The 72,089-nt window shown below is 34.0% G+C and overlaps 1 pseudogene; it reads right to left on the reverse strand.

Annotated features, from left to right (window-relative positions):
* Positions 1–19,170: 19,170 nt before the first annotated feature.
* Positions 19,171–54,455, reverse strand: LOC113629497 (dysbindin pseudogene; annotated as a pseudogene).
* Positions 54,456–72,089: the final 17,634 nt, after the last annotated feature.

Below are 72,089 nucleotides of genomic sequence, written 5' to 3' on the forward strand. Positions count from 1 at the left end.
TAGAAAAGCTACTTTTCAAAGTCCAAAGATATAAATAGATCTGAAACATTTGAAAATAACAATTTTACCTCTTATGATTTACTAAGGTCTTCTGGATTTATATAATTGACTTACCACATTCTGATTGTGGCACATATCTTTATACTTTGTATATACTTTATACTTTAGTCGGTAGCTCTTTTAAAATGCATACAATGCTACTTGTCCTTATGTCTTATTTTTTTCACATTTTAAACCCTGAAGTCAGGGACTGTGTCATATTTAGCTTTATATTCTCATTGTCACCCAATACAATGCTTTGAACACTGCAAGACATCAACTAAAATGTTTAATTAAAATATGGTACAAAAGACTTAGCACAGCATATGTCAATACACAAAGCAAAAACAATGTTTCCCAGCCGTGAAGTGTTTTTAAGGTTTGACCTTGATTTTCAGCAAAAGTTTTGAGGTAGGGAGGAGTAGGGGGAGGATTTGGTTGCTGCAATTCTCTCTCTTGATGAAAAATAAAATATAAATTTAATATTCCTTATCTTTTCCTTATTTTCCTTTACACATTTTCAGATCTGTTTGTTGTTTACCAGTGAGCTAATAATGCCACAGGTCTGATTTTCTTCTTCACCTTCAACACTATAGTGAAATTCTGTCCAATTTTTTGACCACCTGAGTACGAACTCACTCAATTCAAAGAAATTCATCAGTGCAAACCACACAAACATATAAATTGACATTAGGACAATTAGCTATAGGTATTCACAATATTTCTATGACAAAGTGTATCAGTTAACAATTCTCTAAATGGTCAAAACAGCTAAATAGCATTTTAATATAATCTTCAGTTATTTCGACGATCAATTTCTTCTGATTATAGGCATTTTCAGTTTAAATATGATTATCTTTGTAACTGTGGCAATTTGATCCGCCATTGGTTGAATCCATGGATGCCAAACCCTCAGATGCAGAGAGACAATCATATCTTATTTTTATTTGCACATTTTTTTCATTGCACTGATTATAAATCTGTGCCTATAAAATGCACTCGAAAATGTTCAATTAGTTTTATGAAGTAAGGTGATTTTTAAAAAAATAATTTCAAAATAGCTGTTTTACTACATCTTGATTAATGGGTTGTTATAGTCCAAGATAGACAAAGCTTTGTCTATAAAATTCACAAAAAAAATTGATTAATGACTAATATAATAATATAGTAATTGTTAATAAAATAACACCTTTTTAATCAACTTAAAAATGGTTCCTTGGAGTCCACTATAGACACAGAGAAAAATTTTCTACAACAATTCTCTGTGGACTAAAACATATACACAAGTGCCTGTCTACTCTGAATAAAGGCACATTGAATATTATCTTTTTTTAATTGTTTAAATGTCTCAATTTTTTAATCATATTTTTTTGCCTAAATGATTTTATTGTACTTTATTGTCCTATATTTTATAGAAGAAGGTTAATAGGTGGGCATAAATATTTGATTTTATAAATACATTAGAAATCTCATTAAATTTTCTTTAGGATTAACCCTTCCGAGCTACATAATTGCAACACTTTTGATTTTTCTCAAAGGCCTTATATTTTTCAAAACTTTTACTCATTTGGTATTTTTTTATATGGACAGTGATTTAGCTTAAACATATGTAAGTGGCCCTAAGAAATTCAGTCCCGTGTGTGTGTGTGTGTGTGTGTGTGTGTGTGTGTGTGTATGTGTTTGTGTGTGTGTGGAGTAATGGGACTGCATATGTCAGCAGGTGAGTGTCAGTTGCAGATGGGAATCAGGGAAGAATTATCAGGAGTACGATATAATGAAACTACCTTTCAGTTTATTTCCACAAAACAATAAACAAAAACAAGCACACAACAAAGGCAATCAGACACACTGGGACAGCATTATCATAAAGGAGAAGCAACAGAAACATCAGAAAATAGAATAACAATGGAGTCCTTATATTGCTATTATTAGATACAGGTTTTTAAAAGACTGTCATTATGTTCAAGGTAATAAAAGGAAAGATTAAAAACATTAGCAAAGCAGGAGGAACGATAGCAGACTAAGGAGAAAACTAATCAAATATAATTGTAAAACTAAAAAAATAGAAAAATTGAAGTTAGTAAATTATTGGACATTAACTGCAGAAAAAACAACTAAAGATTACTGAATTGATAATCAGGTTAAAAAAAATCCCAGAAATAATTTGGAGAGGCAAAATGAGGGAAAATATATGTGCAAGACTAGCACATCTAGGAAGCAGTCAGAATCTGAAACATGTCTAATTGGATTTCCAATTAATATCTATTTGTTTTCTAAAATTGATGCAATACTTCATTCTACACATTCAAGAAAAACAATAAAGTTTAATCATGATGACTATTAAGAAATTAACATCAAAATGTAGAAAAAACAAAGATAAATAGAATATTATAAAGTTATCTAGAAAACCAGAGTATTTTCAAAAAGGCAATGTAGACATAGTTTCTTAACCTATGTATCTACTAGGAAAATGCAGGTAATATGTAAACTTAAAATTAGATGCCTGTTATAATCAATTAGTTTATTTTTGTGAAATAAGTTGAATATTTTGGATTAAAATAGCTTCTTCCACTAATATTTTCAAAAATTATTTTGAAATAAAGTATATTATTTTGAAAATGCCCCAAATCTTAATTACAATAGAACATACAATTTCTCTAGAGTATTGTGTTAGTTGTGCTGCTGTAAAAATATACATACTACATATTTATTGGCTTAAAACAATACAAATTTAGTACCTTACAGGTCTGTAGGTCAAAAGTCCAACATGAGTCTCACAGGACTAAAACCAAGATGGTTGAAGAACTATATTCCTTACTGGATGCTCTATGTGAGAATTTGTTTCCATCCTTTTTTTTTTTTTTTCAATTTTTAAAGGATATACACATTTCTTGGCTCATGAACCTATTCCTCTGTCTTCAAAATCATCATCAATAAAGGGTTGAATCCTCACATCTCATCACTAACTTCCCTTTCTACCTCGCTCTTCCAATTCTAAGCATGCTTACAATTTCAGTGTGTCCATCTGGCTAATTCAGTGTTATTTATCTTTTTAGAGTAAGCTGATTTGTAACTTTAATTCCATCTGTGACTGTAATTCCCCTTTTCAATGAAACTTAACATATCTACAGGTTCTGATGATTAGGTTGTGGATATCTTTGAGGGGGTCATGATTCTGCCTACCACATGTATTTTTTGACCTTTTTTTTGACTCTTTAAAAATAGACAAGACACTACAGTGTCACTTACCTATTTCGCTATTACTTTCGATCTCAAAATTGTCATAAATGTCTAACTCAGTGTCTTCTCCTTTCATTGAATAGTAATTCATTTTATTTGACTCCCCTTGAATATGTAGATGTGAATATCAGCAATTCTCATGGAAATTCCAGTCTCATAAGCTTAATATTGGCAACTGAATCAGCCATCAGAGGAACAATGCTAGTAGATAATAAATAAATATGCTAAAATGCTGTGATATAGAATATTATTTCCATTTTTATATCCTTCATTGATTTTGTAAGACTGAATAAAAGAAAAAGTCATGCATTTATGATTTCAGATTGTTATTATAGATAGAAAACGTGTATTATTTCTCAGATTTTCCAACTAATATTTTCTTTATTTTTTTCTGATAGTAACTATGTAAAAATATGTTTTTAAAAGATAGAATGCAATGTATTAACAGATGTTGAGTTTTTAATCACTCAATATATTCACTGGGATGAACACTTGGCAAAAACAATGTATAGGAGATATTAACATTGTGTCACATCTAGACTGAATGGCTTTAAATATGGTTCACAACATAGATAGATCATAAATATAACTTTAAAATTTAATTAAGATATGTTTTATGTTTCAGAAATCTAAAATTCTGCCAAACTGTTTTCTATTTTCCTATTGTATTATTTTTCTTCTGTGGAAATAGAAATTGCTATGTTTGATGTTTCAAAGGATTATGCTCTTATACAATATCTTGCATCATATTTTTATGAAGCAACTAATGTCTACATTTAATTTTCATCAATATAATTCTCAGCGATAGTTTATTTTCATCTCTGAAGATGAGTTTCTCCATGAAATATCATGAAAAGAGAAATGCTGACAGTGGTGGGAAGTTTTTATATGTCCCTTGTTGAAATGAAAAAGTATGACTTGTAGTTGTTTCTTCCAATTCTGTCTCTAAATAGTTTCACAATTTTATTATAAGTCATAAAATAAACCTGCAGGGAAATCTATGTGTTGTACTGAATTGTAAAATACATGATAACTTAACTTCAGTAGAATTACTTTAAGAAATCATTTCTTTTATACATCAAGATTTAAATATTATATATTTAAATAGGTAAGAATACTTTTTAAAATGTTCTAAAAACTCTAAAATATAATTTCTTTCAAAATAGCATCTAAAAGAAACCCAAACGTTGAAATATTGATTAAATAAATTCAGCTTTTTTATTGGTGTAGTACAATAAGCTAAAAAGAATTTCATTGATTATGTTGATGGACAATCACAAATTTCCATAAAATGTATTTGGTTCTTGAAAAACTGTAATTTTGAAAACAAAAACAGTGTACTTGAAAAAATTTTAATCACATGCATTTTTTATTACTTTTTTCATACAATTTTTGAATTATTACCCATTAAAACATTTGTAGTATGATACATATTGGTTTGACTAAAAGTATAAACTGTTGGTAATGGGTCCTAAAGCTGCACATTTTCTGTGCTTCCCTTTCTTGATGGATTTTCTTTCAATAAAACTCAAGGCTAAATGATCAGTTCATGAAATATTTAGCCACATTACTTCCTGCATTTTCTCATCACCCCTACTTTAAGTGTGCTTGTGATAAATATTGTAGCTTATTGTAGCTTTTCAATTGTGGAGGTTGAAAAGTGGGGTTAGACTCAAAAAATAAACTGTTGAATAAAAACACTTCACCTAATGTGGATAAAAAAATAAAAAAGAAATAAGACTAAAAAACAAGTGAGTTTTTAAAGCATAGAAATAAAAGGGAATGGGATAAAAAGAAAAAAGTAGAAGACTGTTTAAACATTCATTTAACCAGGTGTATTCATTGGGATGATCACCTGGCAGAGACAATGCATAGATATACATTTGGGATCTGACTAGAAATATATCTTTTTATTAATTCAGATTCTAATTCTAATCAAATTTATTGCATATTACCTGCCTTAATTTATACTTATGATACATTTGGAGCCAGAGCATCTATTTAACTTGTAGTAATTTAATTATATTAGATAATGTGTTCACTTTTCATTACTCTGCTAGTGGTTCTAACAACGCAGACTCAATGGTGCTTGCAAAGCAGACAGGAGGAAAATCGCTTGATTAAAAACACAGTGTTCTGCTCTGCTTCTGTGCCTGCTTCCTCCCTTCTTCCTCCCCTCCCTTCTTTATCTCTCCCTCCCTTTCTTCCTTCCTTACAAATCTCAGTGATACAGTAATAATTTAATAACATTTCAAATGTCACATGTATCACCTGTGTGAAAAGATATTTTTAAAGATGAAAAAAAAGAAATCTCATTACAGACTAGCACTAACAGATGAACGTTTGCAGTCGATATTGATGTAGATAACACTAAACTTAAACACTAATTAAGCAAAAGTATTCCCATTCTTCTCATTAATAGACCTGTATTACAGAAGTTTTACTCAATTATTATGGTTGCTGTTATGTACTGAATTGTGTCCCCCCCCAAATTCGTATGTTGAAGCACTAACTCCCAATGTGTTTGGAAATAGGGCGTTAAAGATGTTATATTCCCTTTAAACTGACATTTACTACAATTAACATTTTATTCTTTATTATTTTGATATTCATTTTATCCCCCCAATAAACAGAAAACAGCGTCTTCTCTCACTGTAGGCCTAAAGCTGTTTGCAGCAGGTGCTTAATAACTGTTGGTGAATTGGGGTCTTTTGGAGCTAAGGGCAGTCTTTGCTGACAGCCAGTAAGGGAAAGGGACCTCAATACTACAGCTACAAGGAACTTCTTTCTGTCAAAACCTGAGTGAGTATGGGAGCAAATTCTTCCCAGAGCCTACCAGTTAAGAGCTCAGGTTGGCTGAAACCTTCATTTTGACCTGAAATCTGGAGCAGAGCAACCTGTCAAGTTAACCCAGCCTTTTCACCTATTGAATTGTGAGATGTTAAATTTGTGTTGTTTTAAGTTGCTAAACTTATGGTATTTGTTATGGCATAGATACAAAACTAGTACAAGTGGATAAAGGTATTGTCAGCCAGATCCATCTACAACAAAGTTCCCTATAAGTCTCTCACCTACAGGTAGGGACCATTGATGGTTGTTGCTTACATCTATTGTCATTAGGGTTTACAAAACGGTGATTTTCCCAATTCAATCATTTCTTCTGCATTTATTAGCTGGAATTCTTCTCTAAAGAAGAACTTTATCAATAATTTAGCTATCCTAAAATAAATTTTGTACATGAAACACAGACTAAATGCCTAATTTTTTTCTTCTTTATTAGTTTTCAGAATACTAAGATTGATTTTGCCTATCTAAGGCAACCAAGTAGGTTTTTTTGTATCATCATAAAGTCAAGGATTGTTATATATTTATGTGTTTCAACCACATTACTGTCAATTTCTTCATTGCACTTAAATAGTCTCATGTGTGGACAATGCAAACCCCTTCAAGATGGACCCTGTATTTTTTTGTCAAAACTCCATTATTCTATGATAGCATTATTACTTTCTGACACTGCAGATTATACAAAGTTTATCTTGTGCATTTTATGCCCTGTACATTGCACTCTACATGCCCCCCAAGACTCTCTTGTTTCTTTGGGGCTTTTAGAGACCACAGATTGGGCATTTAGGAGTGGTTTTGTTATTGCTTCAAGGTTTTTCAGTAAACAGAGATTTTTCGTGTTATTTGTTTTTTAGAAATAAAAGATAAATTATGAGTTCATATTACATTTACAGTCCAGAGGTTATAATACATGGTATGCTTAACTACTTTGATTTTTATACTTGAATTTTTTTAAATTTTGGTTTCTAAAAACATTGCTATAACTTATTATTAGTTTTATTTATTTGACAATTCACATTATAATAATAACGTTGTTAATTTTGGTTTAAGATTTCTTTGCAGGTTTTTGTTTGTTTTGTTTTTTTGGTTCTCAGAATTTATCCCTCCTGGGAAATATAGTCAAAATACTGTATCTTAAAGAATTAAAGTATTCTTCACTAAGTGGTTATGTCACCAACTTTATATAAAGTTTATTCATTTATTTCTGTTGTTGTTTTTTAATTTAGGGGTCATGTTTTCTATATATTTTAATTTCATTTTTAAATTTTTAAACATATACATAATTCAAATGTTAGAAAAAGGTCATTCTGAGAAAAAATAATTGATTGTGAATTAATTATAATAGGAGAGGGAAATCAATGCAAATATTCCAAAAATGGATTCATCCCCCAAATTATTTATTTTAGAAACAGTATCTAGATGCTAGATGTTACTCAGTATCCCAAGCCAGAAATCTAGGAACCGGTTTGCTCATTCCTGAATGAAAAATTCAGCAGTTGTATCAATGTTACAGTTTTAATATTAGATACTTCTCTCCATTCCCAGCATCATCACCCCACTGCAGATCATCCTGACTTTTCCTGGATAACTGTAATTGCCAGCTATCTGTGCTACCTGGCTTCATCTGACTCCATAACCATCAGTGCTCAAATGAGTGGTAGAAGGACTTTTAAAAATACAAATGGACATGCCGTTCACCTGCTCCAAAGAATTAACAGACTTCTATATGCTCCTAGGCTAAAAGTCATCACTTCTTCTTTTGGTAGGTTGTAATCTTATAAATATCTATCTTGTTTGTAATCTTGGAAAATAGACCATAAGCCTCATGAAAACTGTGTGTGGTAGGGTAGAGATGTGTGGAGAATCAAATGGGATTAAGAGATGAAAATATTCTCTATGACTAAAGTCCATAATTTCATCAAACTGCCTTTGGCTCCTCATAGCTGATTTTGTTTACTAATATTTTTTACTTCTGTATAAGAGCAAATTTATAAGATATACAAGTAACATAGAAAATTACTAATATGGATTTGTGGAGAAGGCAAAACAATTAATTAAGTACTTTTGCCTTTTAGTGTACATTAAATGAATATGTTAACATTCCCACTCTTGTATATTTATTCAGGACTTATCCTTTGGGTAAACTTAAGACCTTAGTGATACAATATGCAAGTCTAAACTATTGTTTAATTTTCAAGATACAAATATTATATATTAATATAAAAATATGTAAAATGAATAGGCTATTTGTAGCATTGCTTGTATTTCTAAAGAATGTGAAATACTCAATATGCTAAACTTTTACAAAAACTCGTATTGTTAACTGTTGAATGAGATTAAATAGGAAAAATATCACAAGAAAAATTGGACACTCTCCATATTTCAGGAACAGATTTTTACTTTAGGATTTTTTTTTTTAAAGAAGGAAATGAAAAAGAAAAAGGGGGAGGGAAGGAGGAAGGAAGGGAGGGAGGGAGGGAGGAAAGGGAATGGAAGGGAAGGAAAATTAATAAAAATATATGTTTTAATTAGAATGATTAAATCTAAGAAAGGAAAGGAGATTGAAGATATATATATACACACACACATATATATGTGTGTATATTATATATAGTCACATATACGTGGTCTATATTAGGTAGGGTTAAAAATTAGGTGGGTTAAAAGTAACAAAATCATAACTGTTAGTTTTCCTGGGAAAATCTGGGCTCATAATCATTGTCCTAACATCCTGTCTAGTTAACATTACTTTTGTTCCCAAAAAGTATGTGGCACAAACAACAAATCACATGGTCACATGTCACACAAATACCTAAAAGGCAGTAAAATACACTGTAAACTTACTGTCTTTTAGAACAATCACAAAATGTATTGCTTGATCCCCACTAATCCTTTGTAAAATTTCTATTACATAGTTCTCAGACGATGATTTTGAGGTGAGAAAATAATTTTTTTCTCACTGAAATTGGTGTTTATAATTTTTCTTTAATTATGTTTAATTGAAACTCAAGTATCCTAAATATATCTTCAAATTTAAATGATTGATCACAGTTACTTTTAAAACATTACAAGTGTTAAAATCATTAATATTTTTATATAATTATTCTATTTTTTGTACCTCAAAATACAAGTTAAGCAAAATGAGATTAAACACAAGTACTGAGAATGGAAACAATTTCCTACCTTAGCTATTCCAACCACTCTGTCTATTTTGGATCACGGATGTTTTTGAAAAGGATGGTAGAATCAATTTGTTAATGTGGAAATAAAACCCATTAAAACACATTAATAGGCATAAAGTTTATTACAGAACATGATGACTCACAATTGAAGTAAAAGAATAGAGAGGGCTTTGGACACTCTACTCCATCTGAATGGAGTCCAAAGGTGTATTAAGCATCTGAGTTTGTCTCTCTTAGAAGCTAAGATGATGTCTGGACTCTGTATCCCTATAATTCTTTGGAACCACAGAATAATGTAACATGGAAAACGGAATTTAACTTTTGTCTTTGCCTTCCCTCATTTTTTTCCGCTTGAAGTACTATCTAAAATTTATTGTTTTTCAATTGATTTAAGATACAAGCAATAGAAATATAGAAATGAAATATCAAAATAAATGTGAAAGTTATTTCAAAGGTAGTCTTACCAATCATGTTTCAGATAACTTTTTATGTATTTTTTATCAGTTCAGAATCTATTTCTGGTTATACAGTTCTCAGCAATATGTCCTAGCTGGGAATGGAAAGGTATGGAGAAAAAGACAATCACATTCATAGGTTGGTAGTAAACCAAAGAAAGACACTAAATTAATAAATGTCCTGAGTGGTGTATTTTAGAAATATTGGTTCGTAATAGATAATGATATAATTTAAGCTAGTGCCACTATTAATCATTACTTTTGGTAACAGAATAATATAGACAGCTTGATAAAGTTGTACTGTCTTCTGTTTTTTCACATAAAACAGAATTAAGAGGCCAGGTATGTTTTTAGCTAATGTGCATTATTTTCTCTTCCTTCAAATTTAAAATGCTTAAAATTTTTTTTATCATTATTCTTATAGCCCAAACATTTCACCACTATATGTCTATTTGTGGATATCTTTTCAATTATGTTGCCTGGAATTTTGTGAGCTCTTATAATATGCACAGAAGTTATATTAATCCAAACTGGAAATTTTTCTTCTGCCTTGTGGAAGGTAGAAAAATTACTTCCCAAAGATGTCCATATCCTAATCCCCCAAATTTGTAAATATGTTACCTTACATGGCAAAGTGGACTTAAAGATGTGATTAAGTCAAGGGTCTTAAAATGGGAAGATTATCATGAATTATCCAGGCTGACACAATATAATCTCAATAATCTTTATAAGAGGAAGAAAGAAGGGTTAGAATTAGAGAAGATGTGATGACAAAAGCAGAGCTCAGAGAGGAGAGAGATTTGAAGAAGTTACACTATTGTCATTGAAGATGTAAGAAGGGCCCATGAGCCAAGGGATGTAGATGGCCTCTAGAAGCTGGTATAGGCAAGAGATGACTTCTACCCTACAGCCTTCAGAAGGAATGCAGCCCTACCAATACCTTCATTTTAGCCACATAAAACCCCATTTTGGATTTCTTACATCCAGACTGCAAGATAATAAATTTGTGTTGTTTTAAGCCACTAAGTTTCTGGTAATTGGTAGCAATAAGAAACTAGTACAAAGCCTTTGATTACTACTGTTTTAGCTTTGTTCCCTTCATAGTTGATAATTAAATTTATTTTATATTTGCTCTAAGAATTTTGCATTTTTATACTTTTGCTTTTGTTTTGGAAAAGCTTTAGATGTGTGACTTCCACAATGGTTATTCCATTTACTGTGGTATGGATTCTGATTTTTAAAATTATGTGTCTTTCTCATTCCTGGTGTTAAATATTTAGTTGCCTGTCAGTACTACCTTACTACACCATATCCTATTTCATCCCACCCCACTCTTTAGTTGTGTTGGCTTCTGCTTCATAAAGATTGAAATCATGAACCCTACCGAGAATGTCAGCTTTCTGAACTTTTCTTCTGGGTCTTGCAAGATCTTTTTTTCAGAGGTTCTTTCTGTTCCTCTCTGAGTTTCCTCAGTGAATCAGTGTTTTCTGTTCTCAGTATATTTTCTCCATTGGCCCCTAATTGGTTACTTTTCATTATTCATTGTCACACAGTACATTGGTCCAACCTTAGTGATTTTTAAACAACAGGTGTTACGGAATCTTTTAGCCCCCTAAAAGATCGGGTAGTTAAAGTTTGTCATTTTCTCCACAACTGAAGGGCAGTGTGACATATTTTCAGTCTGGTGTACTCCTATTTTGTTTTTATTTCTGCTATAAACCAGAGTAGTACATGAAAATATTAACTTCAAATATATATTATCTGCCTTCATAAATAATGCCTCATTTATAAGACTATGACTTGACTGACCATTACCTAGTCTGAATATTCAGATTGGTATATTTACTTAGACCATAATTTGATTTCAGAAATGTAGAGTGAGAATGTAGGAAGCAACTTGCCATTCAATTCTGTCTAATAGTTATTAAATACCATGCCCAGAATCTGGCAGTAGAGGGAAGGGAAGAAATGCACTTTGCAGAATTCCTAAGCTGAGCTACACTAGTTCATGCTACAGTTAAAAATTATTTCAACAACCTCGAACCCCAAAAGAGTTTAATAGCCCCAAGTGAAAACATTAATCACACAAAGATGAAACTACAGTTTGATACACATCCAGTTACATTATTTCCAAGAATACAATCTTTAGTTTTGAACTCATTTCATATTATAAAACACCAAAATAAATACAGTTGTTGGAAAACCTGGGAGAAGCATTAATGAAAGTCAGTGACTCAAAAGTAAGAAACAGCACATTGGCAAAATGACTACTTATGACTTTTGTGCTATTTGAGGGAAGAAAACAATACCTAAAGGGTTGCAGGCTTTTAGCATCATATATATTTTTTAATATATAAATATATAGATGTAAATGTGTGTGCTAGTTTGCCATAACACTGAAAATTAATTATATCTACTGATGTATTAATTGAAAATACTCTTACATTGAAAAGTAACAGATACTTATGATTTGTTACAGAAAAATAAGACTAGAATATATGCCCAAAATAGCACTGTTTAATCTATTTAATCCTTCAGGTTTCTCAGGGTCTTTAATGCTGTGCATTTGCTCATTTATAAGTTCAGATGAAGATCTGAAGGGTAAGTAACATGTTGTAGCATTAGATAAGCTTTTAAACTCTTTCCCACGAGCCATGAGAACAATAATGAGTTACTCACTGGAAGGAGCGTGGTCTCCCTGGAGGCTCGGTAAATTATGTTTCTCAAGACCATGAGTTTATTTGTTGCTCTAAACCACTAACAGATTTCACTGGACTGTATGTTTTACCCAGACTAACTTTCTAAAGGCTTTAAAATTCAGAACTAAACAAGTTACAGACTTCACAGGCTTTCGTGGAAATGATCTGTGAACCTGTAAATGTTTTGCTGTAATGCTCTTTTGGGAAGATTCATATTTAGATAAATTTAATTGATTCATAAATTTTTTCAATGCATAGACTTTCAAGATGAATTTCAAGTGTGATTCCTTGATCATGACTGATTTATGTAGGTTATATTGTAGTTCTTATTTAATTAAGATATTTTCATTTTAACAAGAACATACACCCAGCCACAAAAAAAAAAGAAATAAAATGGAGGTATTTTACCAGTACCAAGCATGTGAACTAAATTCAAATATATGCATATCATTAACTGCCAATTTAATCATCGATAAGTTGCTTATCCTATATAATCTTTCATTTCCCTTTGTGAAAAATTAAAATATTGAATTAAATACATTCCAAAAAACCTATCAATTTCAAAACATTGTGAATATGTGTAAAGAAAAATAAATCACAATAAAACAACTTGGTAAGTGTGGCACCAACAAAAGAAATAGACTCTTTGTGATGGTTTAACTTATAGGAACTCATGGGTATTCAACAGGTGATAAAGATTTTACTAGTGAATTTCTTTATTGATCATATTTTAGGATTGTCCATTAGGGACAAGGTAAACTAGGTTATTATATCAGTATATCTCTGTTTATAATTTCCTATTTAATTATATAATCAGAAGAAAAATACCTTTTATGCCTGAATGTGAAGTGGGCTTTTTTGCTGAAAAGGACTATAAAATTTTCGCTTGAGTGATTTCTATCCATAGAGAATATTGCTGAATTGGATACACTAAAAAAAAAAAATCTACTTGCATATGCTACAAATTCATGTCATCCAACCATTAGTAGATGGAACACCATGAAAGCCAGAGGAGGAATCAAGAAAAACTAAAATATTCTGTATAAAGAACAAAAATTTGGCAGAAGAAGAAAAGGAGAGTAGTGAGACTTTATTGGCTGCTAGAGAAATGTATTATAATGCAGGTAATTGAGGATAAATTTGGCCAGTAAAAATACCCAGTTGTTAAAAGATCAGAATGCTTTCAAAACTCTTATGAAAATCTCCTCCTTTTATTGAAGATTTTACCAAAGCTGCTATACTGAAATATGTCTTAAAATAATTTTAATTTCACAATGATTTCTCATAAACATTAAAAAATATATCTTTTGATCTACTTCCTCCCCCAAATTCTACCCTCATCCCCAAGTGGAAACACAATTAACTGTTTTTATCATTTTTCTGTTTTCTATAAACATGTACATATATATAGTTTTGTTTTGACTGTTTGTGTTTTAAATAAACAGGATAATAGTAAAATGAAATTTTAAAGCAATTTAGATTATGTTGCATTTAAACATTTTTAAATTTTCACTTTGTTTGCTTAAATTAACAATATGTACAGGAAATTTTTCCATGCAAGTACACAGTGACCAATTTTATAGTTTTAAAACATACACATTAAAGTAGATACTGCTCTCATTGTATTTAAATTTTTTTATTACTAGTGTATCAAAAACATTGATTTTGTGTGTGTTTCGCATTTGTCATACTCATTAAACTCTTTTATTACAGAAAAACGTATTAGATTCTTATCATTAAACGTGTCTATTTAAATAATAATTTTTTTCTTTCAAATGTGTATAATTTTTGTTTTTTTGTCTGATAATTCATAGAGCTTCCAACTGTTAACATTAATTGGAAATAGGACCATCTTTTCTTATTTTTTACTTTAGTGTGAATGCTTTAAATTAATTCTTTATTAAATATGATATTGTTGTGGTTCTTTAAAAGATATTAAGTCATTTATATTCCCATTTTGCAATTACAAAGAAAGCATCAGAAATGTTTTTAATGTTATCATATGCCTTTTCTTTATTTACTGAGATTTTATTATGCTAATCATCCTTTAATTTGGGGGAATTTCCCAATGTACCATTCTTGAATTCATGAAATAAAGTCTACTTGCTCATGATGTTTAATGTACAATTTTGGTATGTTTTTTTGTATAATTGTATTCATGTTTAAAATTTAGTGTAAATGCATTTATTTTCCATGCCCAGTTTTGGCTTCAGGATCATGATACCAAATATAAATTTTTTTAAAATTTTATTATTTTTGGCTGCATTGGGTCTTAGTTGCAGCATGTAGGATCTTTCATTGTGGCATGGGCTCTTCGTTGTGGCATGGGGTTTCTCTCTAGTTTTCTGCCTACTGGATTTCTCTTCTCTAGTTGTGGCGCACAGTCTCCAGAGCATGTGGGCTCTGTAGTTTGCAGCACGTGTGCTCTCTCATTGAGGCGCATGAGCTCAGTAGTTGTGGCACCCTGGCTTAGTTACCCCGTGGCATGTGGGATCTTAGGTCCCTGATCAGGGATCGAACCCACGTCCCCTGAATTGCAAGGCAGATTCTTTACCACTGGACCACCAGGGAAGTCCCCCAAATATAAATTGAATACAAAAGTACTCAATTATATCAGCTCTCATACTAAAAATAACTGAACTCAACACTCCAAGTAAAAGATAAATATCACCACACTGCATTAAAAATAAATGTGGTGCATTTGCAGTGGACATACATTATATGTAAAAATACAGAAATTTTGAAAGTAATAAGATGGATAAGAAAAAAAAATTGAAAACACTAGCCAAAAATGGTAAAAAATATATTAATAGCAAAATATACTTCAATGAGAGAATGTTATCAGTGATAAAAGAGGAAAACTTCATAGTGAAAAGGGGATTATTCAAAAGAACATAAGAATCCTAAATTTGTATGAGCCGAATGAGACATCTTTGAAATACATAAAGCAAGAGTTTAAATATATAAAAGGAGAAATAAACAGATTCAAAATTATAGTTGGATATTTTTAACACACTATTTTCTCAATAAATAATAGAGCAAGTGGACAAAATAGTCAATAAATATATATAAATTAGCAAAAAACATTAATCAACTTGACATAATTTATACTTTTAAACACAACTACCAAACCACTTTTTTTTGAGTAAATATGGTCCACATTCCAAAAATATAACATATTCTAGGTCATAAAGTAAGTCTCAAACATTTAAAAGCTTTGAAATAAAGATTTTTTTTTCTGAGTAGAATTAAATTGCACTAAAAATCAACAGGGTTTTCTAGAATTTTTTAAACGTTTGAAAACTAATCAACATAAGGATTTGTGCACTGGTTACTACAGACTGCCGTTCATAAAGCATTACAAAATATATATAAATTCAGGAAAAATTGGTCACTTAAAAGAAAGGGAATAGAAGAAGACCTACAGTTTGGGGCATAAAAGTTTGGAAATTTTGACATTTCTAGAACTAAAAGAGATAAGCTTGAAGAAGTTTTTGAGTGGTAGAGGCACACTAAAACTTATTAATACCCTGAAGCAAAAATCAGATTAGTTTTTTTGTTGTTTTTTTTTGCTGTTTTTGTTTTTGTTTTTAAGACTTCAATTTGGAGAGAATCATATTGTCAAGGAGAGTATAAGACTGGTCTAAAACATTCTGTGACTCTTCGGTTCATCTTAAGCAATTGTGGAGAAGCATGTGGAGGCTGCCCAATAAGTAATGAGAGGCTACTGGCCTATGTTCATTTCAGATATAGCCAGAGAAGCCAGTACATGAATAGTAACCTCCAAATGAGCAGAATCAAGAGCAACAGAGAAAAACAGACACAGCAGTTCCTTCCAGAGAGTAGAATCAGAGCCTAAAATGAAACTCATACATGACAGCAACATTTAAGAATTGCTAGTGACCTTTACTGCTCTAATCTAGTTTTTACTCTTCCATTACATTAATTTCTCTATAGTTATCTCTCCCTGCCTCATTACTGTTATTTGATTGTTGAGGAGTGGTGGTGTGAAGAAAAGTTTCTAGTTCTTATGTTGGCCAACCACAAGGATCCATGTTGCCATCTGACAGAGAAGACTGTATATCCTCTAGAAATCCTTGAATGTAAATTATATGTAGGAATTGGATGAAACTGTGGTTTTTCTTCATTGGCAAGTGGTTAAATATATTCTAAATAAGAGAGTGGGAGTAAAATACATATTTGGTAAGCAAAATGTTAGATTTTGCTAGAGATTAATCGATGTGCATAAAACCCAATGTACTCTTTTTCCTGGGAATACAGTCAGGATATATTTTCTGTGCCTTTTGGAGTGAAGTTGAACCATACATAGAACTAGGTTATGGCCAATGGAATGTAGAAGAAAGTGATATATACTACTTCTATGACTGAGCTGTAAGTACTTCTCACAGAGCATTCTCTATTTCCTTTTTTCCCAATCTGCATATATGATAAAGAGGATAAACAGCAAATTCCAGCAGACTAAATGATAGTATTTAGTCACTGAATGGTGGTGGAGATACATGTCCTGCAGACATACACATATAATCTCAGACAATTAAATCTTTAATAATAGTTTAAGCACCTTGCAGGAACAACATCCATGAAAGCAAGGTTTCCATTTGCAAGACCAATAATTGATGGAGAAAGAGATAAATTTTAGATTCCAAGGAGCTAGAGATTTAAGCACCTGGACCACCATAGTTTATTCCTGGGTCTATAGAATAGGGACAACTATGTGATGACAGAAGAAGCATTTTTCCACACAAATATAAGTGTGCTTTTGAAAACCAGATGGCAGAAGATAATCTAAGTCATTATGACTTGGGTTTTAAAACTGATAGGTCCTTTAAAGGGGCCCAGAAACATTACCTCCCTGAATTTATACCCAATGATGGAAATTATTAGGATAATTTAATAGAAGTCCAGAGAAGTTGTAGGAAAACCTGAAAGCAGAAGAGAATTTTGTTTTACTTTTATGATGTGGAGAAAGGATTTTGAATCACTTAGGAGATATCCATGTTGGAAATGTTTCCTGAAACACAGAATAGTGATTGCTGAGGGCTTTCTCTACATGTGAATCTTAGAACAAAATTTCAATGACCAAAATACTATAATGATAGTAGAAATTCTAGGAGGTTTGACTAACTGGAAAAGACTAAAGACAGTTTGCAGACAGCGTGAACTTCATGCATGGAGCTCGTATTGATGCATGTGGACATTATTCCAGGTCATAAAACTCTGAGATCAGGCAGGAACCGTGACACAGAGGTAGAGGCCAGAGGAAAGAGTAAAGCACGTGGATGAGTGACTCTCCAGTACTCCCTTGGGACAATACATAAACTACTGCAAATAATTGGACTGGTAAAAGGTTAGAGAACTGAACCCTAAACTTGGAAGAATATTTATCCAAAATTAGACTGTTTAAAAAATAGAATGAATTTGGCAAGATTAATTTTTCTACCACAGGTAGAAATGGAAGTTGTTAACTAAGTTAAGTTTATTATATGTCTGGGAAGAAAGTTAAATTTTCTGCATATGAGCTACACTATAAATTTTAAACTTACATTATTTTTTATTACACTTCCTTGCTTTTGAATAATATTTACCTGGTGACTTCTATGAATTTCATTATTTTTGTTCTTTTTGGGATGGCTTTAGGTATGTATAATTTAAGTATACATACATGGATATTTTGATTATTCATCATTTATATGCTTTATATAAAACTGTAGGTATGTCTATTTTGAATCTTGTTATTTAACACTTGCACGTTTATTGTGGTTTCTTTTGTCCTTATATTTATTCCAAGTGTTTATTGTATGTTTGGAACTCACCCATGTAGTCTAATTTTTCTTTTTAAAATTTTGTTGGATTATTTAAATTTGTTTTTTACTATTTAAAGTTAGAAAGCATATGTCCTATTTATTGATTTAAATACTGAAAGAAAATAATAAAGCAAGTTTTAGATATATGTTTCTCAGAATACCAAAACAATAATAGTGCTATCCTGCATGTTATTTGGAATTCATAAAATAAATAAAATAATAATAAACAATTAAATTAATTAAAATGAAGATAAATATTTTAATATTTCAAAAATTAGAAACATGATAAAGAAAAATGCTGAACATATGTGATTAAAAATTAAAGAATAATTTAAAGAAAAATGCTGAATATGGATGATTATTTTAATATATTTATTAATAAATAAAATTAATCCAAAATTATACAAAAATTATTACAAAATGAAAAATAAAAATTTTTACACAGAGATGGAAATGATATAATTTTTTTTTAGCATTTCAACAATGTTAATAATATAGGAGGAAAGATTCCCATATAATGTTAAGAAAACTTAGATACAAAGCCAGATGTATATATACATTTTTATACCAATTACATAAATAGAAAATCTCAAATAGACTGACTCTTTCACATGCACAAACTGGTAAGAGCTACACTAAAAATAGTATTAAGGATTATTCTGTGCTGTAGGATTATGTGTATATTTCCTTTGCCTTTTTAACTTTTTTTTAACATATTCTGCATTTTCTAAATATCTTCAACTAAAGCCTAGAACTATAGAATGAGGCAAAACAATGTCAAGACAAATATGGCATGATGCATCCTCTTTGATTTTGGGGGTCTAACAATAGAACAGGACTTATGAGGACTTTATTCCATGTCCCTTCCATTCTAGGGAGCATGGCATTACACTATCTCTGCACACCCAGGGAGAGTCCCTGCTGCCAGGGGGCCTTCTCCCCAACTGCCGCACCTCTCAGCTATCTGCAGGTAACCTGTGGAAAGGTACTATTCCACGTCCTGCGAGACGGCCTCCTCAAAAACCTTCTGCTGCTCCTTCAGCCTCATTTGCTGGGTACGCTCCATTTCCAAGACCTTCTGGGTGTGCTCTACATCTAGTTCAACTTTGAAGATTTCAAGTTCATTCCTCTTATTTTTCCTGTAATTTTCCAGTTATTGGGACTGCTTATATTTTATCTTTCTATTGCCCATATAAAACCTCCAGATTCAGCAGGTGGGGTTTTTTTTTGTGTGTTTTTTTTTTAAACTGGAGAGGAATTCAGATGAAAGTCCTGAAATCTGGAGAGCCTGAGGAGGGGGTATCCTTGAGAGAATACAAGTGTTTCCTACCCAGTTAACTCATCTGTTTTTCCTTTTTTTTTAAATTTAATTTATTTATTTTTGGTTGCACTGGGTTTTCATTGCGGTGCACGGGCTTCTCACCACGGTGCCTTCTCTTGTTGCAGAGCCCGGGCTCTAAGCCCACGGGCTTCAGTAGTTGTGGTACTAGAGCACAGGCTCAGTAGTTGTGGTGCACGGGCTTAGTTGCCCCGCGGCATGTGGGATCTTCCCGGTCCAGGGGTCGAATCCGTGTCCCCTGCATTGGCAGGTGGATTCTTAACCACTGCACCACCAGGGAAGCCCCAGCAGCTGGTTTTTATCTCCTAAAAACTAGCCATTAAATATGTCAGGTTTGCTGTCATAAATTCTAAATCTGGTATTAAACCTGAAGTTGCTGAGGATGCACCTGTAACTCTTAGCTCTGTCTTCTTTTTCTCCCAGTGTGCTGAAAGCATATCCACCTTGCTATCCACCAGCTCTCTAGCACCGGCACATTCTTTGGTTCTTCTGTGAAGTGCAGCCCACGTATCTTCATACCTGCTAAGTAATTCTAGTCCAGCAGAGCACTTTGGCAAATATGGGATATTTTGGGGCCAATTTTTCCAGTTGTTGAAAAGCTTTCTGAAGTATATTAGTTAAGAAGAATTATAGAAAGATTGTTATAAACTAACTCAATATTTTATCTTATTTCTTTAATTCTAATATAATACCTATTCTCAACAACATATTAAAAAATGTTTTAAAGCTATTTAAACTTAAGCTATCTATGTTTTAAAGGCATTTTAACTCATGCAAGTTCTGCTTTTTGATGAAATAAAGTATTCCCAGTTCTCCTTTATCTTCTCTAGTTTCAACATGCTTAGATTCCAGTGCACTATTCACTTAGAATACTCTTTTTCATATTCTGCCTATTCAAAGGTCTCTGAAGGAGAGAAAGAATTATTCTAAGAATAAACTCTTTGCTTTTATAAATTACAATCATCTTCCTTCTTGGGAGGACTTTGTGATTTAGAATTCTTTCTAAACTCTGGCACCTTTGTTCCATTCAAAATATTATTGTAGAATTTCCAAGTACCTCAAGGATAATGGGAGCTTTTTAAATTTGAATCTCTACACATCCTCCAAGGGAAAAACTTCTGATCAACAAAGTTAGATAAGAAAATCTTGCATAGTTAATATTAACAGCATAACTAGGACACAGAGAATACACCTTCAGTTTACTTTAATGGTGCATAGCCACCCAAGACCACAGAGTGTGTTTAATGCCTGTACTTAAGTGGAGCCCACGCCTGAATGGAGGTTAACAGGCAATTGTGATGAACACAGGAGAGTGCTGTACGGTTCTAGTAGGGATGACCACAGATAACATCTAATAATATTTATATTTAGAAGCAGAGGATCCTAACCATGGTAAGAAAACACAGAGAACATTTAATAGGGAATTAAACAGAATGACTTTAAATTATGTGATACCAAAGACGGCAGTGTCATACAAGCAACAACTCTGAAGGCAATGGAGGATCCTCAGGGACTCTTTGGAGGCTTGGTGGTGAACAGAAATAAAAAGATGGCTGAAAATCAAAACCTTACTAGAATTAGAAAACAGCAAAGAATCAAAATGTGTTAGAACAGAAGAGATTCTATTACTTTCCATTTGTTGAAGAAAGAAAACTGTAGCAGCAGGAAAGGTTTCTCTTGAACTAAGAATTGAAGTATGCCACCAAACCTCACCTTTATATAATTTTTCTGCTGTTAGTCCCAGAAAAATCAAACAATAATTAAAAACATCAACAAAATATGAACACTGATCCCATCAGAGCTACCATAATAAAAGAAAGCATAAACATAATATTTTTAGGCAAAAATTTCTCTGAACTAAGCTAAGAACAAAAAAGAAAAGTGTAAGACAACATTCTGACCTGAATTAAATGTAATTAAACAAGCATTTGCAGAATTGAAATAATACCACAAATCAGAAATACAAAGAATCTGACTACAAATGGACAAATAAAAGAATATAAAATCAGAATTGAATGAATTAAAGAAATGAGAATAAAAGACTAGAATCTCTGGAATGAAGGTTAAATGACAAAGGTTTCCAATGGAGAATATATACAATCAAAAACATAACATAGGGCTTCTCTGGTGGCACAGTAGTTGAGAGTCCGCCTGCCGGTGCAGGGGGCACGGGTTCGTGCCCCGGTCCGGGAAGATCCCACATGCCGCGGAGCGGCTGGGCCCGTGAGCCATGGCCGCTGAGCCTGTGCGTCCGGGGCCTGTGCTCCGCAACGGGAGAGGCCACAACAATGAGAGGCCCGCGAACCACAAAACAACAACAACAACAACAACAAATGGGATTTAGAAAATAAAAGTGAAAAAAAGCCCCAAAATGTCTAAAAAGGTAAAAGTCATGAGAAAGAAGTTGTGTGTGTGTGTATTCAAGACATACAGCAAATTAGACAAATTTTTACAGAAATATTCTACTTAATAAATGAAAAAGAATTATAGAATTAAAATATTATTTTTCTATACCTAATATTAATCAGCAATGACTATTATTATGATAAAATAAGAGACAGTAGTGCTTCATGACTTTCTTTGTGGAAGAACACAGCTGCCCTTATGGCATAATAGTCCAAAAGGGAAAAGCCTTCTAGATCTAACTAAGAATTTACAGGATGTAAAGAAGGCAGAGGGGTATGTTAAATCATACCATGGGGATGCAATCAGCATTATCTAGACAGTAGAAAACTCTAAGGACAGGTAAATCTGTGTCCTCAACAAATGAATTATAAGAGGAGGCAGGGAGAGAGAGAGAAGTGGAGGCTACAGCTAAAAACAGACTTTAAGAGACATAGCAACTAATGTGAGGATCTTATTTGGATTATGATTCAGAAACATTATCAGCCAATTGAAAATTTGAATACTGAGTGAATATGTGATGGTAGTAAGTAACTACTGTTAATTTTTTTTTTTTTGCAGTACGCAGGCCTCTCCCGTTGCGGAGCACAGGCTCCGGACACTCAGGCTCAGCGGCCATGGCTCACAGGCCCAGCCGCTCCAAGGCACGTGGGATTTTCCCAGACCGGGGCACGAACCCGTGTCCCCTGAATGGGCAGGCGGACTCTCAACCACTGCACCACCAGGGAAGCCCTACTGTTAATTTTAAGTATGATTATGTTGCTACCTTGATGTTACTTTTTTAAATATTTTTCTTACAGAGATGTGATTGGATACCTATGCTATTCTTTTTTAGTTCATGAAGTTAAAACAGAATCATAAGGTCTGCCCAAAGTGAAAAGAAAGGCTTCTCGCTAGAATCTGCAGGTCAAGGTCCCTCAAGTTCTCCTGTTTCTTGGAGTTGGCAAGCAGTCCTCTGAGGCTTTGGAGTACTTAGGTCTCATCCCTGTGGTCCTCCTCCCTCATTTCATACTCCATTCCACAGTTTGTCCTCTTATGGGCTATCACCAAAGGAAACTTCACAGCCTCAAAATTAACTCCATATAGAGCTCCAGCACAGCTTAATTATCAAACAAAATCAAATGATAAGTTTGTTAGGGATTTTATGGTTTCCTTTGTGGATTTTAATACTAAATATTTAATATATCTCTCTACTTATATCCCTACCTCTATCTCTCTCTCTGTCTGTCTCTGTCTCTCTCTGTCTCTCTGTCTCTCTCTAACATGAGCTTCAAGAACTTATGGAATAGAGTGGTGAAAAAAAAAACATCTCTACTCTCACTCTGGTGGAACATGGCAAATAAAATGTTGGGTTGAAACTTATAGAATCCAGACAAAGTTCTAGCACATATTAGTGTTGAACCTTAGACAAGACTTTTTTTTTTTCGATCTTCAACATACCACATACCAAAGAGAAATTCCCATTACAGTAGATCTAACAGAATTGTCTTCATCAGATGATGACATATGATAAAGGGCCATTTCCACCACAAAAAGCAAGATTTCTGCTTGATCAACAAATTATTTGTTTTTTCAATAGTTTATAAAAGTCGAATCCCAATAAAAAAGGAATACACATAAAAATCTATACATAAGTTTTTGTAAAATTAAGGGAGAGTTCATATCTAATGCAACTAGGAATAAACATAGCCTCTATATTCATCCTATACATATGTGCAAATACATATATACACATATGCATACACTTAAATGTTTTGTTTATAATATCCTTGGTATTAAAATTATAGTTACAATATTTATAATAATTCTTAATGCAAGGTGTATATACCAAATTAATACTTTGTAGATATTCATTTAAAGAATTTCTAATACCTGAAATATAATTACCTTTATTTTGTAACTTTTGCTTTACATTATGATTCAAAAATAACTATGAAGAAGTGGGGCAAATTCATTATTTTTTTCTTCTACACTAAGATATTTAGATTGATGATGAAGCACATCGTTAACCAAGGTAAAGAGAGGGACTCCTTACAGCTGCAGCTGGGAGTGAAAATCAGAAGATCTAAAGGGCAACTGTAGCTTGACACTTAAATTTTGGAAATAACAAGCTCTATCAATTTTATTTTTAGGAATATTTACTGATACGGAAAAATTTACAGGATTAATTAAGTAAAAATGCAAGTTGCATAAAAATTCATAAACTCATAACTTAAACATATATTTCTATAAATATAAATTTAAAATTCGGTATTCAAAATATTAAATGAACATCTTGGAAAATATTAGAATAAACAATTAGAAACAAGAAAAAAATCAGTAAAGTTCATTATTTTATCTTGTGTGTTACATGATAGCCACCTTGGTTAGAACATATTTTAAAATTCTTCTGCTTCTTTATGTTTTTGTTTTTCTCAGAGAAGCTTGTACTTTTTATAATAAAAATATGGAAACTTGCCAAGAGCTTAAATAAAAAAAATCCAACATCAATAATGCCATATTTGTTAATGTTAATGCTATATCTGTTATAATATAAAATACAAAGTGCAAACCAAAATAACACCTTATGTTCCCTCACAATTATTCTTGTAATAAGACATTTCTTGAAGTTTTCATCAAGGTTAAGAGTGAACTAATGGTTCAGTAATTCAAAAGATATTATTACCTTCTGTGGAAAGCTAGAACAATCAGCGTAAGAATGACTAAGGGGAGAAAATCCTTAAGGTCACTTGAATTTTTCTTTGCAGTTGTCTAATCTGTATCTTCAAGAAAAATTGATTCTCCTTATCTTGAAAGACACTGGAAATAGTTACATAATAGAATATGAAAAATTTGGAAAATATTATGCCTCACACAATTTTGAATTATTGTGTTGATCATTTTATTTGTAATGTCCTCTCCAGAAATGCAAAGCTCCTCACAATTATTACATTATTTATATCTACTGGCTTTTTCAAGTGGTAAAATAAAGTAGAATATGCACAAACAGCAAATGTTCATTACATAATTAAGGCACTCAAAAGGCACACTATTATCTATTCCAAATTATTTGTCAATTTTAACATTTCTGTTCTTCAAAAAATAAGATCCTACTTCTACTACATGGAAATAGGAAACAACAACAAAAAATAAGCTCATATGAATGTTATTTAATGTATTTGTTTATTTCACATTGCGTCTGCCTGAAAAATGCTTAAACTGGCAAGCAATTCCATATGTTTAGCCAAGCAGTCAATTTTTCTAAAAATATAATCATAACTCTATTATAGAGTTTCTATAAATTACAAATAACCTATAGAACAATTATAAAGAGCATGAGCCCTGAAGGTGAAAATTTCATAGGTTCAAATCTCAGCTTCACTAGTAACCAGAACTTTGCTCTTAGGCAAGTCAAGTCCCTTAGTTTCTTCGTATTTAAAATAGGATAATAATATAGGGTTATCGTGAAGATAGAAATGACTAATATCAGACACAAAAAAGCACCATATAAAATCTAGTCATTATTATAATTATTAGTATTATTTCTGCTGATAATATTATATTTACTATTAGTAGTGTTAGTAACACTGAAGGTAGTATTATTTGAATTTTACTTGCAATAAAAACTCAATAACATATTCTGATAGTCTGTGGTAGAATATTAATTCCAATTTCCTGATCATGAAGCCATTTCTAGTGTACAAATGAAATCTCTTAGTATTTTTTCAGAAGAGAAGAAAAGCACTAAGATGTAGAGGCATTTATTGTCTGCAGATTATTATGTGAAAATTTCTAAGCATGTTATTGAATTTTTGCAACAATTGAGGTAATTATTTTTTGTTCATATTTTATAGATGCTGAAGCTTTATACTCTAAATGTTTGGCAGAGTGAACACTGCTTTTCTGTAGAAAAAGGAAAACTCAGTCTTTGACCCACGATATTATAATTAAGCCATTCTTTAGATGTAACACAAAGTAGCTGTATGTGTTTACTTTTCTGATATGGAAGTGACACTAATTGTCACATAATCTATTTGGAGAAAATGTAGGAGTATGGAAAGATATTGAGAGACATATTTTGCCTAAATCACAGGGTTTTTTTGTGAGGGTCCCAGGAAATGTTTGTAGAAATGCTTTGTGAACTGTGAGAATATATGCCACTGGAGCACTGCACAGCTTTGGGAGTGCTGTCGTAGTTTTGTGTGTGCGTTTCTTGTTGTTGTTTTGTTTTTGACAAAATTGGAGTATTCAGTAGAATTTTTAAAAATTCAAGCTGGGAGTCACACATACCCCAGAAGAGATGTAGTTAACTTTTTTCTTTTTCTTCTTTATAATATCATAATCTACAAATGGTTTTTTAGAATACTGTGTTAAATATTGTTTTGACTTATATTCCTTTTTATTTTTTAATATTCTATAAGCATTCAATAATGGTCCTTGAGAACTTGTTTGCCTCTTGGAATATGTATGTAGAGATAATTCCAAAATTTTCGTTTTGGAACTTTTTTTATAAAACATGTTACTATTTCAAGAATAATTATTTTAAAAGAATTATATGCTCATTTTGATTTTACATAATATTTTAGAAAGTACTTCTTTTGGCTATCCTGTATTTATTATAAGTAATGACATTTGCAATGAAACTAGTAGCTTGCAAAGCAATAATTATCATTATTGCATTCTCAATTGTAGAATTATACATAAAGCAATCACTAGAGCATTAAATTTCAGCCTGTAATAAACCTAAGAAAACATGTTATTCAGCAAGTTCATTTTATAAATGAGGAGATCTCAACACAAGGTTGGATGAGACAGATCCTGGACCTTTGCATCACATCCCATAGTCTCCTAGGGATTCTGTCAAAAGAAAACACCTAAAAGTGGCTCAACATGATTTAGCATGCAAATCACTGGAGGAAGTTTAAATTTATTAGTAGGCTTTATGAGTTAAATTTCAGAAATATCGTAGGTTTTATTAATAGAGTTTCAGCACTATAATTTTAAGATTCTGTGTCTCTTCAACTCTCCTACTGAAAGAAATGATTGTGATTTCTTAACCACTGTATCCTGGTGCCTGGCACATTGTCATCATCATCATCATCATCACCATCACCATCATCATTATTAAATATGTGAATAATTCTTACTATACTCTAGACACAGTTCTAAGAGCATTGGATAGATTATTTCCTTTTATTCTCACAGTCACATGAGGTCAGAACTATTATTATCATACTGATTTTACAGATAAGGAAACTGAGGCAGAGAGAGGCTAAGTTACTTGATAAGCATACACAGCTGAAAAGTGGCAAAATCAGTATTTAAACACAGAATTTGGTTCTTCAGCATGCATTCTTTACCATTGTACCATGTTGCTTCAGCTATATGTTCCATTAATTATGCATTCATTAGCTGATTTTTAGTATAGCCCAGTGAAGTATTTAGAACTCTGCTCAATATTCTGTAGTAATCTAATTGGGAAAATAATTTGAAAAAGAATAGATACATGTTGATGTCACAGAACCAATGAGAAGATGCTATGGTCTGAATGTTTGTGTCCCCCCAGAATTTATATGTTGAAATTCTAATCCCCAAAGGTGATGGTATTAGGAGGTATAGCCTGTGTGAAGTGTCTAAGTCATGAGGGTGGAGCCCTCCTGAATGGGATTAGTGCCTTGTAGAAGAGGCTCCAGCCCTCCAGAGCCCCTTCTACCAGGTGAGAACACGGCAAGAAATAGGCAGTCTGCAACCCAGAAAAGAGCCTTCACTAAAATCCAACCATGCTGGCACCCTGACCTTGGACTTCTAGCCTTCAGAACTGTGAAAAATAAATTTCTGTTGTTTATAAGCTAAAAAAAAAAGAATAGATACCTGTATAAGTGAATCACTTTGTTGTACACCTGAAACTAACACAACATTGTTAATCAACTATATTATATATATTCCAATATAAAAGAAAAAGTTAAAAAAATCTACTGTATTCTCAAAATTACAGAAAAAAATAATCAAAGCACTCAAGTGCCTTATCCAAGCTTATGTAATAAGAGGTACAAGTGACATTCAGAAAGGGAAAAACCTAAATATAATTCCAGTCCTCTTTCAACATCATCTTAAATTAACAGGTTGGAATATATCAGAAGAAAAACAGGCTATACTGAGGACTGATTCTAAACTTAAATTCATATTTTTCTAAGACAAAATATATATCAAAATATCTTTAATAGCAAATCATAACTTGGAGGGCACAAGCACAAATGTAGACACAAGAGCAAGGCAAATAATAATTTTGCAAATGCCTCTTATAAACAAATTGCACAGAGTATTTCAAAGGCTCAGCAAGCACTTTTCTACATGGTGAGCATGATTCATGCCCACCCCCATATATAACTCCTCCATAGTCTTCTTACAGTGTATCTTTTCTGTTTCCTGCTTTAAATGTCCATTTTCAAAGAATCATTAAATCAATAAGAGAGTGTACTGGGAAATTCATGATAAGATGAATACCAATATAGTTTTTGCTTACATTCTTTTTTCCCTCAAACTTGAATAAATTAGGAGTCTATATGAGTAATGTCTGTAGCCTTATTGTTCTTATATAATCTTCAAGCATCAAGCTCCAGAATAAAAGATCTTAATCACCTCCCTAGGGCCCCTGAAACTTCAATTACTTCACCTAAAACAAAATCCCCCCCAAAATGGTATTCTAATTACCTACTTTTCTTTAGGATCAAAGAGATAGTACAAGAAAGACCCTTATAAAAGGAAAAAATTTTTGAAATAGCAATATATTGATGCAAATCATATTAATAAATTCTTATCAAATGTTAGAGGTTCTGTATATAGTTTTCTTCCTATTTTCATGATGTGTTTTTGGTTCTAGAATTGTAATATAAAGTTGATAAATAAGGAAAGGCTAGGATAGTATAATGAGTTAGAGTATTTTTTATTTTATTTTCAACAGAAATAATAAAACCTGTTTTCTGAGACTTGTTTTTAACTCACCTACTCATTTCCAATTCAGTTCTTGTTTTTTTGTCATTCTATAGCACCTCCCTGAACAGAGAACTTTTGATCCTGAAACTGGATAAACTAATTCAGATTCTATTCAAGCAGTTCCTACTGAATAGGATGAAAAATGTGGTCAGTTGATTTGTGTCTTCAGTGAAGATAAATGCCTAGTAGTGAGTAAATATTGGATGCTTATGAACTTAAAATTAAACTACTAGATAAGTAAAATTTCTGGTCTCTACTCTGTGCCAGTTTCTGATTATGTTTTATTTTCCCTCCCCTCTTTTCATCTTCATATCTCAACATCAAACAGGACTAGGCCAAACTGAAAATCATGGCCTCATACTTTCTAGTTAGTATCCGGCCTACTTTAATCTGGCATCTTTCACCATTGAAATTTGCCCATTTTAGTGAATTATTTCAATCTTTATGTTTTACTTGCTCTTTGTACATTGTAAACAATTATTCATACCTTCATGGAAATTTTCTCCTACTTTGCTTATGAAAAACCAGTTTTGTACAGTTTTTATTGTTTAATTATGAACATTCCATTTCAATTCACACATCTGTTTCCTCTTCTCCTCTTTCCCTCTCCTGTTGTTTTCCCTCTTTGTGTATCTCTGTCTCTTTCTCTGTCTTTGTCTCTCTGTCTCTCTCTCAGTCTCCTCAATTTAAAATGCCTGTCTCAAAGATTTCATCCATTCCTTGGTTTACTAGTCATACTCTGAAGCCTCCTAAATCTGTATCTCTAGTCCAGGTAACTATCCTGGGTTCCAGACAAATATATACCTAAGTACTGTACATCTTATCTGAGCCCTCCCATAGACATGTGAAACTAAACATGCCGAATGTGAAAAATGCTTGTCCACACTATTTCCAATATCAACATACAACACCATAAACTAAAAAGTTGCTCAAACCAGAAATTATTGAAGCAATTTACACTACTCTTATACCTTTTATCCCCTCTTTCAAATGTATCTGTCATCAGGTTCTGTATATTCAACTTAATATAAAGACTATCCCCACCTCTGCAGTTTCTGGTCTCACAGTGTCTTGGATATTAGTATCTAGTATCATAGTGTATAATATAATGTAAAGTCACATGGTCAGGAATGCCCCATCAAATGTCTCTTCCCAACTGAAAACTAGGTGCTCTAAAATGCAAACTGAGTTATTTTATTTCCCTGCTTAAAATCAATCAACGGTTTCTGTTAACCACAAAATAGATCTTAAGTTAGAAATGGAATAAAAGATTCCTTATGATTTACTCCTTCTTTTGCGATCTTTACCCCATTGTTTTCTTTCTCACTTCTCAAAATATAGTACTATCTGGCTACATCAACTTCCAAAATATACTACACTGTATTATGCCTTCAGGTCGATAGCCATGTTTTCATCTGCCTGGAAGATGCCTTTCCTCTGTATATCCTACACTTCTATCAGGATTCAGTTAAATTATTCTAGAGTAAAATGTTCACTGTATAACTAACCCAGGATAACCTCGTACACCGTTTGGGGGCGGGTCACTTAAATTTTATATCTTTGTTGTTTTTGCCAGATCCATATGAAGTCAATGACTTAGATGCTCTTACTCATAGTGTGATTATTCTTCGCTACTAATTCCACTGAAGTACCACCTTATTTCTTACCAGTTAGAACTAACTCCGATTTCTTATCCCAGGCATTCTATTTACACCCATTTGATTACAGACATTTCTTTCACTCTCCTTTCCCTTAAATAAGCTGGCATTTTTTCAGGGTCTATACTCATCTATTGTCACTGTATGTGATACCTTGCATAACCAGCCTAGGCTCTGAGCTACATTGTAGCAGAGCATTAGAGATCCTCACTGTGAGTCCTGTTTTCATATCATCCATGTTTCTGTGGCAGGACAAATTATTGGTGGATTTGTGTAACCCCTCTGTTGGGGAAACATGGCACTTGGAATTAAACACTTAATCAAGTCTTTGTGATTCAAAGGCCTAGTTATTTTACTATAATAGCCATGAATTGCACAGTGTCTCCATTACCTCTTGTTCCCAATAAATGAAAAGTTTCAAGAAAATAAAGAGAAAATTTGAAACTTTTAATGTGTCACAGATGTCAGATGGCATATAATCTTAAACCCTTTAATCCTTTTACAGATTTAATAAGGTTTAATTTATGTACAATAAACTGCCTATATTTAAATTATACATCTTGGTGTTTTTTAAATATATTCATAAAATATTAAATCACCATCACATTCAAAGTACGAAACATTTCTATCAAACTCTGCAGGTTCCTGTGGCCCTATTAAAGCATCCTTCTCTTTATTCCAACCCCAGGCAAAATCTGATCAGATTTGTGCCACCATTGAATTGATTTCATATTCTAGAATTTTATGAAATGTAATAATATGATGAACAATCTTTTCTCTGTCTTCTTTTATTCAGTAAAATGATATTGAATGTAGCAGTAGTTTGTTCCTACTATTGCTGAGTAGTATTTAACTGTGTAGATATACCATATTTGTTTTTCCATTCTTCTGTTGAGGACATGTATTTTTTCCAATATTTGGTTACTATAAATAAAGTTTCTATGTATATGTGCATATAACTCTGTTGAACATGTGTTTTCAATTTTCATGGTATTGAATTGCCAACCTTGTTTCCAAATTGGTTTCCAGTGTGTATTGGCCTATATTACAGCACAAGATAGTATTTTTATATGGCCAGGATTCAAACATTGGCTATTCGTATGGACCTTCTATAATGATGAGCAAGGCAAGGGCTGTATCCCATTTCTCCCATCTGTAACATGGGGATAAAAACATAACCTTATTTAAGGGTTGCTATGAGCAAAAATTATTATGTGTAATAATAAACATGAAGTATAAAATATAGTCTTTGGAAACAAACTAAATGCTCAAAATCGCATTATCATTATAATGATCAATTTCATGATCTAATTGGTAGATTATGGAAATGTTTAATTGATTTACCTTCCAATGACAACTTGTATAAAGCCTCTGTTAATTGATATATACAAATAAGACAAAACCATCCATAAATGAAAATATTGGTTTGATTTGTTTCTCCTGGTTTCTATAAACTAATGTGCAATTAGTAAAGTCTATTACTTGGGGTCATATGGATAAGATTGGCTGATACAATAAACTGAACTAATTTCCACTCAGTCTCCTGTAGGTTTATGTGTATGTGTGTGATAAGTTCCTGTTATATAATAAAAATTATTTCCTTGAATTTAGTAAGAAAATTAATTTTTAAATTTTATGATATTGATTTTTCACCTTCTGGAGATATTCAGAATTATAATCATCATTCCTATGTTATTTTTAAAAGCTAATTTGATTAGTTACTTTTAGAAAGTTCTGACACATAATTTACTCCCCTAAGCTATTTTAAAATTACATTATATTGCATTAGGTGTTAGATGATTTGTATAGTTTATTTTTTTTAAAGGGACAAAAAATGACCTTTATATTAACTAGATGTTTGCAAAATCTTTTTTCTCTATTTCTCTTTGGAAATACTTGTGTTGTTACCTTACATGTAGGGCAACTTCTATTTAATTCATACATTTATATGCAGAGAGTTTACCAATCTAATTCCAGTTCACAATTGATTTATTGTGAAATATCTATTTACTTAAGTAACAGTGAATGTGATATACTGGGAAGGTTCTGTAAACAAATTGTGTTCATTTCTTGCACCTCAGCAAAAGTTCTCTTTGCTAGGGTTCCAAAAGTGGCTATTATATAACTGGATCTCTTTTTTGTTGTTTGTTTTTTGTGGGTTTGTTTTAGTAACTTCAATAAAGGCATTGAATAACGCCTTCTAAATTGTAATAGATTTGTATCCCCTTAAGAAGTGATACTTTCAAAGAATACAATGATCAAGAAGTGCAGGAGAGATGAAAGTGAGGAGATGAAGCAAGAAAAGTATGGGAAAGGAAGAAAGGAAAGAAATTTAAGTTCTTTGTGGCTAACAGTTGAGAAAATAAAAGATAAAATATTTACATATTCAATACCACAAATAATATGTAATAGTATAATAAACAAATATGTATAAAAAGAGAGTAAAGCAGTGATCTATTTAATCTTTTTATAGAAGTATAGTTGATTTATATTATATAAAATATTATTGTAATGTATTTCTCTGATCTCTGCCTCAACTCACATATGTTAGTATAGGTGAACATGGTTTTGAATACAAGAGCATATATAAAGTTAAATACAAATAAGGTTTTGAAGGAAAATGAAAAATTACTAGAGTAGGTTACCAAAGGTGTCCACAGGCTACAGATTATTTGTTTTACAGTGTTTTAAAAAATAGAAGAAAAGTAAATAAAAAGAAAATGAAAAATATATTGAGCTTTCAAGATAGATGTTTAATGTTTCTAAATCGCCTCAGAATCCTCATAACCACAACAGTGCTAAGATGAATAGCCTCACACATGCTCTCCTATGAACATACATATGCTTTTTTTCTGTTATAGGAATTCTGGATCATAGATTACAATTTATTATATTTGGTTAAGTACTCACAGATTTGTCTTCAGATTGGGTGCACCAAACTAACTCTTACGAATAGTACATGTGCATTTCCGTTGGCTTCTTGTCTGAATTTTATTTTTGTATACAGAAGGTTCTTATTAGTTATATATTTTATACATATTGGTGTATATATGTCAATCCCAATCTCCAAATTCATCCCCACCCCCACCCCTGCTTTCCACCTTGGCATCCAAACATTTGTTCTCTACATCTGTGTCTCTATTTCTGCCTTGCAAAGCAGCTCATCTGTACCATTTTTCTACATTCCACATATATGCATTAATATATGACATTTGTTTTTCTCTTTCTGACTTACTTCATTCTGAAAGACATCCTCTAGGTCCATTCACATCTCTACAAATGACCCAATTTCATTCCTTTTTATGGCTGAGTAATATTCCATTGTATATATGTACCACATCTTCTTTGTCCATTCGTCTGTCAATGGGCATTTAAGTTGCTTCCATGACCTGGCTATTGTAAATTGTGCTGCAATGAACATTGGGGTACATGTGTCTTTTTGAATTATGGTTTCCTCTGGGTATATGCCCAGTAGTGGGATTGCTGGGTCATATGATATCTCTATTTTTAGTTTTTTAAGGAACCTCCATACTGTTCTCCATAGTGGCTCTATCAATTTACATTCCTAACAACAGTGTAAGAGGGTTCCCTTTTCTCCACATCCTCTCCAGCATTTGTTGTTTGTAAATTTTATGATTATGCCCATTCTAACTGGTGTAAGGTAGTTTTGATTGTAGTTCTCAGCACCTCATTGTAGTTTTGATTTGCATTTCTCTAATGATTAGTGATATTGAGCACCTTTTCATCTGTCTCTTGGCCATCTGTATGTCTTCATTGGAGAAATGTCTATTTAGGTCTTCTGCCCATGTTTAGATTGGGCAGTTTATTGTTTTTAATATTGAGCTGCATGTGCTATTTATATATTTTGGACATTAATCCTTTGTCCATTTATTCATTTGCAAATATTTTCCCCCATTCTGAGGGTTGTCTTTCCATCTTATTTGTAGTTTCCTTCACTGTGCAAAAGCTTTTAAGTTTCATTAGATCCCATTTGTTTATTTTTGTTTTTATTTCCATTACTCTAGGAGGTGGCTCAAAAAAGATCTTGCTGTGATTTATGTCAGAGTGTCCTTCCTATATTTTCCTCTAAGAGTTTTATAGTGTCTGGCCTTACATTTACGTCTTTAATCCATTTGGAATTTATTTTTGTGTATGGTGTTAGGGAGTGTTTTACTTTCATACTTTTACATGTAGCTGTCCAGTTTACCCAGCACCACTTACTGAAAAGGCTGTATTTTCTCCATAGTATATCCTTGCCTCCTTTGTCATATATTAGTTGATCATAGGTGCATTGGTTTATCTCTGGGCTTTCTATCCTGTTCCATTGATCTATATTTCTGGTTTTGTGCCAGTACCATATTGTCTTGATTACTGTAGCTTTATCCTGATTACTGTAGTCTGGGGTCAGGGAGTCTGATTCTTCAGCTCTGCTTTTTTCCCCCACAAGATTGCTTTGCCTATTCGGGGTCTTTTGTGTTTCCATACAAATTGTGAAATTTTTTGTTCTAGTTCTGTGAAAAATGCCATTGGTAGTTTGATACGGATTGCACTGAATCTGTAGATTGCTTTGGGTAGTAGAGTCATTTTCACAATGTTAATTCTTCCAATCCAAGAACATGGTATATATCTCGATCTCTTTGTATCATCTTTAACATCTTTCATCAGTGTCTTATAGTTTTCTGCATACAGGTCTTTTGTCTCCTTAGGTAGGTTTATTCCTGGGTATTTTATTCTTTTGGTTGCAGTGGTAAATGGGAGTGTTTTCTTGATTTCACTTGCAGATTTTTTATCATTAGTGTATAGGAATGCAAGAGATTTCTGTGCATTAATTTTGTATCCTGCTACTTTACTAAATTCATTGATTAGCTCTAGTAGTGTTCTGGTAGCATCTTTAGGATTCTCTATATATAGCATCATGTCATCTGCCAACAGTAACATTTTTACTTCTTTTCCGATTTGGAGTCCTTTTATTTCGTTTTCTTCTCTTATTGCTGTGGCTAAAACTACCAAAACTATGTTGAATAATAACGGTGAGAGTGGGTAACCTTGTCTTGTTCCCAATCTTAGTGGAAATGGCTTCAGTTTTTCACCATTGACAATGATATTGGCTGTGGGTTTGTCATGTATGGCCTTTATTATGTTGAGGTAAGTTCCCTCTATGCCAACATTCTGGAAGGTTTTTATCATAAATGGGTGTTGAATTTTGTTGAAAGCTTTTTCTGCGTCTATTGAGATGATCATATGGTTTTTCTCCTTCAATTTGTTAATATGGTGTATCACGTTGATTGATTTGCATATATTGAAGAATCCTTGCATTCCTGGGATAAACCCCACTTTATCATGGTGTATGACCCTTTTAATGTGCTGTTGGATTGTGTTTGCTAGTATTTTGTTGAGGATTTTTGCATCTATTTTTATCAGTGATATTGGCCTGGAGTTTTCTTTTTTTGTGGCATCTTTGTCTGCTTTTGTATCAGGGTGGTGGTGGCCTCATAGAATGAGCTTGGGAGTGTTCCTCCCTCTGCTATATTTTGGAAGAGTTTGAAAAGAATAGGTGTTGGCTCTTCTCTTAATGTTTGATAGAATTAGCCTGTCAGGCCATCTGGCCCTGAGATTTTGTTTGCTGGAAGATTTTTATTCACAGTTTCAATTTCAGTGCTTGTGATTGGTCTGTTTATATTTTCTATTTCTTCCTGGTTCAGTCTCAGAAGGTGGTGGTTTTCTAAGAATTTGTCCATTTCTTCCAGGTTGTCCATTATATTGGCATAGAATAACTTATAGTAATCTCTTATGATCCTTTGTATTTCTGCAGGGTCAGTTGTTACTTCTTTTGTTTTTTTCATTTCTGACTCTATTAATTTGAGTCTTCTCCCTTTTTTTCTTGATGAGTCTGGCTAGTGGTTTATCAATTTTGTTTTTTTTCTCAAAGAACCAGCTTTTAGTTTTATTGATCTTTGCTACTGTTTCCTTCATTTCTTTCTCATTTCTTTCTGATATGATCTTTATGATTTCTCTCCTGCTAACTTTGGGGGTTTTTTTGTTCTTCTTTCTCTAATTGCTTTATGTGTAAGGTTAGGTTGTTTATTTCAGATGTTTCTTGTTTCTTGAGGTAGGATGTATTGCTATAAACTTCCCTCTTAGAACTGCTTTTGCTGCATCCTATAGATTTTGGTCATCGTGTTTTCATTGTCATTTGTTTCTAGGTATTTTTTGATTTCCTCGTATTTTTTGATTTCCTCTGTGATTTCTTCAGTCATCTCTTGGTTATTTAGTAGTGTATTGTTTAGCCTCTATGTGTTTGTATTTTTTATAGATTTTTTTCCTGTAATTAATATCTAGTCTCATAGCGTTGTGGTCAGAAAAGATACTTGATACAATTTCAATTTTCTTAAATTTGCCAAGGCTTGATTTGTGACCCAAGATATGATATATCCTGGAGAATATCCCATGAGCACTTGAGAAGAAATTGTAATCTGCTGTTTTTGGATGGAATGCCCTATAAATATCAGTTAAGTCCATCTTGTTTAATGTATCATTTAAAGCTTGTGTTTCCTTATTTATTTCCATTTTTGATGATCTGTACATTGGTGAAAGTGGGATGATAAAGTCCCCTACTATGAATGTGTTACTGTTGATTTCTCCTGTTATGGCTGTTAGCATTTGCCTTATGTATTGAGGGCTACTATGTTGGGTTCATATATATTTACATTTGTTATATCTTCTTCTTGGATTGATCCCTTGATCATTATGGAGTGTCCTTCTTTTTCTCTTTTAATAGTCTTTATTTTAGACTCTATTTTGTTTGATATGAGAATTGCTACTCCAGCTTTCTTTTGATTTCCATTTGCATGGAATATCTTTTTCCATCCCCTCACTTTCAGTCTGTATGTGTTCTAGATCTGAAGTGGGCCTCTTGTAGACAGCATATATACACGTCTTGTTTTTGTATCCATTCAGCCAGTCTATGTCCTTTGGTTGGAGCATGTAATCCATTTACATTTAAGGGAGTTATCGATACATTTGTTCCTATTACAATTTTCTTAATTGTTTTGGGTTTGTTATAGTAAGTCTCTTCCTTCTCTTGTGTTTCCTGCCTAGAGAAGTTCCTTTAGCATTTGTTGTAAAGTTGGTTTGGTGGTGCTGAATTCTCTTAGCTTTTCCTTGTCTGTAAAGGTTTTAATTTCTCTGTCAAATCTGAATGAGATCCTTGCTGGGTAGAGTAATCTAGGTTGTAGTTTTCTCACTTTCATCACTTTAAATATGTCCTGCCACTCCCTTCTGGCTTGCAGAGTTTGTGCTGAAAGATCAGAGGTTAACTTTATGAGTATTCCTTTGTATGGGAATACAAGGGAATTCCCTTGTATTAATTGTTGTTTTTCCCTTGCTGCTTTTAACATTTTTTATTTAATTTTTGATATTTTGACTACTATGTGTCTAGGCATGTTTCTCCTTGGATTTATTCTGTATGGGACTCTCTGCCCTTCCTGGACTTGATTGACTATTTCCTTATCCTTATTAGGGAAGTTTTCAACTATAATCTTTTCACATATTTTCTCAGTCTTTTTTTTTTTTTTCTCTTCTTCTTCTGGGACCCCTATAATTCAAATTTTGGTCTGTTTAATATTGTCCCAGAAGTCTCTGAGATTGTCCTCAGTTCTTTTCATTCTTTTTTCTTTATTCTGCTCTGTGGTAGTTATTTCCACTAGTTTACATTCCAGGTCACTTCTCCGTTCTTCTCCCTCCGTTATTCTTCTATTGATTGTTTCTGGAGAATGTTTAATTTCATTTATTGTATTGTTCATCATTGGTTTTTTTTGCTCTTTAGTTCTTCTAGGTCTTTGTTAAACGTTTCTTGTATTTTCTCCATTCTATTTCCAAGATTTTGGATCATCTTTACTATCATTACTCTGAATTCTTTTTCAGGTAGACTGCCTATTTCCTCTTCATTTGTTTGGTCTGGTGGGTTTTTACCTTGCTCCTTCATCTGTTGTGTATTTCTCTGTTTTCTCATTTTGCTTAACTTACTGCATTTGCGGTCTCCTTTTCGCAGGCTGCAGGTTCATAGTTCCCGTTGTTTTTGGTGTCTGCTCCCAGTGGGTAAGGTTGGTTCAGTGGGTTGTGTAGGCTTCCTGGCGGAGGGGACTGGTGCCTGTATTCTGGTGTATGAGTCTGGATCTTGTCTTTCTGGTGGGTAGAACCACGTCCTATGGTATGTTTTGGGGTATCTGTGAGGGTATAATGATTTTAGGGAGCCTCTCTGCTAATGGGTGGGGTTGTGTTCCTGTCTTACTAGTTGTTTGGCATAGGGTGTCCAGCACTGTAGCTTGCCCAGTCATTGAGTAGAGCTGGGTCTTAGCATTGAGATGGAGCTTTCTGGGAGAGCTTTTGCCATTTGATATCATGTGGGGCTGGGAGGTCTCTGGTGGTCCAGTGTCCTGAACTTGGCTCTCCTACCTCAGAGGCTCAGGCCTGGCACCTGGCCACAGCACCAAGACCCTGTCAGCCACACGGGTCAGAAGAATGGGAGGAAAAAAAAAGAAAGAAAAAGTACATAAATAAAATAAAATTATTAAAATAGAAAAAAGTTATTAAAAATAAAAAAGGAATAAAAAAGGAAGAGAGAAAGAAAGAAGAGAGCAACCAAACCATAAAACAAATCCACCAATGATAAGAAGCGCTAAAAACTATACTAAGAAAAAAAAAAAAGGGACAGTCAGAACCCTAGGACAAATGGCAAAAACAAAGCTATATAGACAAAATCACACTAAGAAGCATACACTCACAAAAAGAGAAAAAGGAAAAATATATATATATATAAAAGAGAGCAACCAAATCAATAAACAAATCTACCAATGATAATAAGCTCTACTACTAAACTACGATGAACATAAAACCAGAAACAAATTAGATGCAGAAAGCAAACCCCAAGTCTACAGTTGCTCCCAAAGTGCACCGCCTCAATTTTGGGATGATTCGTTGTCTATTCAGGCATTCCACAGATGCAGCGTACATCAAGTTGATTGTGGAGATTTAATCTGCTGCTCCTGAGGCTGCTGGGGAAACTTCCCTTTCTCTTCTTTGCTCGCATACCTCCTGGGGTTCAAATTTTGATTTGGCCCCGCCTCTGTGTATAAGTTGCCTGAGCGCGTCTGGCCCCCTCCCAGACAGGAGGGAGTTAAAGGAACGGCTGGTTAGGGGGCTCTGGCTCACTCAGGTCGGGGGGGAGGGAGGGGTATGAAATGCAGGGCAAGCCTGTGGCGGCAGAGGCTGGCATGACGTTGCAACAGCCTGAGGTGCGCCATGTGTTCTCCCGGGGAAGTTGTCCCTGGATCACGGGACTCTGTCAGTGGTGGGCTGCACAGACTCCCGGGAGGGGAGGTGTGGATAATGACCTGTGCTTCCACACAGGCTTCTTGGTGGCCATAGCAGCAGCCTTAGTGTCTCATGCCTGTCTCTGGTGTCCGTGCTGATAGCTGCGGCTTGTGCCCATCTCTGGAGCTCGTTTAGGTGGTACTCTGAATCCCCTCTCCTCACACACCCCAAAACAATGGTCTCTTCCCTTTTAGGCAGGTCCAGACTTTTTCCCAGACTCCCTCTCAGCTAGCTGTTGTGCACTAGCCCCCTTCAGGCTGTGTTCACACAGCCAACCCCAGTCTTCTCCCTGGGATCTGACCTCTGAAGCCCAAGCCTCAGCTCCCAGCCCCCGCCACCCCCCCAGGGGGTGAGCAGACAAGCCTCTCAGGCTGGTGAGTTTTGCTCAGCATGGATCCTCTCTGTGGGAATCTCTCTGCTTTGCTCTCTGAACCCGTTTCTGCACTCTCCTCCATGGCTCCAAAGCTTCCCCCCCAACCCCAGTCTCCACCAGTGAAGGGGCTTCCTGTGTGTGGAAATTTTTCCTCCTTCACAGCTCCCTCCCCAACGTGCAGGTCCTGTCCCTATTCTTTTGTCTCTGTTTATTCTTTTTTCTTTAGCCCTACCCACGTATGTGGGAAGTTTCTTGCCTTTTGGGAAGTCTGAGGTCTTCTGCCAGCGTTCAGTAGGTGTTCTGTAGGAGTTGTTCCACATGTAGATGTAGTTTTGATGTATTTGTGGGGAGGAAGGTGATCTCCACATTTTACTTCTCCACCACCTTGAAGGCCGAGAGCGAGACTAGAATTTTATTAGACTAAGTCCATGTGGGCTCTTTCAAGATTACTTGGGAATAAAAATTTTAATACGTAACTATTTATCCATATGAAAATAACCAGAATTTTAAACAACTTTAACTTCTGTATACTGAGTTTTCCCTCCCTGAAGAAGTGGATAATACTATGTACTTATATTTATACATTTACATCTTAAAGTGATTTTTATTTTGTAACCCAAGTCTTTTACAATCAGAGGAACTTATAATAAGAAGTGATGAGACTGTGCAATATGTCAAACCAACTTCCCAATAAAGATTAAAATATTTCAGGGACTGAGTCACTCTTGGAGGCCATCTATTCCACCTTTCTCATTTGCCAATTTGAAAACTGAGGTCCCAAACAAAACGAATGAAAAACTGTTCAGGATCATATGGTTAATTGGCAAAACGAGATCAAGATCTATGTTCTCCTGATTTCTCACCTAGAATTTTTACAATATTATGTGCTTTTGTTGTATGGTTTTAGCCATTGTAGGTGCTATTATGTAGTGTTGGCAATTTAGTGTATCTCAAATTAGTCTGTCAATAAGATTTTTTTAATCTAAACAGACACAACATTGACTAACCATTCTTCATAAATATGTACTTAGACTTCAAAAGTGTGTGTGTGCACACACGCGCGCATGTGTGTATATAAGGCCTAAATGCAAATATAGAAAGTTTCCCGTAATCTAAAGGTGGCAAATACAAAGCTGTCCATTCAAGATTTAGTCAATGGAGATTTTTTTGAAGAAAATATATCAAAGAAGTAAAATAAATTGGAAGTTAACAGTTATATTTCAAACAACTAGATATTAACTGAATTTTTAAAATCTGCTGACGACTGAGGCATAAAAGAAACTATAATTTTCTGGAGGGAGAAATGCCTCAATGAACATGGGAGAAAAACTGGTAATTAAAGAGAAAATCTGTGCTATGGCATGTAAAATTTTTTCTGCATTATTTGCTCTGGCCCTCCACCCTAATAAACGAGTTATTGTAAAATCAAGGTCAGTTTCTCATACTAACAGTATTCCCACAGCGTCCTCTCACTCATAGTACCTTTGTTCCAAAGCCATGTGAATAAATGCTGTTATCATGCAAAGAAATGTGAAGTAACATATGCATCTGTATTATCTATGAATCAATGTATTGAAACTTCTCTAGGTATGCTAAAGTTGGAAAATATTTGTGGATCATTTGTTACACATCTCACAATAGTGGAAAATTCTGCCAATACATTGGGTTTTTTTGGGATTTTTTTTTTGCGGTATGCGGGCCTCTCACTGTTGTAGCCCCTCCCGTTGCAGAGAACAGGCTCCAGACGCGCAGGCCCAGCGGCCATGGCTCACGGGCCCAGCCGCTCCGCGGCACGCGGGATCCTCCCGGACCGGGGCACGAATCCGTGTCCCACGCATCGGCAGGCGGACTCTCAACCACCGCGCCACCAGGGAAGCCCCAATGTATTGTTAAAAATTAATGCTGGCATTACAAGAGGGCCCTGAGTGGTTTTCAGTACGAAAGCAAATACATTTTATATTAGCATTTCTGCTTGGAAAATTCCTAACTAAGCTGCCAAAGGGGGTTAATAAATTTGAGTTAGAAAACAAATTTGTTATTTTTTATATGCAGCCTCATGACTATACTGTTTAATATTTATTAGTAGATCAGTAAAATTTCCTTGAATTGTTTGATTGTATCATGACCTAAAAATCACTCTCACAAATGTTTTGACAATACATACACTTAATGTCTTGAGCAATTAAATTATCATGTTTCTGAGTATATACTTTGATTAATACCTTAAGTTCATGATCCAGAAAGTTCACCTTGATCTGTCTTTCAGGCTACAACATAGATTTCCCCTTTAAAATATATAATGAACAAGATTTATAATCTCTGAAGGGTACAATATTGAAAATAAATAGTTGCATAAAAAATAAAACGCTATCCCTTTTCACATAAAGAACCTACTATTTCCATATAATTTGAGTTAAGTCTTAAACTAAAGATATGAAATATTGACAAAAAAGAACTGATGGCATAATTAAAAAAGACTAAGCACATTCTAAGTACCAGGTAATAATAGTATAAATACTTATTATTAAGCTTTAATATGATTTTATTCATGATAGATATTATAGTCATGTTTTTAGATGAAGACACTAAAACTCATCTTTTGAGTAACTTGTTGAAGCTTACATAGTTCTCTGCACTAGTAAAATGCTCTATGTATTTCAAAATACATCATTACTCATCACTCTATACTGGGGCAGAACCTCTGGATACATGGCTCAGGGTCCTCTCTTCTAAAACAGACTAAGTCCTCCACGCCACTTATTCCTGCCTGTACCAGTTAATATTAAAGTGTGCATGGCCCTGACCACCTATCTTCTATCACCCTAAGTGTTCTGATCTTTCTTATTACCTGAATCCTAAACTTTTTCATTGTACTCTCAAGAATTGTGCACCATAACTAAGAAATCCTCTAATAACTTTAATCTCTCATCTAAAAGTTCTCTCTACTTCCATTCTTTCTTTCAATGACTCATTATTGAGAATATCACTGGACTGGTGGCTGTTCAATAATTTTCTTGAGTGACTGATTTTTTGGAGATTTTGGGGTTTGTTTCAGTGTTCTCTGTTATCTCTGCAGATAGTATTCAGAGATTATTGTTAATTCCAAAGTTTTAAAGAAACCCTGCTGCCATGGTCTGAATGTTTGTGTCCCCCTAAAATTTCCATGTTGAAATCCTAACCTCCAAAAGTGATGTGTGATGGTATTAGTAGGTGGGGCCTTTAGGAGGTGATTAAGTCATGAGGGTGGTACTCTCATGAATGGGATTAATGCTTTTATAAAAGTGATCCCACAGAACTCCGTAGCCACTTTCACTATGTGGAGGACACAATTAGAAGTCTGCAATGCAACAGCGGGCCTTCACCAGATCCTAACCATGCTGGTATGCTTTTCTTAGACTTCCAGCCTCCAAAACCATGAGAAATGAATTTCTGCTGTATATGAGCTCCCCAGTTTGTGGTGTTTTGTTATAGCAGCCCAAATGGACTAAGACACCTCCCATGTTCTTCTCACATCCTTGTGATTGCCCTCATGTATTCCTGCTACAAACAGTTCATCAACTGGCATGAGGTTTATTCTCCTTAAATTCCAAGTCCTGCTATGTTTCTGTGCAACTTCTATGAGCAGCTGAATATTCCATCAATCCCTCTATTTGGTGAAGTCCTTAGCCTATTCATAACCACTGACCTTCTAATCTTTTCCAGTTCAATCAGTCATTACCACGCTCACACCTGGAACCCTGTCAACAAATTAAGTCAATCCAATTCCAAGTATGATTCAGTCATCCCACTCTGAACCAACCCTTGGCTACTCCCAGTTTGCTCATTTCTCTGGGACTTCTTTTCAACGTTGTCAAGATGTGCAATCCATTTCTCTACTTTTTCCCACTTCATTAACATTATTTATAATTATCCTCTTATTTTTAATTTTCTCATTATCCAGCTTAGATTGCTAATTCACAAAGATTCTTTGCTGGCCTAAATTTTTTCGAACTTTGTTTAAAAAAATCCCAATATTGGATGAGCCTAATTCTGGATATTCTCTACACTGGCATCTAAGCAAACTAGTACTTCTAGGAAAAAAATCATACTAAGAGACAAATTGTTTCTTCCATAAATTTGTGGAAAAACAAATAATAATAAGCCATTAGAAAGACTAAGCAGTGTTACCATCTCTCTGATCATTCTCTCTACAGTGACTAAATCAATTTTTTTCTTTTCAGTCTGAAACTTCTAACTCTTCCCCTCATTCTCAGAAGATTACTCTGCTTTCCGATTTATAGAGACAATAGAAGTTATGAGATGGGGACTCCTTTATTATACAATTACTCAACACAAAATACTACTTATATCTAGCGGTGTTTGCCCAAACTACCATCCCAAAAAGCAGAATATGGGCAGCATCAGCAGCTTTGTGCAAGAGCTGGTGAGAAGATGCTACCAAGTGTTAAGAGCTTGGAATAATGAACCCTCCAACAAGTAACTCATGCCCCAAAGGAGAGGATTCTCTGAGTGAGAAAAGCAGAAATTGAGTACGTGAATTATTTTAAGTACCAGAAAAAGAAATTATAGTTCTGGAGTTGTGGGTAAGGGCAAAACAAAACAAACCAAAACAAAAAAAAATGCTTGCAGAGTCAGCAAGTGATCAAACAGGGATGTGGTGGTCAGAGATGTAAAGAATCTCAGAAATATCCAACAAATTTCTTTTGCAAAGAAATCCACCCTGCACGCAAAATTCAAATATAGCAAGGCAGAAAGTCTGGGAAAAATGAAAAGGGAAGCTAATTTAGAAGGCAGAAGGGGCAGAAAGAAAGTACAGTGACAGTAAAATACAACCTATAAATTTGAGAGCACTTTCTTGAAAGGCAATACCTATAGAGATTTAGGAATATCTGGAAATAAGAAAGCATATATAAAACAATAAAAATATTCTGAGTGGATGTAAAGCTATGAAGTGGCTACACAGGTCACATTTTGACTACTTCATGATGATAACAGATGAGGAAATAATAAATTGTGAAACTTTGTAAAGTACCCTGGCTTTACCACCCTCTTCACAGAGAACTATAGTTATTCACATATGGGGAACAAAAAGGTTATTATGAGAATAAATGAAGGTGAATCAAATTTTGTTTATGATAAAATAAAGTCATTAGGAAAATAGGGACTACAGACAATATGAAACCATTATCTAATATGTTTAAATGAAATAAAATAAATTAGTAAGGGGGGAGGGAGACGCAAGAGGGAGGAGATATGGGGGTATATGTACAGCTGATTCACTTTGTTATAAAGCAGAAGCTAATACATCATTGTAAAGCAATTATACTCCAATAAAGATGTTAAAAAAAAAAGATGCATCAGGCCAGAATTGTAAACTAGAAATAAACTTAAAAAAAAACCCAAAAAACCTATATAGGCCTCAAAATAATTTAAAAAGTCAGAAATAGGATGTCTTGGGATTGAGACATCTCGATCAGATGTTGAAAAATTTGAGAACTGATAAAAATCAAGAGGTATTAAAAAATAAGACTCATTTTAGAAATGAAGTTTAAATCAGGAGAAAAATAAGATCAAAATATACACCACAAAAAGCACAATAAATAAACTAGAAAATAGAAAAGGAAAATTGTGTTATTAAAATTTAAAAGAAATAAATGATCTGAAAGGAAGCAATAAATGCAAAGCATAATTAAAGAGGGTGCAACATGTATAGTTGGGATCTTTGCAAAGGAAAGCCAACTCAAGAGTTCAGGGCAGGTAATTAGTTAATAGAAGAAAACTTTCCTGAAATAAAAGGAGATGTATATCTATATATTGAAAGGTACACTATGAAACTCTATTCATTAAATATTTCTTGAATTATTTGATTCAATGAAAGTTTCTAATCTAGTTGCTGGTCTCTTCATACATGGAATGAGTCCACATTTATGAAAACTGGTTTATTCCGAAACAGCATTTTCTCAAGGTGTGTAACCTGTGCTAAATTTTTCTCAACTTTTAAGTAGTTGTAATCTCTGGACACTGTAATAACTTTTAGTTATGTCTAAATACATAGGAAGCAAATTCTTCCTGAGAATGAAACTGCCTTAAACTTTCTCCAAAATAGTCAAAGACAACTAAAAATCCAAGATCATGTGTTTGAACAATCTGTTGTCTTATACTCTTACTCTCATTCAAGCAATTGCACTTTTTAAAAGAATTTGGTCATGTAACATGTATGAAGGAAAATCATCTCTACATCTGCTTTTCAATTAGCTCATTCAATTTGCTGAGCCTGCTCTTCTCTCTTCGTTTTCTAATTATGACAGAGAATCTGAAACAGATGGAGAAGAAACATGACCTACTTGGAAATTCAGCAGCCGGGCCTCTAAGTTTTGTAGAGCAATATCAACACTAAGGAAACATCAATTCAAGTGAATTCCAATATGCAATTGAAGTCATTAGTATGGATCGTGTCAAGCTTTTAAGCATTTACCTTATTTACTGAATGACCTAATGTTTCTAAGTGGTAATGGGGAGAGGCTGGAGTAGGAAGATAAGGATAGACTCTAATAAGAAGGTTCTTAGGGCACCCACCTGAATTTCAGAATTACTGTCAAATAAATATTTACTAGTGTCCTTTCTCTTGTATGTAGACAATAACTATAGATATAGGTGGTTGACTAAAAATTAAGTGCTAAGCTGCAATCAGATACTGAAACTGAATTCCAATATTCTCTTTAGTGAATCTCCCATGATATATATTCCATACATGGAATATTTTATCTATGTGCATATTAATTATAACTATTAAAATAATCACTGAAAATATATCTCCTGATCTATAGAATATATGAAATGTATGTTCTCAGGTCCTTGTGCTAGATACAAAATAAATATGAGTAATGTGAATTAAAATTCCCATGAACGTATCATTTTGCAAAATGAGCTTTACAAATTCCATGTTTTCTGCAATCCGGAAAAGATAAAAAATGCTTACCAAACCAAATGATGATGCTGAAACAGTTTATCAGCTGAATGATGGCAGTCAGCAATTAAGAATAGTCAAGCTTTGCAGAAAGCAGCAAGATATTTAAAGGAAAGGTACTTTACAAATATTATGAAAAAAGGAAAAATGTCTATGACTCTTTTGTGTTTTTAGAATAGGGAAATAAAAGAAAAGAAAATTTTACAAGTAAAAGCACCAGAATACATTTTAAATTTTATAAAATAACAGTAAAAGAGTATTATGAACCCTTAACTTTTGTCTTTTTAGATTTTAGAACAATAATAACATAACTAGGACTTGGTTGTAATTCTAGTTCTAACACATCCATTTACAATTTATTTTATGTTTCTAAACCTCAGGTTTATCATATATAAGTGGACTCCTATGATAATGAAATGAGGTAATCAATGTACGATAATAGGCAAACCAAATGGCACACTGTAGCTTCCCATAATAGATGTTCGATAAATACGGGTTTGTTTTTCTTGTTTTCCTCTATTATAATCCATTTTTCCAAAGTATGAGTAAATGAAAAATAATGGTTACACCCACCATTTCAACAATGATTATATTCACAATCAATTCTGTCCTTTCTATCTCTATTTTTAGATAAGGCCATAACATAAATGACTTACCTTTATTTTTAGATTAATTGGCTAATAAAATAATGTCCATGGAAACCATAAGATACCAAAGGAATGTAGATGCAAATAAGTTAATGATAATTTAGAATTTGTATTAGTTATGGTAATAGAAGTTCCTATACAGATAACCCCAAAATAATAGTTTAATGCAATATAAGTTTATTTCTTTTTCACTGTTCTGATTGTTGATGGTAAGAACTGTCACTGTGCTTCATAGTCCTTTAGGTGTTTAGTGACTTAGGAGTTAGAAAATACGCTTTTACATTTGGCTACTAAAATTTCCTTGAGAGTCACCCTCAATTCAGCAAGGACTGAGAAGGACAAAGAGACTGTTGAAGTCATGCGGCAAGTTTCGTATAGAAATGGCATGGAAGAGGCGTGCATCACTGCTCTTCATAATTCACTGGCCAAGGCTTAGTCATTTGGTCATAACTAAGCTCGAGGGAGACAGGGAGAAAAGGGAAACTGTTTTTTCTGAATTTGCTAGTTAATCTGTGCCTAAGAAATAGTGAGAACTAAATATAGAAATAGGAATAACACAGTAGCTTTTATATGGCTATGTGTGTAACATAATTATCAAAAGTTTTCCATGTGTGATAGAAAATTTAATTTAGAAATACATATATTCATTACAAAATAAGAAGTCTTTGTCAGTGCATATTAATCACCCCAGTGAGTGTTCAGTATTGGATCAAAAAGCAAGGATTTTTTTTTGACTATATATATTATTCTGTATTACCACATATGTATATAACAGGTGGGAAAGCAAATTAATAACCTTTATAATATGTGTTAAAGATAAATACAGCAACTTTCATCACTAATGACTTTCTGGGGTGGGTGAAAGGGAATAGAAGTATTAGTCCCAAAATAGTAATTTTGCACGTCTTGGAGTTAGATATCTTAATCCAACTATAAGCATGTTTTAAAGATTTTAAGGTTTGAGATATCAAGCTAAGGAACAAAAGAAATACTTCTAAGGTAATTAGGGGAAAAATTGCTCCATTTAAAAAAATTAAAACTATCTTCATCAACTTTCCCTGATATATTTAAACATTTCACTTAACCACTTAAATTTAGCTTTATAAAAAGTGATAAGATTTTTCTAAATAAAATAATTTGACTCCAAAAAGAATTTATTTGAACACAGAAAACAAAATTAATCTTTTCAATGAGCCATTATTCTCTATTAAATCTAGTATTAATAAGATTCATTTGAGATCTTATACTGGTTAATGTTAGAACTCCTACAATTCAAGAAAAGAAAAAAAGAAGGCAATCCAATAAAAAGGCATATCATGATTTAAGGATTAAAAAGAATTAAAGAATATGACAGGCATTATTTAAAACAGAGAAAAAATAGGTTATTCTAATAAATTTTTTTAGGTCCTTTGAGGAATGTAAAAGGAAATAATGTTACTTATTAATTTCCTTTAAATTATTATTAACTTATATACTCACATTTTCCCCAGTTTTTCGTTTCTTTGTTTTTGCTTTATTTTATTTATTTATTTATTTTTTGTGCCTGTGTGCCTAAGAGATTTAGAGGGCAGTAGGCTGTATTTGTCTTTTGGCCATTGACATTAATGAAGACCACTACTGCCAGGAGTTATTTCCTGTCACAAATAAGTAGAATGTGAAATTGTATTTACATAGGTTAAAATTAAGCTGTTTTCAAAATGGGAGTTTTATACAATCAATATATGCACCAATAACACTAATAAAAATTTTCCAAACATAATTTTAAATGATACTGCAGAGTATATTAATAAAATAGGTTATTGTTCAAATCCTCCAATTAATGACTCCCAGTGGAGAACATTTTATTTCCTACAGGAAGCTTCAAATGTCAAAAAAGATGGAGTCTGTTAGAGAAAGATTAAATTAGTATGTTGGATTTCAAAAAAGTTCATAGCTTAACTCAGTTAACTTTGCTAAAGTGGTCTGTGGGATTTGTAGTCAAGCCTTGTCAAGTAAAAGTTTACACTAATCAAAATGTTTTTCTAAATCGTTTTAATGCATAAGTTAAATGTTTTGACAATATGATGCTGTTGCTATTATTTCATCTAAGTTTCAAAAGGATTCATTAATGATGCTTTTCACAGACTACCATACAGTCGCCTAAACATTTTTTTAGTTTCAGTGATGGTTTCAGTCCAAGTTTGGGAGATTAAAAAATCAACATGTATTCTTTGTCCAAATAACATTGATACCAAGTATTATCACAGTTCATAAACTCTCTGAGCCTTGCTCTTTATCCTTCTAGTAGACTCTGTGAATGATTGCAAATCCCCAATCTTTTAGATAGATAGATAGATACATACATACATAGAAGATAGATGACAGATAGATATTATGTATTTATATTTAACAAATGTATATCAGTCTTTATCTCTCTATATGTAGTTATTTGAAGAGATAAAAAAGAACAAACCTTTAGCTAGACTAACCAGGAAAAAGAGAAGCCTTAAATTCTTAAACTCAGGGATGAAAGAGGGAACACTATTACTGACCTTCCAGAAATAAAAAGGACTATAAGGAAATACTATGAACAGTATGCTTATGTGCATGTACAGATGTACACACACATATTTGCAGCCAATACTCGTCAGGCAAAAAAATGTATAGTTATGGTTTTTGATTCAGTTATCAAGAATCAGTCTTGTGGCTTGGAAGCAAAGAAATCTAAATGATACGGTATCATTGTCAGCAAGGTGAGGGTGAACTAGTTTCGTAGATTCTGAAGGAGGGGCAGGAAGTACCAACTCTGGTTGGTTGACATTTGTTTGAGTTCCCAAACCTGAAACTTTTAACAGAATTTCTTGGGTGTGAGGAACAAAATGAAAACAAATTTAGAGAAACTCTCAGATTTATTAAGTCAGAATTTCCCGGAGGAAGGAATTAAATATTGTGATTTAAACATTAGATCCAGGTATTTGTTATGTAGTCAGAGCAGATATATTCCTGGAGGGGAAGTCTTCGTGTGACTGTATAAGTGTAAGGTGAATGGTAACAAAGCTTCAGTTCTGAGTATTAGTTTCCAGACTTTGAGAATGTAAAGCACCAGTCACAGAGCACACAATCAATTAAACCTATAATACCATCTACCTATCTATTGGAAATCTGAGCATACAAACACCAACAAGCTGTATATTAAATATGCTTCATTTGAGGCTACACATACAATTAATTCATAATGGTTTTTTTTGTTTGTTTTTTGGCGGTACGTGGGCCTCTCACCGTTGTGGCCTCTCCCGTTGCGGAGCACAGGCTCTGGACGCGCAGGCTCAGCGGCCATGACTCACGGGCCCAGCCACTCCGCGGCATGTGGGATCTTCCCGAACCGGGGCATGAACCCGTGTCCCCTGCATCGGCAGGAGGACTCTCAACCACTGCGCCACCAGGAAAGCCCATTCATAATGTTTTAAATTAAAAATTAGAACTGAAATTTAAAGTAGATGTGTTTAACATAAATCTCTATTTCCACAGGTAGAAAGAGAGAGAGAGAGAGAAGGGAAGGGGAGAGAGGAGAGCCGAAAGGGAAGAGATGATGGTATTAGAGAAAATAGGCATTTCATCCTCAGTGTCACCATTTTATCCACATGGGTCTTCATGCAATATAAATGCTATTATTTTTCTGTTGTTGTTTACTTTAGTGCTTACATTCTACTGATTTAATACACAATTTGACTTAAAAAAACTCTTTAATTTTCAAGCTATTTCTTTTGTCTGCATATTTCTCAATATAGCTACATAGATATGTCAAATTTAAATATTTCCATAGCACTTAAAAAACTTTAATTTTCAAGCTATTTCTTTTGTCTGCATATTTCTCAATATAGCTACATAGATATGTCAAATTTAAATATTTCCATAGCATATAAATATGTAATTATGGCTATTTTTATATCTTTTAATAAAAAGAAATAGCTTAAGTATTAAATAATAAGATCACATAAAGACTCTCATGAGAATTTATGGCCATAAATCATGCTTTGAATTTTCAAATATATGAGCTAATTGATATGAGCCTCTAGATTTACAGGCTGAGAAATCGACTTTTAATTATTTTTTTTTATGTAGAATATTTTCAGTGTTTTTGTGAGTGAAAAGAATAGAAAGAAACCGAGGCTACTACATATACGTTAGTCTCAAAGTACAGTCACCTAATGGAATTACTCAGGTTACAAAAGGTCCTTTCCCATATACAAGCAAGTATCTCCTCAGATTGAATCACAACTGCTGTGAAACTCTGTAACAGATAGAACTCCAGTCTGTCATTTAATTACTATAAAGAAAAAAAATACATGATCTTTTCATTTATGGAGATGTTAATAATAAAATATCAGTCACAAAATTGTATTTTCTTTTTTTTTTAATGGAGAAACTCTTTATTAGTAGAAATCAATAATTCATCATATGACTTTATACTTTATGACCCAGGTCTAGAAACCATACAATTGCTAAACTAACTCCTCCCCACTATTAGAAGCAATCACTGGACAGTGCAAAGTTACCCCTCTCCTCTTAGCATCCAGGTCAGAACAGTATACATAACATCAATTTGGATGAAATTCATCCACAGACACTGATTCAAAATATGACAGACTTCGCTGGCTAAGAGAATGTGCAGAATTCTATTTAAGAATTTAGAGGGGCCTCCCTGGTGGCGCAGTAGTTAAGGCTCTGCACTCCCAATGCAGGGGGCCTGAGTTCAATCGTTCGTCAGGGAACTAGATCCCACATGCATTCCGCAACCAAGAGTTCACATGCCACAACTAAGGAGCCTGAGAGCCACAACTAAGGAGCTTGCCTGCTGTAACTAAGACCTGCCGCAACCAAATAAATAAATAAATATTAGAAAAAAAATTTAGAAAAGACTGCAAAAAGTTGTGGAAAATCTAATAGACCCATTCCCTGGCTCTAAACCCTTTTATTCCCTTAAAATTGCTAATACTACAATCTCAGACAACTCTAATGAGAGGAAAAATGAGCAAAATCACCTTTTGGTTTTTAATTATCTTATTAGTTTTCTTAAAAATAACAAGTATTTAATGTAACATGCAAATAGAAGTATATTTTCAAACATCAAAAGAGAAACTTGGAAAATAAAATGAAAAACTTTCCCAAATAAACATTTTGGTACATACCCTTCCTGACTCTCTGCACCCATACCACATAGGTTTTTGATTTATAACTAGAATCACACTATATATAGTTTATCTAGAATTTTTTGACTTGTCAGTACATATGAAAAATTTGTTTTTCGTTGCTATATTCGTTGAACGCAAGAGTCCCTGACACGTAGATAGAACTCAATTTACCTCATGCTTCCTAACATCTCAACAGCACCCTATTACACAAATGTCCCATTGCTCAATTATTTCCTTGCTGATGAACTTGAACTTAATTTCAAACTTTCCCGATTAAAAAAAAACAAACTCAAATTGGTTATATCCAGCTCAGATTTCTCCCCTGGGCTTCAAATTTGAAATGACCACTGTATTTCCACGTCTAACAGACATCGAAAGCTTCACACAGCCCAAACTGCAATTCTTTAGTATCCTCCCCATTCCCAGCCCCCAAATCCCTAAACCTTCTCTTCCCTTCCCTACCACCACAAATCCACTTACTTAAACCAGAACCTCACATTCATCAACCAGCCAATCCTGTCAGTTCTACCTTCTAATTTTCTCCGGATATTTCTTTCCCTCCATGCCAGCCTTAACCCAAGCAACTTCATCTCGTTTAGATTAATGCAAAAATATCCTTCTTCCCTTCTTGCACCCCATTCCCCGTAATCTATTCTGCACAGAGCAAAACAACTTCATTAAAAGACAGAGATAGGGCTTCCCTGGTGGTGCAGTGGTTGAGAGTCCGCCTGCTGATGCAGGGGACACAGGTTCGTGCCCCGGTCCGGGAAGATCCCACATGCCGCGGAGTGGCTGGGCCCGTGAGCCATGGCCGCTGAGCCTGCACGTCCGGAGCCTGTGCTCTGCAACAGGAGAGGCCACAGAGGTGAAAAAGACAGAGTTAGATCAGGTCATTCCTCTGTTAAAACCTTTCAATCATTCCTCAAAACTCTCAGAACAAAACCCAAACTTCTATCAGAACCTGTAAAATTCTAAAACGTCTCCTGCCTACCTCTCTAAATGGGCCAAATCCTCTTACTGAACCCAGTGCCCCAAACGGCGCGGCCACGTGTTCACCGAAACATGCGCCTCCCAGGCCCAAAGCCTCCCCGTTCCTTTCAGAGCAGGGGGACAGAAAAGGCACCCACGCGATCCTGAGCACCGTCTTCCTCTCCTTACGTCTTTCCCTCTCCTCTCCTACCCAACACCCACCTTCCACCTGCAACGGCTCAATCTACCACCTACCTTAAAGATGACGTAGCCGACAGACGTTTCAAACAGCACCAACATGGTGAGGATGGGTCAGGGCGCTGCGCGGCCCGCCCCCGAGCTCTTATATCAGTGAAAAAAGACCAAATCTGCAGCTCCCCAAGGCTTGCAACGCCGCGGCTGGCCAAGCACCAGGGCGCCCACCTTCCCGCAAAGAACCAGCCCACGTTGCCTAAACGTTCCACACTGCACTACAAGCAGAAGGTGTGAACGCGCTTCTTCTCCAAGGCTTCTGGGATAACACAAAATTGTACTTAATTCTCTTCTGTATCCTCTTATCCAGTCCCCCTTCCCCTTTCCACATTCTTGCTCACAATGGCCCACTCCCAATTAAAAGTAACCATAATTTGTAGTAGGGAGAGGCCTTTTTGTAAAGTATCCATTTATTGAGAATTGATAAAACATTACTGAGATTTGTTGCTAATGCTGTTAGAAGGGGATCATATCTGAAATTGTAGGACTCTCCAACATTGTCATAAATTTGCTGAAAATCTGATCAGGTTTTATTATTTCTTTTCAGTGACAAGTTCTAAATAAGTTCTAAATATATATGATTTGTATTATATCCCCTTCACACTATCTGGAATTTGATATATTTCCCACATCACAGGAATTTTTCATTAAAATAAAATATTAAATGGGAAAATGATGAATATTTACCTCAAAGCCAAGTCAGGATTCTGGGATTATAGCTTTAATAACAAAAATATGTGATTTTCATGAGACTGATGAAGTTGTTTGGGTTTGGAATGTCTTTTGCCTAATAATGACCTTAACATGTTTGAAAAATGAAGATATTTTGATATATGCAAAATAGTTGCTGCTTATGAAGGTTAATAGATAGCATTTAAAATAATTATAAATTTCATAGATTTTCCAAGGGGCTAATTTCTAATATCTTTGAATCATTATGTCACAAGTTTTTCTTAATAATTATATCTTAGTTTTCTGATAAAATGATGTAATAGGATTTAATTCAACTTGATTCTTTATAATAATAGATAGACCTTATATTTTATTTAATAATATGTAAATTATTATGCATCTATTATTAAAATATTGTAGTCTTTAGATAACATAAAATATTATTGTCCTGCCCTTTTTGAGATCAATAATGGATTGCCATTAAATTTTATATCATATAAATAAGATGCCATTTCATAAATTAGTGAAAACATCATAAATATATGAACATTGCTTGTTACTTATTAAGAACCCAATCAAATGTAATGATTACATAGTAAAATTTTTTGAATTAATTAAAGTATCTCTTTTTCTTCTTTCCCTTACAAAATATTTGTCTTAATTTATACCATATTAATGAGTAAGTCATAAGGAAACAATTATTGTACATACACTTTATGAAAATTCTGATAATTTGAAAGTTATTTTTATTGGCTTTAAATTAAAAGCAAGCTTTGTAAAATACACATTTAAATAAGAAAGAAAGAAGTGTGTGCTCATGGAATTTTTTTTCTCATAGGGAAAGTAGTTGTCACGTTCCTCTTTATGTTTCTTTCCTCTTTTGGAAATCAGCTTCTTTTCCCCTTCTTTGCAACCTTTAACAATAGGACTAAATCATGGAGCTTTAACCCATTACCTCATGTATGCACATTCTCTGCCACTCTAGACCTTGAGCGATGCCGAAGGTGGTCTATGAGAGAATGGAAGCCAAATAGAATGAGTGCAAAGGCAAGCAGAGGAGACTGAGGAGGTATTTTCTGTTGGAATCAGGAGACTCAGGAGGTATTTTCTGTTGGAATCCTGGGAACCCACATGAATATAGTGTAATTTTGGCATTGTAGAAATAGAAGCAGAATACAAGTAGGCAGGGATTGGTTCAGAGATTATGGTACCTCACCTTTCTTCGAGTCCTATGTGGCACGGAAGGGATCCAAAGGTTCTAGGGAGGAAGGTCAAACATAGCTGAGATTTGGGAGACAGCCCTGACCTTCAAAGGGTGGTGTAGTTGAGTGAAGAGACCTTGAATTAGAATCTGTGGAATGTATAGTTTAGGCAAAGACCATATAGAGGACATAGCTAAGAATCTGGTATTTGCAGAACCAGGGAGAAGTGCAGGGGACAGACTGGAAGATAGTGGGCCCTGACTACATCCAGATAAGAGACCATACATTAACTGTAAATAGTTTTTATTAGGAGAAGCAGCGATAGAAAGCATTGAAATGAATCCAGGAAATGGACTCACAGTGGATTGAGCAGGCAACAGAAAAAGACTGTACAAATGATCAATCACTCTTTCCACCATGAGGATATATACACCTTCTTTTGTCCCTAGATGCCAACATGGTATGCTTTAAATCCTTGGGTTGCCTCTGGATTTGGGGGTTATTGTCTTTTAACAAAAATGAAAAAAATCAGCCACTTTTGAGCATCTCTTCTTTCCCATTCTCTATATTCCTGCTTAATCAGGTATGTGTTCAGCTATCTCATACTATCCTTCATACTATTTAACCTCTCATATTTTCCATCTGTCTACCTAGACTACATTTTATACAATTTATGTTTTTCAGTTTTTGTTTCTTTAGCTGTGTTTAATCTGCTAGCTGATCCATCATTGAGGTTGAAATTTGAACTACCCTATTATATTTTCATTTCATTAAGCTTTTCTTCAAATATTCTTCTCCCAAGCTTACAATTTTAGTCTTATCTTCTAATGCATCAAATGTACCAAACATATTTATTTTATATTTAATTCAGGTAATTGCAATAGCTGAAGTTATTTTGGATCTGTTTCTGCTGTTTCAGTGAATTAGGTATATTAGAAAGTTCAGGATACAAAATTTACTCAGTTTGTCCCATGCTATAAGTGCAGTGGTGAGTAAAATCTGTATCATATTGTCCCTTTCTTTGATGTTACTAGGTTTGTCTCTTTTCTTCCTGTCAAGATCTACTTCTTTTTTCTTGACCTTCATTCATTTTGACCCTTCCTTTATTTTGTTGACTATTTTTTCCCTATTTTTAATCCTTCACTCCTTCCATCCTTCTCATTCCTCATGCTGTACCTATCTCTTCATTAGGACCATCACCTCCTTTCATATGTCTATATCTGTGATTTAAGGACAAATTACAGAATTTCAAAGTGAATCAAGTAAATTTCCTACAGGTCTGTGATTGTAAGAAAGGTGTGTAACTAAGTGTAACCAAATCAGTAAAGTCATATGTGTCTTTCTAGCAGACACTATTGTCCATCACTGACTTTCTATGTAGCCTGAAATAAATAATTCATCTTAGTATTCTAGGTCCTTCATTCAATAAAATTACATAACTGGTATTTATGGAAATATAAGTTTTCTGGGCCTTAAGTTTCTGTAAGCTCCAACAATAGATTAATAAAGATTAATAGAAGGCATGTCCTTATTCATTTACATACTGATGTCATTCCCTCAACATTGATCTAATATTGATAGAAGACAAAAATACTAAGTGAAAAGGACTTAAAATTTCTGGAAATATTAAGAATATATTATATTCTTATACAATTTTCCTTTTTATAATGCTGCAGATGAGAGATATTGTTCATAATTTTAGTGATAGAGAGCTTTTCTCCTAAAGAATTGGCATTCATCATCTTTTCCAACAATGACAACTAGATAAACTGCTTATGTTTTCCTGTTGTGCCTTGTTTTCTATGAAACTCTGGGACATCTGAAGCTCATGTATAAAAAGGGCATTAAGATGCATGCTTGGTACCTTTGCTATTTTCTTCTTTGACTATGATTTTCTATTTTTGTTTTACCATTTCATTTTCTATGACTCTTCTGGTAAGCCATCAGCCTTGAAACATTTGCATGAAGAGAGAAATATATGTATACACATACATATGTATGTGTGTGTGTGTGTGTATATATATATATATATATATACACACACAAAATGGCTTGTAAATGGGAGATTCTGCAAATAATTTAGAAGGTTCTAAAAAGTCAAGTAATCCCACATGCATTTGACATTTTTATAATGACAACAACCATTATTTCTTATGATCCTTTTTTTCTTTGGATCAGAGATTGATATTAGCTGAACAATGTAACAGCAAACCAAATTCTGTTTTCACCTGTGTTATCATGGAAATTAACTTAAAATTTCAAAAATATAACACAATTTGTATTTTGATTATAACATAGTTTTCATAAAGTTATAGAACTATGTCAATATAGAATAGAAATGAACACTATAATACACGAACACAAAGCAAGCTTAGAGATGAATATATATAAAAGTCATGTCTTTCATCCATCTAATTCTTGTCTTTTTCACTTTATCCAGAATGTGACTGACATTACAGAAAATCATCTTAAACAAAGAAATGTTATCTATATGTGGATGAGGTGGGGAGGATTGATTTCATGTTTCATTGAATAAATAGAAATTTATTTTATACTTCATATTATTGGAGGAAATTGTTATTGCTTAATTAGTAAAAATCTGGTTTTCCCATGCCCTATCACATCTTGTACCAGATATAGGATCAATTTTTAGATAAATATTTTTAGAAATAAAAGAATATATATGTATATTATATTTGTTTTATAATAGATAAGGTATAGGTTTTCTCTACTAAAATCTAATTAGCCATCTCTAGTGTGATAGAATAAGGGAATGAAATCCAAGGCTCCCAGAGAAAGCTATCAAATTGCTGGATTAATGGAGCCCAATTCATTCAGGTTTTCTGATTCATTTTTTCACTTAGTTCCTATATTTTTCATTTTATACCATTCTGTTTAAGAAATGTTCAGTTTTTGAATCTTTAAAATTGAATTATATTTATAGTTAGTAAGTATCAAATAGTTCATTTAAGAATACAGTTTTCTCTGCTAGCTATAGTATTTCAAATTTGTTTATTTTCTACTTTTAAAATGTATCATCCAATTATATTAATAATTTATATAGTTTATTTATTAATATTATAGACAATTAAAGAATAAACCAATGGGAACTTCTGTAATTAAAGGGAGCTTATTTTCTTCCAAAGAAAGGAGAAAATTATAGAAACTTTAATCTCTCAGAAAGTTTGGCATACAAAATATCAGTAAGCATTCCAAGTTTCAATCTCAAAATACTCCTAATTTCTACCAAGAAGTGGTTAACCAGTTCATATAAATCATTTCTAATAAATTAAACTTACATCACTGGAGAATGAAGACAAAACATAATTTTTAAAGTGAAACTCTAATATGAAGGTATTATTTCACTTCATCTATTAATGTGGTCTTCTGAAAAATTAAACTTTTAGTCTAAATTCTGTTTTCCCTCTAATCAAATGTCAGTAGATAAATTAAACATATGTCTTGGGGAAACTTGATCTTCTCTGGGGAGAAGGGGAAAAAATTATTGGGGCAAATTTAAATTCACCAATGCTTACCAATTCTGATTTTTTTGCATAAACCCTAGAAACATGGATCAGTGCATTTTTTTGTGGGCATATAAATTTGTAAGGTAAATGATATTGGTTCTTCAACATTAATGCACCTGAACCAAGAAAAAAATCTTTTATTATACTGTTATCCAGTATGGTAGCCATGCAGATATTATACTCAGATCTTTAGCTGTCTCCATAGAGATCCAGAGATGACTAAATTCCTAGCCAAGGAAGGTCTCTTACCTAAGACATGGAAACAAGGAATGAAGACATCAAGATGGGTTCCCCTGATCACCGGGGCTCCTCAAACTTCTCTGAACACTCGGTGCTTGTAGAGGTGGCCCATCTAATGTATTAAGAACTTGCACTTCCCTTGCTTGAGGAGATACTGTGGACTAATAGGCATTCCCCTCAGGAGCTGTCCCAGGCTGATAATTACAGTTAAATCTCGGCATAACCAAGCTGGCAATATGCTAACTTCAATATAGAGAAAAGAGATTACAACCCAAAGGAGCTGTAAAAATTAGCTAGCATGTAACAACAGGAGCCAAGGGAGTATTCCCGGTATTGGATTTTGTCCCTAGCAACACTATGTTTTATTAACTAACTCATCAAATTCCTGTCAGTAAAGCCCTCTTGGCTGTTCCTCTGACCTTGCTGATTTTTACAGTGGTTAAGTAGCACCACTGGCCTCTACTGCTGTATTTCAAGGGACCTGGAATAGGAACTAAATAAGCAAAAATTCATTGACTTAGGGGCCCTTTTATGGAACAGAATATTTAACTCCCTGGCAAGGACCCTAGGGATTATGCAAATGAGCTGCTAGGGTGGCACTTATAAAACCTAGAAAAAGTGATGACCCCTAGTGAGGTTGAAGTACCTGAGTTACCTTGGCAGATGCTAGATAAAGGAATAAAAAGGCTCAAGGGGCATGTGTATAAAATAATTATGTAATGTAAGACCAGAGGACCCACAAAAGAGCATGTGCCACAGGAAGGCCCAGAGAACTCACATTTAGTCAAAGATTTAATAACTGCAGTGGTGAAAGGGACACTAGCATCGCTGAGAGGAGGCTCTCCTCCACAGGCTGGAGCTAATGGTAGAAGATGTAGCCACAGAGCTTGTGTGTTAATATAAAGGAAAGAATGGGTCTTCAGAATAATAGAGGCCAGGTGTTGTTGCTTAACCACCTGATGCCAGAGAGTCACAAATTGCTGAAAAGATCAACAAGGTTGGAGAATGGTAAAGAGACCTTTACTGAGAAGGAGTTAAGTTAGTTAATAGAACACAACATTACTGGGGTAAATCAAGCAGGCAATGAAGATGCTCTTCAATATCTATAATCAGAAGAAAGCATGAATGGAACAGTAGGAATTTGAAGGTGGTTTCCCCAAAAATACTTATGATCCCTTTCTCAGTTCCCAGACATGAACCAATTTTCATATCTAGAACTTGTTGACTTAAGTCAGTATGTACTGAAATGATTCCTCCAGTTCTTCCCCCAAAGAGCCTATGGATATTTACTCAGGTGACTGCAAACCACATGAAAGCAAGCACCCAGATATTTGAGGACTGTTGGATATAGGGTCATAATTGATATTTAAACCTAGAAACCTGAAGTGCATAAAGGCCCCATATTTAAGTGGAGGTATGCAGGGGCCAGGTATTAAGTGAAATATTAACTAAACTTGTGTGATTATTTCCCCAGCCCCTGACTGTTATAATTGGAACTGACATCCTTAGCAATTTAAGTCCTTCACCTACAGGGTAAAGCTGTAATAGAGGGAAAGACCAAATAAAAACCTCTGAAATTGTTCACTATCAGGCAAGAGAGTAAGTCAAAACAACAATGCATCTCATGAAGGAATGGGGGTAGAGAGTGAGTAATGGTAAATAATGGTGCAATCCTTGAGGTTCTAAAGTATTCAAACTCGGTGGTCCCAATGTAATTCCATTCAATTCATCAGTGTGTCCTTTGCCAAAATCTGATAGATCTTGGTGGCCATTGCAACTCAAACAAAGAGTAGGCACAGTTGCAGCTGCCATTCTGGACATATTTATTGTTGTCATAGATTAATAAGAACTCAGATGCATGGTATACAGCTGTTGATTTGGAAAATACATTTATTTTTATCTCAACAGAGAAGAAGTTCCAAATCATTCCATACTCACTTAGACTGTACAACAATATTCATTTACAGTTTTGCCCCAGGCCTATGTTATATCTTCTTTCCTCTGTTCAAAGTGCTCTAGACCATCTGGAAATCCCATAGAATATCACTCTGAATCATTATATCAATAGCGTCATGTTGATCAAGCCGGATAAACATGAGATAGCTAGCCTGCTGAAGGCTTTTTTAAGCTACATGCACTCCATACAGTGACAGATAACCCTTTTGAAGACTGAAGGATCTGCAACCTCTGTAAAATATTTAAGGATACATCAGACAGAATACAGCAAGAAATTCCCTCCAAAGTAAAAGTCACTTTGCTGCATTTTGCATCACCTACTGCAAAGGAGCCACAGCGAATGATAAGCCTCTTTACATTTTGGAGGTAATACATTTTACAGCTAGGGATACTGCAACTGCCCCTGTTCTCTGTGACATGGAAGTCTGCCTGATTTCAGTGGGGTCAAATGTAAGAAAGGGCTCTTCTCTAAGTTAGGGTACAATGCAAATAGCCTTACCCCTTTGGGCTACACAATTGGAGACCTTATGTTTTTAGAGGTATCATTGGTGGGATATGACCCAGTATGGAATGTATGGCCAGACCCAGTGGCAGAATCACAATGTGAGCCACTGGACCTTTGGAACAAAGCCATGCCACCTGTACTGGAGTATTACACCTTTCAAGAAATAGGTTTTAGTATGTTAGTAGTTCTGATAGAGACAAATGTTTGACTCTGGGTTACTAAGTGACCATTCATTTGGAACTGCTCATTATGAGCTAAATTCTGTTGGACCTACCAAGACATAAATATGGACCAACTCAGCATTAGTCCATCATATGATGGAAATGGTACATATAGTACCAAGCCCAAAGAAGACCAAAGAGCATGAGTAAACAATACAAGCAAGTAGCTCAGACTTGCATGAAACTCCATGGTATAAAAAAGGGTCCTTAGCTTACATATATGGCTACAAAGAAGGGGGGTGGTTCCCATTTAACTAGCTGAATGAGGAAGAAAATCTTGAGCTATGTTGATAAGTCTGCTCAGTGGGTGCATGTAGCTGAAAAATGGACGGCAGCTACATTACAGGGGCATTCAGGGTTTTCCTTGAGAGGTAATACTGAGGTAAAATCTTAGCATTGAACAAAAAGTTCATTCAATGAATGAAAAGTTTCAAGAAGTGCACTGATCATCCACTTCTGTGAGAGGTGAAGTGGTCTGAGGTAAGAATATATACAGAATTCTGGGCAGTGGCTCACAACATAGACTGCTGGTCAGGTTCTGGAATAACAATGACTAGAAGATCTGAGACAAAGAGGTGGAATAGAATCATGTATATGGACATATGGGATTAGACAAAAAGTGTGAGCATTTATGTATTAATGTTAATGCCCACCAGAAAATATCCACCATGGAAGACACACTGGAAAACCAAGAATACAAAAATGAACTGGCTAATCAGTAGCAGCCAGCCTTTGTTATTAGCCATAATGGAATGATGGCCACAGGAATGGAATGACCACAGTGGCAGATATAGAGGCTATATTTGGACCCCAAAGCATAGACTCCTCCTTACCAAGGTCAGTCTAGCTATCGCCTCATATGAATGTTTAGTCTGGCAGAGATCAATACAGATTCCCCCACTATGGCACTATTCCTCAAGGAGAATAACCAGCCACTTGGTTGCACGTTGATCTCTTTGGGCCTCTTCCCTACTAGAAGAGCCAGGGGTTCATCCTCACAGGGACTGATACCTTTTCTGGGTATGGGTTTCCTTTTCTTATTTGCAGAGTTTCATCTAGCAACACTGAATGGGTCCCTACCAAGTGTTTGACCCATAGCCATAGAATCTTATAGACCTTACATATGACACACTATCAAGAAGTAATCGGCCTGATAAATCATTGGAATGACCTACGGGAGACAAAACTGTAGCGTTAGCCAGAGAATATACTCGAGTACCAGAGGAAATACTCAAAAAGGAGAGGTTGCCATCCTCTAGGGTACATTATATATGCTAAAAGCAGGGCCTTAGTATGCATTCCTGAAAGGAAGAATACATGATTCTGGCAACCAAAATAGGAAGAAAGAGCAGACCCCACTTATCATCCCTACCCATGACCTCCTACTAGAGAACTTTAGTCTCCTGTCCCTGAAACTCTAAGCTCTGAATGATTAGGAGTGCTGGTTTCCATAAAGGCCACACTCTTGTCAGGGGACATAGCAAGTGTCCTATTGAAATGTATATTATAGCTGCTACCTGGGCACTTTGAATTCTTTGAATCCATTGATGAGTGGGTGGGAAGAGTCACCACTTTGGCAGGAATAATTGACTCTGATCAACAGGAGAAGCCTACTGTTTTGACACAGTTGGAGCCAGAAAGTATAGAACCCCAGTGATTTACCTGTTTGCCATTTGATTCTCTCTTGCCTAATAGCTACGGTGAGTAAACAAATACAGCAACCCTGGCCTTTAGAAGCATAATATTATCTAAGGCTCAGAGGGTTAGTGAATAAAAGTTTGGGTCACATTACCAGGAAAGTATTAATAAAGACCTACAGAGGTGATAGCTCTGAATAAGGGGGATTTAGAATGAATAGTGCGGGGAAGAAGATGATTAACATTTGCAGCCTTGAGACCATCACTAGTGACATTAGCCATAACTTGTCCAGCTAACTTCCTTCTTCTAAGTTTCTCCTCAGATGACAGGCTACAGAAAACCTGGAGAAATCTCTGCTAAAAAAAATGTGGAGGATTGATGCAGCTCAAGAGGTGTAAGAAGTCAGCTATACAGGCTAATAAGTGTGCCACCCAGATCTCCCTTCAAGTGAGAAACTGATCTGAGAACTATAGACAACAGCCTCCAGCTTCTATATATTTCTTTTGAATTCATTGTAGCCACATTCTCTCTGGGCTGCCAATTTCTAAGCATGGCAAAGGTACTAGAAGTACTATAGCTGTAGTCTAAAGTGCTTCCTACTATCTACTCTCCCTTTCTTCCCCTTCTTGTTTCACAGCTATCAGGTGTTCGTTGAAAGTTTTCTTGCCAACCCCTGATCCTTCTCCTCTTCACCTTTCCTAGATATTAACCTTAATAAATCCCATTCATGTTTAATTCTCTCCATGCTTCTACTTCATAGGACCCAACATGGCACACTAACTCTACCAATCTACTAACTCTTGCACCCAGAGGAAATGAAATAAGACCCATAGCACTAGTAGTACCTTAGTTCAATTATAGTTAATCCATCACAAGGTACATTTACTGAGTGCCACAATATGGCAGATAGATTCAGATATAATCACCAACTATTGTCATACATGTGCACATATAAATGAATGAGATATGGTCTTTATTGTCAAGAAACATAGGGTCTATCTGGAGAGACAGATACATGTAAAATTACTAAAATCACATTCATTCAGTGATAAGACCATGTCATAAAGGAAATGTATCAAAGTGTTTTGGGAGGAGAGAATCTCTGGGAGGATTTTATAGTGAAAGCTTCTAGCACTGATCTACTTGTGGTACATTATATTTTCCAAAAATGACCATAAGAGCATTTGTAGTCTCACATGATCTTTCAGAAACTTGTCACTCTCTCAAAAGGTAGAGTCCATTTCCTCTCCCTTGAACCTGCTATTGTATTTGAAACTGACAATGAATAGAATGCAGCAGAAGCGATACTGCATAGCTGCTGAGTTCTAGATCCTAAAAGACAATGCAGTTTCACCTCAGGATAGATGAGCTAATGCATAAAAAACAAAACGAAACAAAACAAAACAAAAAACCCCTGCTACCTTAAAGATTCCGTGTTGGACAGACGCAAGGAAAGACTGCACAGAGACAGAAAGAAATGGTCAAGGAGGCCCAACTCTAAAGCTTCCTAGTCCAGGTCCCAAACATATGAGTAAGCAACTCATCAGATGATTACAGCAAGCAGCAGCCTTCCATCTGCTCCAGGGGCAGCAGAGCCTAGCTTTCCTTTTCAAGGACTTTCCAAATTGCAGTCCAAATCATGACTAAAACAAATATTATTTTAATCAGTTAAGATTTGATATACAAAATGAGGTCAAATGTACAAACTTCCAGTTATAAATAAGTCATGGCAATGTAATGTGCAGCATGGTGATTATAGTTAATAATTCTGCACTGCATATTTGAAAGTTACTAAGAGAATAGATCTTAAAAGTCCTCATCAAAACAAAAATAGAAAATTTATAACTATGAATGGTAATGGATGTTAACTAGACTTATTTCGGTGATCATTTCGCAGTGTATACAAATATCAAATCAGTATCTTGTACACTTGAAAGTTATATAATGTTGTATTTCATTTATACCTCAATTAAGAAATTTGGTGTAGTTTTCTAGATTCAATTGCAAATGAATTTCAACAGTTTTTCAATTGATTGATAAATAGAAGTGTATATGAGTGTGCATGTATTATCTGTTCATCATATATTCATTAAGGGGATTTCTACTCATCGATTTGTATGAGTTCTTCATTTTTAAAATATGGTATTAGTATGATTCATAACTGTTATTTTCAAATGACAAAAAGTTTCTCGACTGAAGCTAAAATAGAACTTACCAATTCATAGAGCCAGAAGGGCCAGGCATTTAAAAATTCCAGACAAAGATTCAAATGTTCAAACAATATTTTAAGAATCTTCCATTTTATCTTTCAAATGTAGTCTTATTTTTATGTTGTTCATTTTCAACCAGTCTCTCTCTTTGTGGTACTAAAAATGGCCCTCAGCAGCTCTGGATTCCATGATCCACAGAGTCAATTATACCATCAAACTCAGACCATTTCTTAGAAAGTCGTTGTAGCATACTTCCTGAAGATGATTCCTTGGGTTGGCTGGAGAAATATATTCATCTGTGAATGGATACATATGGCCTGGAAGATGGATTGCCCTCATGCCCTCAATCTTAGGCCTAAGTCATTGGTTAAGCTCTATCACAAAATACAGACAAATTCACTGAAATATCCTTTTAAATCATTTATTACAAATATATTTTCCTGTTTCATTTTTAGCCATTTTTTTAGGTATTTCTTCTTTGATGAATAGTTTTTTATTTTCATGTAGACAAGAGAATTTCTCTTTACCTCTTTTCTCTTTCCTTCAACAATTTCTAATGATTTCGTATATTTGATAAAAGTTATTTTCTTCTACTTTTAGGCAGTTTTTGATATTTATTATATTTTAATTACATAAAATTTGAAATTGATCTGAGCATCTATATTGATTTATTTTTCCAAGTGTTAGCATCTTATCTGAACATCATTTGTTGGATAATTCTTCCTTTCTTCATTGATTTGTAAATCATCTTGTCATAAATTAAGTTTATATGCATAGTAAGTATATTAAGGATTATTTGGGGCTATGAATTCCACTAAGTTGTTGGCTCTATTTTTTATCAGTAGCACATTTCTTTGACTTCTATATCTTCTCATAATTTATTATTCAGGAGTTTCACTGATTCTTCCAATTTAAATTACTCATTTTTATGCCATGCGTTAGCCAGTAGTTCAACCCTCAGAAATATATTTGTTGTAATGAATTATCTCAGCTTTCTTTCTTTTGGAATGAATTACACTTACTTTGTAACAGCTTTATTGATGTAAAACTGACATACTATAAAGTCCACATGGAAAAAGTGTAAAATTTGATGTTTTGACATATGCATATAACTGTGAACTATCACCTCAATCAAGATAATAAACATATCCATCACCCCCAAAAGGTTCCTCATGCCTTATTTTAATCCTTCCTTCCTGCCCTTTTCCACAGTTGACCTCTTGTAGTCAGTGGTCTGCTTTCTGTTAATATACATTAGATTGCATGTATAAGATTTTATATAAATGCAATCCTATAATATACATTCTTTTCATCTGGATTCTTTCACTCACCGTAATTGTTTTGAGCTTCATCCATACTGTTGTATTAACAGTCTCCTCCTCTATATTGCCAAACAGTATAATTCATCTGTCAGATTTGCCACAATTTGTTTATCTGTCATACTACTTATGGCTATTTGAGTTGTTTCCAGTTTGGGGCTATAACAGAAAAATAGGCTTCTATAAACATCTGTGCAAAAGTCTTTGCGTAGATAGAAGCTTTCATTTTTCCAGATAAATAAATATCTAGAAATGGAATGGCTAGGTCTAATAGCAGATCAGTGACTGACTTTCTTTTTCAGTGTCTAGTCGTGTTTTAATCTTAGATTTAAAATGAGGAGTCAGCTTTATGCCTGCTTGCTTTCATAGGAATTATCATCTGTTATGAATCAGATGAGCAAGGGAAACATTACAAAAAGAGACAAGACCATGGGGTCCTAGAATTTAAAGCAAGAACAACTCTTGATGATCACAGATTCCTAAGCCCTCATTTTACAAAGGGAAAAAAACTAAAAAAACAAAACCTCAATATCTGAGAAGAGTAAGTGACTTGCCCAAGGTTACAGAGAAGCAGGACAATTTCCAAAGATAATTGCTGATCTATTTATTTTACCACTAACATTGGCTTTAAATTTTTTTTCAGTCAGCCTTTTTAGGCAGGAAAACATGCAAAAGTGTTTTTTTTTTTTAATATTTAGAGCAATTTTACGTTCACAGCAAAACTGAGTAGAAAGTACAGAGATTTCCCGTATACTTCCCGCCCCCAAACAAACATAGCCTTTCCTGTTACCAAGAGTCGCCACCAAAGCAGTACATTTGTTACAACTGACGAATCTACATTGACATATCTTTTTCACCCAAAGCCTTTAGTTTACATTCGGGTTCACTCTTAGTGTTGCACATTCTATAGATTTGGACAAATGTATAATGACATATACCCACCATTATAGAATCATACAGAGTATTTTCACTGCCCTAAAAATCCTCTGTGCTCCACTTCTTCATCTCTCTCTCCCCCTAATCCCTGGTAACCACTGATCTTTTTACTGTCTCCATAGATTTGCCTTTTCCAGAATGTCACAGTGTTGGAATGACACAGTATGTAGCATATTCAGATAGGCTTATTTTATGCATTTAAATTTCCTCCACGTCATTTCATGCTTTATAGCTCATTCCGTTTTATTGCTTAATAATATTCCATTTTATGGATATTCCACAGGCTATCTCTTTACCTACTTACTGAATGGCATTTGGTTGCTTCCAAGTTTGGGCAATTATGAATAAAACTGCTATAAACACCCTTGAGCAGTTTTTTGTGTGGACAATAATGGACTTTTAAAGAAACTACAAACTATTTTCCAAAGTGTGTAATTTTACATTTCCTACCACCATTTTATAAGCATGGAGCTTATTCTCCAATTGGAGCAGTTTCTCCAATTCTCAACCATTACTTAATATGGTCAATCCGTTTAATTATAAATATTCTAATAGGTGTTTTCGTGTATCCTATTGTGGCTTTATTTTACATTATCCTAACAAGAATTTGTAGAGCATCTCTGAAAGAGCTTTTATGAGACCCAAATATCACTTGACATCCAAATAGGATATCATTTGACATCTAAATATCAAATACTTTTCTCATTTTTGAGCTTTCTGCTTCCTTTACTGATTTTTTCAGAAATTTTGTATATAATGGATCAAAGTTTCTATCATTCTATGAATGATATTTCCTATCATTCTATGAATATTTTCTATCATTCTATGAATATTATCTGTCTTTTCTTTCATTTGACATCATTTAAAATCAAAAATGTCTTTCAATGATGAAATTCAAAATTTATAATTTTTTCCTATTTTGGATTGTGTTTTTGGTACTGAAACTAAAAAATCTTGGTCACTGAAAGTAATAGATATTTTCTCATTTTATTGTTGGAGTTCTATACTTTTAGGTATAGACTTATGTCTATGATCCATTTTGAATTTCCATTTGAATTTATATATGAGGCAAGGTATGCATTCAAGTTATTTATGGTTAATTTCCATTATGTATATAGAATACATTCAGGAAGATAATTTTTGATAAATTGCATACTTTAACATTATGAAATAAGATTCTTTAGTGCTTCTGTCATTATTTTATAATCTGAAACCTACTTTGTTTGATATTAATGTAGTCACTCCAACTTTTTCTTTCAATTAGTGTGAGCATGTGTCACTTTGTATCCTTTTACTTTTAATCTATTTGTTTATTTATATTTAAAGTAGGTTTCTAGTAGGTAGCATAGAGTCGTGCCTTCCTTTTTGCTCCAATCTGACAATTTCTGCCATTTATTGGGGTGTTTGGATACTCTATATTTAACGTTATTATGTATATGTTATAGTTTTCAGTTTAGGTCTGTTCTTTTGACATTTCCTTTGTATTTAACCCATATGCTTTAGTTCCTTTTTCCTCTTTTTTCTAACCTCTTTGGATTAATTTAATATTTTTTATAATTTCATTCTATCTCTTTTACCTATCACTCACTAAACGCTGATGGCAAAATGACATTCATTAATGTTTCCACAGGAGAATATCTCTGTTTTATAGTTCCTACAGATTATATAATCGTTTCACCATTTTTTTCCATTAGGGGTTTTGCATACAATAGTTCATCTTATTTTTTTAGACAAAATCATTAATCTGTTTTTAAACTATAGCTACTCTGTTATTTATCCAATTAACATTTGATATTTTCTGCAATGATAGGCTATTCAGGTCTTTCTCCTGGATCACCCAAGATTTTTAAAAGAGAAATGCCCAAGAGTCCTGGTCAACATGACACAAGATCACAGTGAGAAAATGTATTTAACTATCATCTACCTGTGGTCACACCGTCTTCTAAACTGAATGTTAAAATCAATTGCGTATTGGGTTTTACAAATGATTTTATTCTTTGGCCCTTTAATTCTATTGATTTGGGCACCCTCCACCCAAACTTCACTTTGCCTGACATTCGTTGCCCATTCCCTAAATCACACCATCACTTCCATCTCTGCATCTAGTACAGTACAATTTTGTTGCCTAAGAGAATACTTCCAAATATTATTTTACTCTAAATTATTTTGAACTATTTTAAATTGGTTTAATTCTATTAAAAGTCCAAGGTAAGGGCTTCCCTGGTGGCGCAGTGGTTGAGAGTCCGCCTGTCAATGCAGGGGACACGGGTTCGTGCCCCGGTCCGGGAAGATCCCACATGCCGCGGAGCGGCTGGGCCCGTGAGCCATGGCTGCTGAGCCTGCGCGTCCAGAGCCTGTGCTCTGCAGCGGGAGAGGCCGCAACAGTGAGAGGCCCACGTACCGCAAAAAAAAAAAAAAAAAAAAAAAAAAAAAGTCCAAGGTAAAACAAAACATACTTACATATTTAAATGTTAATTAATTATAAAGAATTCCAGTATTATAATTGATTCAACAAGTCCATAAGACCCTTAAATGTATTTATGTAGTATTTTCTCTAATGTGTTCTAAACATTAGTTTATAATTTACTGTTAATTCAGCAAGAATATTTTATTAAGCACATGCTATAAGCCATGAACTCTGCTAGATGCTCTGACAATTCATGACTCAGAGTATTTCTCAATTAGGTATTGCTCTATCATTTGCAACCGCTCAGATTTATGCTCAATGTGTTTATTTGAGCTGCACTCCTTATTAGGAAAACAAGCATTTGAACAGACCATACCATTCACCATATTTATTTCTATCAGTTATTTCTTGCAACTTAATATTAAATAATTAAGATAGAAACGAGACTATTTGCATTTGTATTAGTAAATTGATCAAGTTATGGTAATAGGCTCACGTAAACAACTTCACATTATTATCTGAAAAAAAGCTATGAACAATGACAAATTTCATGAATTAAATATATAGAGGTGTTTATCATTATGACAATGCAAAAATGGAAGAAAGTTGACTTTTTAAAATTTATTTTTTGATTTACTCATTTGCAATTGCTTTGTCAAATATTTGAAAGCTTTTGGGCTTCCCTGGTGGTTCAGTGGTTGAGAGTCCACCTGCCGATGCAGGGGATGCGGGTTCGTGCCCCGGTCCGGGAAAATCCTACATGCCGCGGAGCGGCTGGGCCCATGGGCCATGGCCGCTGAGCCCGCGCGTCCGCAGCCTGTGCTCCGCAATGGGAGAGGCCACAAAAGT

This window comes from Aethalodelphis obliquidens, unplaced genomic scaffold, assembly GCF_003676395.1.
Source record: "Aethalodelphis obliquidens isolate GAN/ISIS:26980383/991018 unplaced genomic scaffold, ASM367639v1 scaffold1, whole genome shotgun sequence".
Lineage (NCBI taxonomy): Eukaryota > Metazoa > Chordata > Mammalia > Artiodactyla > Delphinidae > Aethalodelphis > Aethalodelphis obliquidens.